This window comes from Apium graveolens, chromosome 10 (genome assembly GCF_009905375.1).
Source record: "Apium graveolens cultivar Ventura chromosome 10, ASM990537v1, whole genome shotgun sequence".
Taxonomy (NCBI): domain Eukaryota; kingdom Viridiplantae; phylum Streptophyta; class Magnoliopsida; order Apiales; family Apiaceae; genus Apium; species Apium graveolens.
In genome coordinates this window covers 141,728,729-141,800,817 of record NC_133656.1, presented here as the reverse complement: position 1 = coordinate 141,800,817, position 72,089 = coordinate 141,728,729, and the positions used below count along the sequence as shown (strand labels likewise).

At 35.0% G+C, this 72,089-nt stretch overlaps 1 protein-coding gene across 2 annotated transcripts; it reads right to left on the bottom strand.

Annotated features, from left to right (window-relative positions):
* Window positions 1-24,096: 24,096 nt before the first annotated feature.
* On the bottom strand, window positions 24,097-36,652 carry LOC141693825 (protein HUA2-LIKE 3-like). Of its 2 annotated transcripts, none has more exons than XM_074498993.1 (14): window positions 36,502-36,652; window positions 36,283-36,403; window positions 32,602-32,724; window positions 32,042-32,118; window positions 28,562-30,436; window positions 28,012-28,474; window positions 26,716-26,824; window positions 26,489-26,601; window positions 26,233-26,375; window positions 25,740-26,082; window positions 25,016-25,610; window positions 24,756-24,932; window positions 24,590-24,642; window positions 24,097-24,511 (listed from the first exon to the last, which is right to left on the bottom strand). In XM_074498993.1, the coding sequence occupies exons 2-13, from the start codon at window positions 36,391-36,393 to the stop codon at window positions 24,611-24,613; spliced, it is 4,161 nt and encodes a 1,386-aa protein (XP_074355094.1). In that variant the 5' UTR covers window positions 36,394-36,403; window positions 36,502-36,652; the 3' UTR covers window positions 24,097-24,511; window positions 24,590-24,610. The 2 variants fall into 2 exon arrangements, with proteins under 2 accessions (XP_074355094.1, XP_074355095.1); XM_074498994.1 differs by having other exon boundaries at window positions 25,770-26,082.
* Window positions 36,653-72,089: the final 35,437 nt, after the last annotated feature.

Genomic DNA, 72,089 nt, shown 5'->3' with positions numbered 1-72,089 from the left:
ACCTCGTCTCCCTAGACTGATGAGAATAAAAACAACCATTGGAAGTGTAAAACAGGATTTAATGCGCACATGAAACAAGTAAAAATCACTATGCATGGACGTGTACCACTAATCCTAATTGTATTGACTGTTGATATCCAACCCAAACAAAATCTGATTTTTAAATAAGACTGTTTCAGATTTTAAACACATATAAGTCAAGTAAAGAATCAGAGGGTAATATCAGAACTTAGACTCATATCAGAACTTAACAGTCATTAGAACATGATTTCTTAACTCAAAAAATGAATGCCTATTTCTGCACTTCTGCACACAAATTCTGATTTCATTTCTTCAGAACTTAATCATCAGAACTTCCATCATAACTTGTCCTCAGAATTTATGCAATCTGACACATAAACTGTTCATCGAAAACATCATTTATCACCCACAGTAATTTTCATCATTCATATGGAGTGTATATGTGTGCAGTAAGCTAAATATCAGATAAAGATTAAAGTCTGATTCACTTCAATATATCTTAAAAATAAGGCATAACTAAGAACTTTGCTCAAAACCTGTCATGATTCTGAAGTCTACTTTAGAATGAGTTCATGCATGAATCCACCTCAACTGTTTTGTGCTCATTTTATGCATCTTTTGAAATTCCAGTTTACAGTGGCTTCTCAGTGTAAGTGAGTCACGGCTGCTTATCAGAATTTATGCAATTATCAGAGTATTTCTCCAGTAATCATAGAGTGTGAAAAGTCACCAAGAAATTTTTTTTTTTTGATGCATATTACTTAATACCAGCAATGCACTTGGGTCTTCCCTTCCACAGTTTTTACTCTAGATCTCAAAGGACTACCTAATATTTATTCTTTTTCTTTTCCTTTTCTTTTGATAAGTGAGGCTTATCAGCACTCAGTACATTCACCAGATTTACTAACATCAGAACTTAATAGATGAAAAGCATTATTCTAGTTGTTGACTAAGTAATAAGATAGACAAAGTAAACTTAACTAAGCTCAATATCAGAATTTGCTTGTGTCAATAGATTTCCACATAAATAATTACTTCTAACATGGGATTTATTAGTATATTAAAGACTACTAGGTCAGCATCTAGCATATTTATCCTCATTGGATTGAATAATCACAGAAACATGCATATCACTATCAGAGTTTAGAGATACATATCAGACAACAATCAGTACTTAAGCAATTTTCAATAAGCACAGAATACACAAAGATAGTAATATCTGTAAATACTGATCATAAAGTCTGATGCATCAGAACAAAAACTAAGCAGATTTAGAAAAAGAACCTGAAACCATTCCAAGTTCATTTACCAATCTTGTAAAAGTAGCTTCACACAGTGGTTTGGTGAAGATATCTGCTAGTTGTATCCACATGTTCCCTTATGAAGTGGAACCTTATGCTGATGTGCTTTGTCATTGAGTGTTGAACTGGATTACCTGTCATAGCAATAGCACTTTGATTATCACAGTAAATAGGGATTTTAAAATATGTTAACCCGTAATCCAGTAACTGATTCTTCATCCAAAGAATCTGTGCACAACAGCTTCCTGCAGCAATGTACTCTGCTTCTGCAGTTGATGTGGAAATTGACTTTTGTTTTTTGCTGAACCAAGAAACCAATCTACATCCAAGTAATTGGCAGCTTCCACTTGTGCTTTTCCTGTCAATTTTGCAACCTGCAAAATTTGCATCTGAGTAACCTATTAGTTTAAAGTCTGATTCTCTGGGATACCACAATCCCAGATCAGCTGTTCCCTTCAGATACTTGAAAATTCTTTTCACAGCTGTTAAGTGAGGTTCTCTTGGATCTGCTTGAAATCTTACACAAAGAAAGGTAGCATACATGATATCAGTTCTACTAGTAGTTAGATAGAGTAGAGAGCCAATCATACCTCTGTAATCAGTAATATCTACTGATTTACCAGTATCCTTATCCAGTTTTATTGCAGTGGCCATGGGAGTGGATGCACTTGAACAATCTTGCATTCCAAATTTCTTCAACAAATTTCTAGTGTACTTGGTTTGACAAATAAAAGTGCCTTCTTCATTCTGCTTGACTTGAAGGCCCAGAAAATAGCTAAGTTCCCCCATCATACTCGTTTGATATCTTGACTGCATCAGTTTGGCAAACTTCTTGCAAAGTCTGTCATTTGTAGAACCAAAGATGATATCATCAACATATATCTGAACCAAAAGTAAGTCATTTCCATGGTTGAGGTAGAACAGTGTTTTGTCTATAGTTCCTCTGTTAAATCCACTTTCCAGAAGAAACTGAGCTAAAGTCTCATACCATGCTCTTGGAGCTTACTTAAGGCCATAAAGTGCTTTATCAAGCCTGTAGACATGATTCGGATATTGGGGATCTACAAAGCCTGGATGTTGTTCAACATATACTTCCTCTTCCAATTCTCCATTGAGAAAAGCACTTTTCACATCAATTTGAAAGACAGTAAACTTTTTGTGAGCAGCATAAGGCAAAAATATCCTTATGGCTTCCAATCTAGCAACTGGTGCAAATGTTTCATCATAATCAATTCCCTCCTGTTGAGAATATCCTTTTGCAACCAACCTTGCTTTATTCCTTGTGATTATGCCATCACTATCAGTTTTGTTTCTGAATACCCACTTTGTACCAACAACAGATCTGTTCTTTGGTCTTGGCACTAGGGTCCAGACTTTGTTTCTTTCAAATTCATTTAACTCTTCCTGCATTTCCTGCACCCAATAAGCATCTTGAAGAGCTTCTTCCACTTTCTTTGGTTCAGTCTGAGAAAGAAAAGAATTATAGAGACATTCACTTGAAGTAGTTGTTCTAGTTCTGACACCTGCATCAGGATTTCCAATAATTAGGTCAGGTGTATGAGATTTAGTCCACTTCCTTACAGATGGAAGGTTTTCTCTAGAACTGGATGCTCCCCCATGATCCATGCTATCTTCATCAACATTTTCTGATGCTCCCCCTGAAACTATGCTCTCTGAGTCGGATCCTTCAGAATTTAAGTTTTCAGAACTTGGCTTATCAGAACTTGATGAATCAGAACTTGAAGAGCCAGTTGTATGTTCTGATGCTTCTTGAGATGTGGTTGTATCTTCAGTATGCTCCCCCTGTACAGGTGCATCCTCCTTTGACGTAGTCACCACAGTTTCAATAACATCAGAGTTTAATTCATCAAAGTTTGCAGTATCAGGATTTAGACTGTCAGGATTTTCAGTATCAGAATTTAAGTCTTCATTTTCGAATCGCAGCTGAACAGGATCATGAAAATCTTCAAGTCCAATAATCTTCTTATCATCAAAGGAGACATTGATAGATTCCATGACAACTCTTATTCTTAAATTGTAGACTCTGAAGGCTTTTGTGGAAAGTGGATATCCAACAAAAATTCCTTCATCGGCTTTTAAGTCAAATTTGGATAACTGTTCAGGATGAGTCTTAAGAACAAAACACTTGCATCCAAATACATGAAAATACTTCAGATTTGGCTTCTTTTTCTTCACCATCTCATATGGTGTCTTTCCATGCTTGTTAATGAGTGTAGCATTCTGAGTAAAATAAGCAGTCTGCACAGCTTCAGCCCAAAAATAGGTTGGTAGCTTTGCTTCATCAAGCATAGTTCGTGCAGCTTCAATAAGAGTTCTATTCTTTCTTTCAACAACTCCACTTTGCTGTGGAGTTCCAGGAGCAGAAAATTCCTGCTTGATTCCATGGTCTTTGCAGAACTCTTCCATGATGAAATTCTTGAACTCAGTGCCATTATCACTTCTTATGATCTTCACAGAATCTTTGACCAATTTATCCAGTTGCTTGACATGATCAATCAAGATAGATGCAGTTTCATTTTTTGTGTGCAAGAAATACACCCATGTGTATCTGGTGAACTCATCCACTATGACCATAGCATATTTCTTCTTTGCAATGGACATGACATTCACTGGACCAAATAGATCAACATGTAGTAGGTGATAAGGCTCAAGAATTGATGATTCAGTCTTGCTCTTGAATGAAGATTTTCTTTGTTTAGCCTTCTGACAAGAATCACAAAGGCCATCAGGAGCAAATACTGACTTTGGCAGTCCTCTCACAAGATCTTTCTTGATCAGTTCATTTATATTGTTAAAATTTAAATGAGAGAGTTTCTTGTGCCAATTCCAGCTTTCTTCAATTGATGCTCTACTCACCAGACAGATTGCAGACCCATCACTACTTGTTGAAAGCTTGGCTTCATAAATGTTACCATGCCTGTATCCTTTCAGAACAACTTTGCCTGTAGATTTGCTTAAAATTTCACAGTGTTCTTCAAAGAAATCCACATGATAACCTCTGTCACAGATTTGACTAACACTCAGCAGATTGTGTTTAAGTCCTGAGACCAGAGCTACTTCTTTAATGATGACATTCCCAAGATTAATATTGCCATATCCCAATATTTTTCCATTGTTGCCATCTCCATAAGAAACGCTTGGGCCAACCTTCTCCACAAAGTCCGATAGCAGGGCTTTATTTCCAGTCATATGTCCTGAGCATCCACTGTCCAGAACTAGGATATTTTTCTTGTTTCCTTCATACACAAAGACCATTAATGATTAGTTTTAAGGACCCAGACTTGCTTGGATCCTTTGGTCTTATTAAGTTTGTTAACATTTGCAGCGGATTTAGCATCAGAGTTTATGTTAACATTTTTCTTATCAGTATTTATACTATCAGACTTTGTATCAGAACTTACACTAGAAGGAACAATGCTAACTTTCTTTAAAGAAGGTTTTATTTGATAATAATCATAGTACAAACTATGATATTCCTTACAAGTATAAATGGAATGCCATAAACTGCCACAATGAAAACAAGGATTTTGTGGCTTATATCTAACATACTGACTCTTAACTCCTGACTTTGAAGGTAAGGAGTTTATGTTCCTATTCTTCCTGCAAAAAGAAGCCAGATGGTAAGAACTTCCACAGTTATGACATGTTTTTCTAGGAGCATTAGGATCAGGCTTATAATCATTGCTTTTATTTATAACTTCCTTTCCATTCCTATTTTTCCTAGGAGAATTTACCTTGTTTATATTCTTAACTTCTTTCAGCTTATGCTTAAGCTGCTTCTTTGTCATTAAGCCTACGTTAACTTCAGTTGTCTTTTCCTGTTTTAGTTTGTCAGAAGTTAATTCCTCTTTAACTTCTGATTTTTCAGTATCAGACTTTACAGCTACAAACTTAACAGGTTTTAACTTTGGCTTTTGTTTAACAACTATAGGCTTAATTTCTACAGTTCCTTTATCATTCTTATCATCTCCATAACCTAAGTCCTCTTTCTAGTTTCTACTACTTAACAAATTCTGAGTTGTTCTACCCAGAGTTAGTCCAAGTCCTGATAATCTCTCTTTCCTTTTATAACTCAGTTTTTAGAGATTCATTCATTTTAAGTACTTCATCCCTAACATAGAAAGCATCATCTCTGTCTTTCTGAGTTTGATGGAACATGACTAACTCTTTTTCTAAATAATCATTCCTCTTTTTACAAGCAAGATTTTCAGATGTTAATCTTTCACATGTTAAAGTCTGATCTCTATAACTAATGAATATGGTTTTAAGATATCTTCTCAACTCATAATATCATCAGTATGAAAGGCATAAGTAGTTTGAGGTACCTTTAAATCAGCAGCATCAGAACTACTATCAGCATTTGCCATATCAGCATTTGTCATCAAGGCATAGTTCTCCTCACATTCAGAATCTGAAGTGTCTGTCCAGCTTTTCCTCTGTGTGACAAGAGCCTTGCCTTTGTCACTCTTCACTTTCTTGCAATCAGGAGATATGTGGTCTTTCTCACCACAGTTGTAGCATTTGACATTTGTGTAATCTCCTCTGTCAGACTTTCCTCCTTTGCCTTCAGACTTTCTGAAATTCTTCTTATCAGAACTTGCACCTTTCCTGGAAAACTTCTTTCCCTTCCTGAATTTTCTGTATACAATCCTTGTGATTCCTTTCACCATAAGAGCACACAGCTTCATCATCTCTTCATCAGCATCCATCTCAGGCAAGCTTTCAGTTTCTGAGTCATCATCACTATCAGAATTTGATGACTCGGTATCAGACTTTGTGATGAGCATTTTTCCCTTGCCTTTCCTTGAGATAGCTGCCTTGGGGAATTCTTCTTCAGCCTTAAGAGCAACTGTCCTTGACTTTCCTCTTTTCCTCTTGCTTCTTTGTTCCATCTCAAGTTCATGAGTCTTGAGCATTCCATAAATTTCATCAAGAGTTGTTTCTTCAAGATTATAGTTGTCTCTTATAGTTGTTGCCTTCAAATCCCAACTTTCAGGAAGAGCTAACAGGAATTTAAAATTTGAATCTTCAAGATCATACTCCTTATCAACCAGTGACAAAGCATTCAAGAGTTTGACATATTCGCATATAGATCAGTCAATGACTCATTAGACTTCGAGTCAAAGTGTTCATACTCTTGAGTGAGTATTTTCTTCCTGTTCTTCTTAATCGAATCAGTTCCCTGACACCTTGTCTCTAATACATCCCATATCTCTTTTGCAGTCTTGCAGTTAATTACCCTGTTTGACATTACATTATCAATGGCACTATGCAGCAAGTGTCGTACCTTAGCATCCTTAGCAATTGATGCGATATCTTCAGCAGTGTAATCACTTTTCTCCTTTGGTACAGACTTTGCTGCTTCACCTACAACTGCAACAGCGAGTTTGATTGGCTTGTGAGGTCCTTCATGGATTCTTTCAAGATTTTCTGGATCAGTAGCTTCCAGAAATATAGTCATCCTCACTTTCCATATGGGATATTCAGATGGTTTCAGAAATATAGTCATCCTTAGGCCAATAAAATTTGGGTTGGGCCTTAATTCTTAAGCCCAATTCCAGATTTTTCTGGAATTTCTGAGGTTTTTCGTTATGCTTTTAGATTTTTCTGGATACTTCCAGAATGTTCTCAAACATATATTTTAAATCAAAAAGTCTTCTAAAAATCTGTAGATCATTCCAGAACTTTCTTGACATTGGGCCCATGACTTGGGCTTGACTTATTGACCCTTGTACTGGGCTTTTTCTAAATTTCACAAATTATTGGGATTCATCCCTTACATAAGTCTTAATAAACCTCAAAAATAAAACTAAAACATGAAAATCCTAGGAAAGCAAAGCTTCAAGGTGCTTTTCAACCTACTTGTCATCTTGACAAGTGAGAATTGTGCTCAACCGCTTCACACATAGTAAATCTTCAGGTTTTGTGCATGCTAGGTTCTCGGGACTTCAAAACCATCCATAGTCTCAAGCTTGTAGGTTCCTCTACCCTGAACACTCTTGACCTTGTATGGCCCTTTCCAATTTGGGGCAAGTTTCCCTTTCTGCCCTACACCAGAAGCTTCCACCTTCCTCAAGACTAAGTCACCCTGTTTGAAGAACCTTTCCTTAACCCTTAGGTTGTAATAGAACGAAGCCTTTTTCTGATATTCCACTATCTTCGCATGTGCCTCATCTCGGACTTCGTCGATTAGATCCAGGGCTAACCTTTTCCCTTCCTCATTTTCCTCAACATTAAAAGCTTGAATCCTGGGAGAGGAATGTGATATTTCTACAGGAACAACCGCTTCTGCCCCATATGCTAACATGAAGGGAGTTGCTCCATTCGTGACTCTACAGGCAGTCCTATATGCCCATAGTATTGGGAGTATTTCATCCACCCAGTTATTCCTTGACTTCTCGATCCTCTTCTTTAGTCCATCCAGGATTATTCGATTTGCCACTTCGGCTTGCCCATTGGCCTGCGGGTGAGCCACAGAGGTGAATCGTAATTCAATTTCATTCTCCTCACAATACTTCTTGAATTTCTCATTGTTGAACTGTGTTCCATTATCATTGACTAAGATGCGGAGAATTCCATACCGGCACATGATATTTTCCCACAGGAATTGTGCAACCTGCTTAGTTGTGATTTTGGCCAAAGGCTTGGCTTCAATCCACTTAGTAAAATAATCAATGGCTACGATCAGGAACTTCCTTTGTGCCTTGGTAATGGGGAAAGTGAAAGAGATTTGTCCTAAGTCCAATCATGTATGATGATTTAGGAATAACTTTTATGTAATCTGTTTTGATTTCATTGATATTAATAAAATACTTGTTTTGGTTTTATTGCAGGCTTTATCTATTTAAGTGTTTAAATAAGATATACCATAGTTTAGAGTAAAGCTTTTTATGGATTATGATGAGATCATAATAATGAGACCTAAAAGATGATAACTCTAAACTTAAATATTTCCTGGTCGTAGGATTACTAACTGGTAATTAGTAATCCGCAAAGATCGGTACATACTATGTTTGCTTCATTATGAAGGATGTATGTTCTCATAGACATTTGTGTGGTGAGACTATAGCTAATATGTAGGTGCTTATTATAGAATAAGTTCACTGAACATGACTCACACAGCTGAACAACTGATGGAGTTCACTCACGTGTCAGCAGTTGTTCACATAGTGATAGTTGTACAAGTATCCTTAGACTTGAGGTCATCATAGTCATCTTGTGACTGAACTATGCTTTGGTTTAGTTCTTAGTCTCCAGGGACAATTATAAGGGCTCTACTGGGTATAGGAATTTGTACACGAAGATAGTGTATGATCAATAAAGGATCAACCCCTTCTAGTGAAGGAAGAGAATATTCAATGCTGATCCACTTATGCTAGTTCAGGAATCTCTGGCCAGAGTGAATGAAATTAGAAAGGAGTTTCTAATTTAAATTAAATAGAACTAAGCATAGTGAATGGGAAAGCAAATGATTAAATAAGATAGGCTTGACACAAGTTTCATGTCTTGTATTTAATCACGACATTGCAGGGTAGAAGGAATTAATTGTACGGTAACTACTCACTGAATAGGTTCTTGGTATTCTAAGCAGTGAATTCGTATTATCCGGATAGTCGCGATATGCTGAGAAGTATCCCTCACGATGTAGAATAAATATGATTAATTAATTAATCATATTTAATGAATTAGAGAATTTATATAAATAATGATAAAATAGTTTTGTTATTATTTATTTCTACTACCGGCTTAATATTGAACCTACAGGGTCACACCATAAAAGAGAATGATTTAATGGTGGAGGAATTAATTAATAATGGCTGATAATTATTTATTTATGAAAAAAATAATTAATTGGCAAATTTAATAATTAATTAAATGAGATTTAATTGATTATAAATTAATTAAGAAAAGGTTCTTAATATTATTAATTAAGAATTTAATTTTTGGAAATTAAATCAAGTGAGAGAATTATTTCTAAAGAGTTTAGAAAAAGGATTAATATTTAAAAGGTGTTTTAATTATTAGTGAGAATAATAAAGGGTTAATAATAATAATATTTTATGGGAAAATTTTCAGCTGAAAATTTTGCCTATAAATATACTATTATAAACCCTATTTTTGCCTCAACCAAAAAGATTTACAAAACCCTAATTATCTTCATCTCATCCTCCTTCGTTACATCGTTTCGGTGGAGTGATTCACACTTGAGGAGTAGCTGTTAAGGATCTCCGTTCATCGTTCTTGGATCGCTATTAAAGACATCCATCTTTCCATTAACGTAAAGCTTCTTAAGGTAAACATACTGAACTACGAATTAAATATTATTTTTTGCATGGATCCTGCGGAGGATTTCATTTTTTTTAAGATTAAATTTACGTTTTCGCTGCGTTTATGTGCTAAAAACCCTTCAATGGCATCAGAGCTACTTGCGAAAAGTTTTTAATTCTTTTATGTGTTTAACTGTTTTCGATATATGAGTATGTACGTGATTCGCCATGATTTGATGTTGATATAATATGCTTATATATGTATGGTTTTGAATATATGATATTCATGTGAGTTGTATAATCATAAGATGATTATGTAATCTATATATATATTGATATATACATGATTTATGTTTGTTCTAATTATGAGAATCATATTAGATACGGATTCTGAATTGGCTGTTGCAGATTTGCTGAAATCTGGGTCTGGTGTCCGATTTACGTAAACGAATACCCTATTCCATAGGTAAACGAGCGTCTGAACAAAACTGATAGTTAAAGCTATCAACCACTCGTCTGTAAGGCGTTTGACATCGTTTACTGCCTGTAAACAGTGATTCTTGTTTTTCTCATTTGATTCTGATTTTTCTGATTTTTGTCATATTTTCTTTTTATGATTAGATCATGGATAATATGATATGTTAATATCAGATTATGTGTTTTAACATGCTTTTATGTGTTGTATGAGCATGGTGGATGGTTATGGCCTTTCGACCTTAGTGTAATGGTTTTGGTTTTGGTTTTGGTTTTAAATACGACTTGCATGTCGTCAATCTTTGTAATCATAAATCTCGAATGTAACTCGAGTTATTTTTTTAAGTTCATTAGATTAGTTTTACTTTCAATCATGTAATATAATTGAAGACTCAAGAAGGCTATCCAATGGAGGTGATACAAAGAAGAAGACGAGGCATACAAGAAGTCTAAACAAAGAAGAAGACTTATGTAATAAGTAGTTGTATTTATTTCCATCACCATATTAGATTGACCTTGATCTTTATCATGAGCTTGATAAAGATCACATAGGATGGGGCCATAACCAAACACATTTACTTTATTGCACTTTACATTTACTTGTTTATTTAATTTTATATATGAGATATATGCCTATGTTTACCATGCGATGATAGATTTAGGTGAACTTAAATCAATATAAGGCGTGCTCTAAAAAATCTAGAATAGGAATCATTTCTTGCCTTAACAATAAATATTATGAATACGATCATGAGATTCTTGTGTTTATGAAACACGTAATTGAATATGAATTTTCAATATTGAGAGAAAGGATGATTCTGTCAACAACAGATTTCTATCTGTAAGAAAGGGTTATTAAGTGACGCCTCTTGACAATGCTCCACTTGATCTGGGAATCATCTGATTATCGATTATTGATTTGAAATATTTAATTTAAAAGGAAGAATCTCTTTATAATATGATTATGATTGTAACATAATATAATCCCTCTAAAATTAAATAATATCAAGTAGTAATTGGCCAATGACACAACGGGCTTGTGTTGGTCATAGCCTTCCAACATGGTAGAAAGTAGTTTTTATTTTTAAATCATTATCGTTTCGTGCTACAGCCGAGGGCTTTGATTTCGAAATAAGAAATACTTGTCTATTACATAGAGATGTGTACATTGAATTACAATCTAAAGGTCGGTACGTGCTAGAGCCGTGGGTCATTGGAGACTGATTCAATTGTACGAAATGTTGGGTTAGACTTGACTTAAAATATTGAGTTTGTCGTGCCACAGCCGTGACTCAATTATTCAAGAGGCTAAACTTATATTAGGGAATAACATAAGATGTAATTGACAAGAGTTGTCTGCCTATTGAACATCACATGACGTTTCGTGCCACAGCCGAGGTTGTGTGATGGAATGTAGGATCCCTATTCCCACTAGCATTATGAATGCTTAATTTTTACTTAGGGGTTGTATAAATTAGATAAACTAGTGGGAGCCACATATGAATAAAGACCCGATTCATATAGTGTCTTGAAATGAAATTGAATTTTTGCTAAGTGTTGTTATGTGTTCATCATTTACAGATTTACTATATTCGTTATGTCTTCTGCACTATCACTCCGGAGTATACAAGTTGACTGGTCCTAATTTTGCTGACTGGCTTCGAAACTTGAGAATTGTTCTCAGGGTTGAGAAGCTGGAATATGTGCTTGACTCACCTAAGCCTACTGAACTTGCTAGCGATGCACATAATGATGAACATGTTGTCTATCGTAAGTGGATAAATGATGCAAATGTTGCTCAATGCATCATGCTAGCTTCCATGAACATTGAGCTACAGAAGCAACATGAGCATATGGATGTTCACACTATCATAATGCATCTACAAGAGTTGTATGATGTGGCAGGGAGGACAGCTCGATATGAGATATCGAAGGAACTGTTCGGTTGTAGGATGTCTGAGGGATCATCTGTGAATGACCATGTACTTAAGATGATCAATTTGATTGAACATCTTGGACAACTTATTTTGCCATGGATGGGGAGCTGAGCCAAGACTTGGTCTTGCAATCACTTCGGAGTTCGTTCTCGCAGTTTGTTGTGAACTTTCACATGAATAAGCTGGATGTCAGCCTGCCTGAACTCCACAATATGTTGAAGACTGCGGAATCGAATTTTCCCCCTAAGAAGAGTTATGTTCTTCTAATTGGTGAAGGTTCCAATCCTAAGAAAAGGAAGAAGAACCCTTCCAAGAAGAAGAAAGTAGGTGAGAAAAATCCGGTTCCACCAAAAGCTGAAGACCCCAAGAGCAAAGCTGTTTGCTTTCACTGTAACAAGGTGGGGCACTGGAAGAGGAACTGCAAGGTTTACCTTGCAGAATTGAAGAAGAAGAAGGGTAGTGAGACTATCACTTCTGATTCAGGTATGTTCATGATCGAAGTTAATATGTCACCAAGTAAAATTTCTACTTGGGTATTAGATACCGCCTGTGGTTCTCATATTTGCAATTCGTTGCAGGGACTAAGAAGAAGTAGGACTCTTGAAGAAGAGGAGGTGATTCTAACGATGGGAAATGGAGCAAGAGTTGCTGATGAAGCTATAGGATCATTTCATTTACATATGCCTACGGGCAAGACTATTGTTCTAAATAATTGTTATTTTGTTCCCTCGATTGTGAGGAATATTATTTCTATTCCATGTTAGACTTGGCTGGATTTTCGTTTGTTATTCAGAATAATAAATGTTCAATTCTTAGAGATAACGTTCTTTATGGAAGAGGTATTTTAAACAATGGTCTGTATGTATGTGACATAGAGCATAATTTACTACAAATTGAACATACTAATAAAAGAAAAAGGGATGATGAAAATCTCACTTTCTTGTGGCACTGCGGACTTGGTCATATTAGTGAAAATAGACTGCGAACATTGCATAAGGAAGGGTTACTTGACCCCTTTGATTTTGAATCATATCCTACATGCGAGTCTTGTCTATTGGGTAAAATGACCAAATCTCCATTTAGTGGACATGGAGAGAGGGCTGCAGATTTGCTAGGATTGGTACACACAGATGTATGTAGACCGATGTCTACGCAAGCCATGGGTGGATTTTCATACTTCATTGCTTTCATAGATGATCGATCTAGATTCAGATATGTGTATTTGATAAAACACAAGTCTGAAGCCTTTGAAAAGTTCAAAGAATATAAGTATGAAGTGGAGAAATAAACCAAACATAGTATTATAACTCTTCGATCAGATCGAGGTGGTGAATACTTGAATGGAGAGTTTCTAGCTTATCTCAAAGAAAATGGTATAGTCTCCCAGTGGACTCCTTCATATACTCCACAGTTGAATGGGGTATCTGAAAGGAGAAATTGAACTTTGTTAGACATGGTTCGGTCCATGATGAGCTATGCGAATCTTCCAGTATTCCTGTGGGGTTATGCATTGGAAACCTCAACATATTTACTGAATAAGGTGCCTTCCAAATTTGTTCCTCAAACTCCATATGAGATATGGAAAGAAAGGAAACCAAGTCTTAAACACATTAAGATTTGGGGATGTCCAGCTTATGTCAAGAAAGTTGACCCAGATAAGCTGGAATCTCGATCTGTAAAATGTAATTTTGTGGGATATCCTAAAGAGACTTTAGGGTATTACTCTTACACCGATCATCGGGTGTTTGTCTCCAGACATGCTACCTTCTTGGAAAAGCAGTTTATCCTTGAAGGAAACAGTGGGAGCAAGATTGAACTTGATAAAGTTCAAGAAGCACAAACTACTACGGATCAAGTGGAAACACCTGTTCAGACTGAACAACCTTCTGTGGAGCAGCCCATTCGTAGGTCAGGGAGAGTGTCTCGCCAACCTGAGAGGTATTATGGCCTTGTCATTGAGAATGATAATGAGTTCTCAATCATTGATGATGACGACCCTGTGACCTATAATGAGGCTATGAGTAGTGTTGACTCAGAGAAATGGCTTAGCGCCATGAAATCCGAAATGGAATCTATGTATACCAACCAAGTATGGACTCTGGTTGAGGTGCCTGAAGGTGTTAAGCCTATTGGGTGCAAGTGGGTATACAAAAGAAAGATTGGAGCAGATGGGCAGGTGGAGACCTATAAGGTCAGGCTCGTGGCAAAAGGATTCAGACAAAGGCAAGGGATTGACTTTGATGAAACTTTTTTGCCTGTAGCCCTGTTAAAATCAATTCGGATTTTGCTTGCGATTGCTGCTTACTACGACTATGAGATCTGGCAAATGGACGTGAAAACGGCCTTCCTCAATGGGAAACTTGAAGAGGAAGTGTATATGACACAGCCAGAGGGTTTTCTTTCCAAGGGAAATGAACACCTAGTGTGTAAGCTGTTGCGAACCATATATGGTTTAAAGCAAGCTTCTCGAAGATGGAACATCCGTTTTGATGACAATCAAAGAGTTTGGTTTTATCAAAAAGATAGATGAACCATGTGTCTACAAAAGGGTTAGTGGGAGTGCGGTAACATTTCTTGTATTGTATTGAAAGAGGAGACGTCAAGAGAGTTGACACACATAACAACGTAGTAGACCCACTCACAAAGCCACTTTCTCAAAGTCACTTTGATCGTCATAAAGACAAGATGGGTATTAGATACCAGAGTGATTGGCTTTAGTACAAGTGGGAGATTGAAAGAGATGTGTCCTAAGTCCAATCATGTATGATGATTTAGGAATAACTTTTATGTAATCTGTTTTGATTTCATTGATATTAATAAAAGACTTGTTTTGGTTTTATTGCGGGCTTTATCTATTTAAGTGTTTAAATAAGATATACCATAGTTTAGAGTAAAGCTTTTTATGGATTATGATGAGATCATAATAATGAGACCTAAAAGATGATAACTCTAAACTTAAATATTTCCTGGTCGTAGGATTACTAACTGGTAATTAGTAATCCGCAAAGATCGGTACATACTATGCTTGCTTCATTATGAAGGATGTCTGTTCTCATAGACATTTCTGTGGTGACAGTATAGCTAGTATGTAGATGCTTATTATAGATTAAGTTCACTGAACATGACTCACACAGTTGAACAACTGATGGAGTTCACTCACGTGTCAGCAGTTATTCACATAGTGATAGTTGTACAAGTATCCTTAGGCTTGAGGTCATCATAGTCATCTTGTATACACTGAACTATGCTTTGGTTTAGTTCTTAGTCTCCAGGGATAATTATAAGGGCTCTACTGGGTATAGGAATTTGTACACGAAGATAGTGTATGATCAATAAAGCATATACCCCTTCCAGTGAAGGAAGAGAATGTTCAATGCTGATCCACTTATGCTAGTTCAGGAATCTCTGGCCAGAGTGAATAAAATTAGAAAGGAGTTTCTAATTTAAATTAAATAGAACTAAGCATAGTGAATGGGAAAGCAAATGATTAAATAAGATAGGCTTGACACAAATTCCATGCCTTGTATTTAATCATGACATTGCAGGGTAGAAGGAATTAATTATACGGTAACTACTCACTGAATAGGTTCTTGGTATTCTAAGCAGTGAATTCGTATTATCCGGATAGTCACGATATGCTGAGAAGTATCCCTCACGATGTAGAATAAATATGATTAATTAATTAATCATATTTAATGAATTAGAGAATTTATATAAATAATGATAAAATAGTTTTGTTATTATTTATTTCTACTACCGGCTTAATATTGAACCTACAGGGTCACACCATAAAAGAGAATGATTTAATGGTGGAGGAATTAATTAATAATGGCTGATAATTATTTATTTATAAAATAAATAATTAATTGGCAAATTTAATAATTGATTAAATGAGATTTAATTGATTATAAATTAATTAAGAAAAGGTTCTTTATATTATTAATTAAGAATTTAATTTTTGGAAATTAAATCAAGTGAGAGAATTATTTCTAAAGAGTTTAGAAAAAGGATTAATAATTAAAAGGTGTTTTAATTATTAGTGAGAATAATAAAGGGTTAATAATAATAATATTTTATGGAAAAAATTTCAGCTGAAAATTTTGCCTATAAATATAGTATTATAAACCCTATTTTTGCCTCAACCAAAAAGATTTACAAAACCCTAATTCTCTCCATTTCCTCCTCCTTCATTACATCATTTTCTTGGTGGATACCGGTGGAGTGCTTCACACTTGAGGAGCAGCTGCTAAGGATCTCCGTTCATCGTTCTTGGATCGCTATTAAAGACCTCCATCTTTCCATTAACGTAAAGCTTCTTAAGGTAAACATACTGAACTACGAATTAAATATTATTTTTCGAATGGATCCTGCGGAGGGTTTCATTTTTTTTAAGATTAAATTTACGTTTTCGCTGCGTTTATGTGCTAAAAACCCTTCAGAAAGGCCCAAGTATATCCATTACCCACATAGCAAAGGGGATGGGTGAGTTGATGGAGGTCAGCATCTCGGGGTGTTGTCTAACGACAGGTTCATGCTTCTGACAGCGGTCACACTTCTTCACATGCTCTTTGGCATCAGCCATCATTTCTGGCCAATAGAAGCCTAAACGGGTTATCTTATGAGCTAGTGCTCTGCCCCCCAAGTGTTGCCCACAGATACCTTCATGCACTTCTTCAAGAGCCAAGCGTGCCTCATCGGGCCTGAGACATCTTATGTAAGGAACTATATAAGATCTTTTATACAAAACCCCATCTATCAAGGAGTATCTTAATGCTCGAACAACCAACTTCCGTGCTTCAGTAGCATCATTTGGAAACCAACAGGTTTGAATATGAGTCTTAATGTGATCTATCCATGACGTCCCCAGACCTATAGGAGCTACAAGCTTAACATCAATGGTCCATGTCTTCAGAACGCGGAAGTATACACTTCCTGAACTTTCCTCAATCTCAGATGAAGCAAACTTTGATAAGGCATCTGCTTTAGCGTTTTCCTCCCTGGAATATGCTCAACATGGCATTTATCGAATTGGATCATCACAGCCCTTACTAGGCGGACATACGTAGCCATCGTATCATCCCTTGCCTCAAACACAACACCTATACCCGAGTGCTTCCCATTTGGCAAGGCTTCTTGTGAAAATAAATTGTGTACATTACATCACACCCTTGCTTGGCATCAACCACCTTGTATTAACATTCACATTTTCTTCTTCCATTAAAACTTTGTTAGGAGACTGAAAAAACCCTAAAGTTGAATTTCTCTCAAAAGAAGAAAAGTAGAACCCTGATCTGAAACAATTACTATGAAGTGGTTGCAGGCAAGGAACCCTCTTTATATATTACTTCCAGTTGATCCCCCCTAGAGACTGTCATAAAAGCCCTAGAGCCTCAATAATATTCCCCAAAGAAATCGTTTAGGCTTCCAACAGGGAATCTTCAGCTTTTTCAGTTTCCCCAAGCTAACATTATGACTTTATGTACAAGTAATTATGCCTATAATATTTACTGATTTAAATTGATCCACTAAAATCCTAATTATAATAAATACTTTTATGCAACCTAAAAATAGAAAAAATTCCCTATTTAATCACCTCTAATTTATTCAAAATAGCATCTCTTTTTGCATGTCCATCTGTTATTCCATTCCATTTTCGACTAACATGTTTTAACTGAACATCTAATTGCTTACCACTCCAAATTCTCTCCTGAATAGCATCTGAATCAATCTGCTTAACAAGATTCTCATTATTTGAAAGCACCAGTATATGATTTTGCTTCTAGATGTTATCTTTTAGCAGCTTGAACAAAACTTCTAGAGCATAGCATTCCACTTCAAAAACACTAGAAACTGTTGCAGGACCAGCAAACTGTAATAAAATTTCTCCTGAAGCAGATTGTAACACTCCTCAAATACCATCCATAATCTTACCCTTAACATCCTTTTTGTCACTACCATCTATAAATGCCATAATATGAAAATTGTTCTTATTGACTATCTCCCAACACAAATCCTTTTCACTTGTTGTCACTACATCAATTGGATTATGAGACCACCAAATAATTCTCCTCTTATTAATGATGCCATTAGCTAAACACCACACCAAAGCTCTACTTTATATCAGAATATACACTTGCTTGTTATCTGGAGTTCTATTATCAAAGATACAATGATTCCTATATAACCAGATGGTCCATAATGTGGATACTAAGTTACTACTGTTTTAATACCTTCATGATGAAAAAAGAGCATGAATCTCAACATAGATTCTAAATCATCTATGCACACTCTTGAGACCATCCCCCCACCAGCTTAGTATAAGGATCCAAATTTTACTTGAAAAAATGCATTTTCAAAACAAATGATCTTAAGTCTCCTGTTACAAGCCACATAGCAGACATAGCTTACCTTCACTGAAATTATGAATTCTATTAGCTAACAGACCTTTGTTGGAACAATTCCAGACTGAATTTTCCAAAAAAAATAATTTAACTATTTTCAGGCACTTTACATTTCCAGATAGTTTCCCAATGATCATCACATAAACTAACTCCTTCATTTAATAATTCATATGCAGCTCTAGTGGTATAGGTTTCCATAACTAGGACTCAAACTAATATATCATGTTTCCCAAACAATTGCACCGAATCCACTATGTTGCTCAATTCTTTCAATTATTCTAACTCCGAACTTCTTAATTTCTTATTCAAAAATACTGCACCACTCCTGTCATAACAATCCCATAAGACTTTGAAGATTCTTAATTCCTTCTTTAACTTGGATATAGTATAAAGCCAGGTAAATCTATTCATAATAGGTCTGTCTTGGTACCAAAGATCTTCCCAAAATAAAGTTGATTCCCCATCAGCAAATATCCATCTTATACTTCCTAAACACATATGGCCTTACTCAGAAAATTTAGCAACTTCCTTTAGAATATCCTGCACCATAACTGAACAAGACTTGTGATTACTCAAGCATTTTAAACCCTCCTCCTTACAACACCCATACTTATCTCTTAACCATGCATTCCAATCCACCTTTCTATCAGCTTACCATTTAAACCACCATTTGCACAAGAGCACTAAGTTTCTATGCTGCAAAGAACTTTTTTTTTTTGCTAAATTGATATATATATAAAAAGAAAGAACGATAATATACAAAGGGATTAACCCATGCTATGTGACATGCCACATAGAGAACTATCTATAAGCAATCTGCATAGAACATATTGATAATAGAAAGCAAAAAGGTTACAAAAAACTAGTCAACTAGTCACAGAAGCCAATCATTAAATTGTCTAATGCAGTCTAATCTTGATAACCATGTAGAACCTGAGACCTTGGATCAGACATCAGTTAAAATGCAGCTCAGCAGCGTTCTAGGACCAACGGAACCCTTGTTGTGTTTTCGAGCATTTATTTCCCTCCACAAGTGACAACAAGCTACTTGAAGAGCTAACAAACCCAAGAGTTGGTAGGGTTTAAAAGTGATGCTTCCCCAAGACTGGAGTGTAGTTAAACATGTTGTCCAAGAGGTGGAAGGTGCAATTTTAAAGAAAGAGCATAAAGAACAAAACTACTGTAGGTGCGGTTATTGAAAAGATGATCACATGTTTCAGTGCTGCAATATGGATATTCTACCAAGGCAAATGAGCCAAAGATGATATGCATATCGATTAACTCTGAGTTTGTGCCACACCAAATGACACCAAGAGACCTCTCGAAGTTTAAATCTGGTTTCATCCCAAATATGTCATGCTTTCACTCTTTCAATATCAATATTGTTCCATAGAATTTTATCCTCTTTATTGAGATCAAAAAGTGGAAAATTTAATCCAATTCTGTATCCCCTGGCAAATCTCCCCAGAAAAAATCTCTTCTAATTTTTTCAAGCTGATTATAAACTCTCACAGGAATTCTATGATGGGCAAAATAATAGACCGGAGGCTATCCAAGATTGATTTAACTAGAGACAACCTAACAACTTGATTCAGATTGTCTCTTTTTAGTTAGCTAATTTTCTCCTGAATTTCTCCAATAGTGGGACTAATTCCAATTTGACTACCCAAATAAATTAAAGGTCAAGCACCTACTTTGCAACTCAACTTCATTGCAAATGACTCAACTCCTTACCTAGAATATGACAAGGATAAATACTGCTTTTCTAAAAATTGATCCTGAAACATTGTAACACTCTCTTTATTCCCAAAATTGATTTCATATTTTCCTATAAGAACACTATTGTATCATCATTGTAGTAATCCTATTATCATCCTTGCTCATTTGCTAACCCTCGATCAAAAACTTTTACATGTAAATATCATCAACATACTGAAGTAATCCTATTACCATTCTTGCTCATTTGCAAACCCTCCATCAAAAACTTTTACATGTAAATATCATCATAGTTAAGTAATCCTATTACCATCCTTACTCATTTGCAAACCCTCAAGAAATTTTTACATGTAAAATATTCACTTTAACTTTTGATACAACATCATAATTTTCCAAAACATACCGACTTTTAAAATTTTAAAAATAAATTAATTTTATTTGATTGAAGCACAATTAAAATTATTGAATACATAATTTTATAATAACTACCACATTTTATTAGATTTACCCATCATTATAACTTACAAAGCTTTTTATGACTAAAAAAAACTTATGGAAATTAAAAACCTAAACCCTAATAATCATATTTACAATTAAATATTCATCTATATTTAACTAAACATTATATTACTTGGGTGCAAAATTTGTGTAATTATTTAACAATTTAAATTTTATTCATTAAAAGTAAAAGTTTTGACTAAATAAATATAAACTTTTACATGTAAATACTCACTCTCACTTGCACCATAATTTTTCAAAAAATATACACTTCTAAATATAAAAAATTTAATATTATCTGACTAGGCACAATTAAAATTATTAAATATATAATTTTATAATAACTATCCCATTTTATCAAATTTACATATAGATATATATCCTTGAACAAAAGTTACACAACTGAAAATAAAACAATCTTAAAACACATAGGCTAAAACATAATGAAAATACTTATATTCACATTAAAAACCTAAACCCTAAAAATAAGTACTAAGCTTGTAAATAACTCACTTACTAATATTTAACAACTAACTATTTCAACACCATCATTTACATCTAGATTTAAGTATGTGCTTTTTTAACACGCACTTATTGATAAATTTATATATCACATGAATTCATCAATTATTTTAACACTTTTCTCAGAAAATATTTTAAGTAAATTAAACATATTATTTGGGTACAAATTTTGTAAATAAGTAGAACCTAACTACCTATAAAACATAAAATACTAAACAAATATTTTTTTTTACATTAATTGGAGTAAAATTTTTGACTAAAAACATTAACTTTTATAGGTAAATACTTAATCCCACTTCTCACATTTAATACTAAACTATAATTTTCCAAAAAATACATGCTTTGAAAGTTTAAAAAATATAATATTATTCAACTGAAATACAATTAAAATTATTGAATATATAATTTTATAATAATTACCACAATTTATTATATTTACATTAGTAAATATAGAACACCTTTTTTAACTTACACACTCATGTGTATTTAAAAAAAAACTAAAACCTACGATCTAATCACATTCAAAATTTAACTTATTAATAGTTTAGGATTTTAAAGAAATTATTATTATTAAAAAATTTAGATATCTTAAGTATGAATATTTTAAATTATTGTTGAAAAATTTACATATCTTTAATATACATATTTTTTTATCGTACCCTTCGGGTGTAAACCCTACAAAAAATTACTATTAATTAAAATTAATTAATAATTACTATGAACTCGTAAAAAAATGAAACAAATACCGTTACAAGTTAAGTACCTTAAAAATTTATTATTAAAATATTATATATACCTTAAATTATTAACATGCATGTAAGCAAATAATTGTCTTTTAAAATTATTATTTCATCCCCAACCTTAAAGGCCAAAAAATTACAATGTTTAAATTATTATTTAAACACCAAAGATAAAAGCTAACAAAAAATTATATAATTATTTTATTTATTATATTTACCCAAATTGTTATTTCCTAGTTGTTATACATTTAAAAAGACACAAGTACACAAACAAGTATTTTTAAAATTATAGTTTGAATTCGACCTTAAATACCAAAAAAAAAAATACATATTTCAAATTAATATTAAAACCCAAAACATATAAAAATATTAAAAAATAATTGTATAGCGGTTTTACTTATTATATTTACCATGATTGAAATTTTGTATCAATAACAAATTATATATCCATAATACCATTAAACTTTATTTAACTAATTTCAAATCCATTCTTAAAAATCAGTAAGTAATTCAATATATTTACCCATTTAGAAAAAACTTAAACACATATACCAAAATCTTTACATGATTGTTGAATTAAAGTAATACATGGATAAATATAAGTAACACATTAATAAATACCAACAAAATAGCCCGGCCACACAGTTGGTTAAAATGGAGATATAATTATCTTCCAAGAATTTATGATTTTTTTTCTGAGTCGTTGCGGTTACCTATAATAAAAAAATGTATTATGTATTCCTTTTTTCTTTTTTTACATTTTTATGCAATTTTTCATAACCTCAAGTTATTATGCATTTGTCAAGATATCTTTTTTCCTACCAATTTCAACATATGTTATCTCTTTTATAATAAAACATTTTAGTTTTTTTTAGAAAAAATAATTCATTATCATTATTATTTTAATTTTATTAATGGTCTTAGAGATTATTACCATGTATATTGGCTTATTATAGTTCATTATTATTATGAGACATAATGTGTGATATTTAGTTGGATTGTTCATATGAAATTATTAATTTAATTTATTAATTTAAAAGTCATGAATTAAGATAATAATATTTAAAAATTATTTATTTTAATTCATTTAAGTTTAAAAAAATCTGACTTATAAGTAAAATTAACAAAACACTTATCTAACTTATAAGTAATGTAAAATTAACCAAACACTTATCTAACTTATAGGTCATAAGTTACTTATTTTAATATTTCTTAAACGGAGCACTATAAATCCCATATCAAATAACTACAAACATGAGTTATATTACTCTTACTTTAGATATGCAATTTAACAATAATAGCATTAACATAAATAAAATTATATTATTGTTATTTCACATATACAATGTTAGGGGTGAGTTCTATGGAGTCCACCTTTTTATCGGAGTGGAGTCCATCTACGTTCTGCAAATAAAATATATTGTAAAACGTGTTATTTTGCAAAACATGTTACACAAATAGTATAACTTCAACAAAATCATGCAAATCTCATATATTTACGGTACAATATGTATGTTCTGCAATATGTTCTGCAACATGAACATTTATGTTCTGCAAACTAAACATGTTTTGTAGAATATATATTTTTGCAATGTTCTGCTTGTAAAATGTATGCAATCTACAAGATTTTTGATAGAATAGTGATGTTTGTCGAAAAATAATATGTTTTGCAATATTTTAAGCTATATTTTACTTGCAGAACATATATGAACTCCGAGGACTCCAATTAAAGGTGGACTCCATAGAACTTTTGTTAACATGAATATTTTATCAAACTATAATACTTGAGGTATAATATTTTAGCCCCGCCCCGTAACAAGTACTAGGATATCATAATTCTTCTTTGGATGTAAATTTCAAAGTGTATGATTTGAAAGTTAAAATTGTTGACCAGAGCCTGTGATCTTGCAATTTTCAAAAGAGAATGTAAACGCGGTACACCCAGAAGAAGAACTTGAAGACCTAATTTTAAATTAGGGGCCCAAAAGTAGAACCTGAAGACCTAATTTTAAAATACACTTCCTGCAGCAAAATTTTGACAGATTTTTCACCGTATACAATACAAAACTTCATATTATAACACTTCAAGATTTTGCAGTTCAACATGCATAATACATCACAAATTTAACAAGCAAAAAAAATAAATTAAAAACAACTACCAGTACATTTTGGCAGACGCGAAACCACCTATCACAAAATTTAATTGTCTAACGAGATCATAGTTTATCTCGCGGCTTATTTATTGTTGCCAACTAGGCAGGGGTGACAATTCACGGTGTACAAATTTATTTTAAATATTCTACAGTTGAAAAACCGACGAAATCTAAGAAAAAACCTCTCACTGTGTACAATTCAAGGGATTCCTATTTCTATAGCTGTTTAAAATCCTATAGCATAGCATAAATTTGGCAACATAAAGGAAATTACAAATTTTGCCTTTCTACTCCGGAAGTTGTAAGAAGGATGGCAAACATGTACAATCAACTGCCACTAGCTAGTTCTTGAAAGCCTTCCCATCCCAGATAAAGCTTGCCAAAATTTCTCTATGTAACAGCCACGTCTCATCTCAAACTATTCAACTTGCCGCAGGGTCCAGGTCAAAGTTGGTATTTCCTGACATAATATATCCCAGACACTTTAATCAGCATGGTTTATAACGACACCGGAAACTTTACAATCTTGACAACATACCTATATGTGTAGGCCTGTTTCTCATCTAGGACTAGGTCGCCAGTAGGTGGGACCTGCAATTCCAAAAATAATCATACTAATGTCAATGGCCTTGAGCTTGTAAAAACATCAAGATAAGAAGCAAATCTTTGCACATAAGACTTGTATAGATGAAAAGGCACCAAACCTCTAATCGCTACTGGGTTAGGACCAACCAAGGGTGGTCTATGAGGCGTGACTTCTCTGGGATTCATAGCCCTGGGAGGGAAAGCCCAGTTATGATTTGGAAGAGGCGGCTCCAGCAGTGGTCTTCCGTAAGGACCTTGTGCATATGGAAGCCTTCTCACATCGTGATAGTTTGGACCTAGGAAAAAACACAATAAGCAAATTAGTACCGAGAGAAGGCAAAACCTACACCTTATAGTCAAAAACGTCAGTTGGTGGTACCAGAGAAAGAAGGCTCTGAGTGGCTCCAGATATTGCCAACATCATGTGGGCCTGCTTCAAATCTGCCATGGTCACCATAAAAGTTCCCCCTTTCTCTATTCCACAGAAAAGGAGACCTGTTGGGATAGGATAGGGGAGCAATCTCCCTTGCTGGTGTTAGATGTTCTACTTTCACATAAGAAAAATGATCTGAAGGAGCAGGTTGAGCTGGCCTTAAATGAATTGATTTGTTGTGAGAGAAAGCTCCATTTACTTGTGGAATGCTGTTCAGAGGCTGAACTGGCAGACGAGAGACAGGTACACCACCACCAGAAGGGCGACCGTTAACAGATTCAGATATATATGATCTTGTATGAAATGTCTTGCTGTGGGAGATAGCACCATCTATTTGTGAATAACTCTTCATTGGCCGAATTGGTGAATGAGGGACAGGCACACTGCCAAAAGAACCAGTATTAGCCGTTCCAGGTATTTGCATCGACATCCCAATATCTTCATTTTTAGGAGCTTGATAGGAGCTTCCATCTAGACTAATCGGCTCAACTTTTGGTACAGCTGAACACGGAGCAGTATATTGTTGTGTACACTCATTCATCTGCAAAAGGCCCAGAGCAAAGTAGAATAAGTAAACTTGCTACAAAGTCATCCCATTACTATACGTTTCAATGCAGAAATAAATTCAAAAATAGTAGGGAATTCGTAACATAGTAATATGCAAACTCACATAAAGCTTTGAGTTGGTAATGTTCGTAACTGGATTCGGCAGTGCCGATGACAGAGGTGGGGGCAGCAAGGGCAGAGGTGGTGGAGTCGCTATCTGAGGAGGAGATGAGGGTGCTACATTTTTGGGAGGTGGAGGGAAATTCACAGGAGACTTCTGTTCAAAGCAGTGCTTTGAATCCTCTGCAATATGAACTCGAACATTTCCGGTGCTACCCAAGTCAGCTTCCCCAGGTGACACATTTTCAGAATTATGTACGGGAGTAACAGCCTCAAAATTTTTCCCATCAGAATTACATCCTTCATCTTTTGGCATCTGAGAGCCAAGAAGCTGAAGACTCGAATTGCTGAAGCAATAAAATGAGACTCAATACACCGCAAGCCAAATAATTTACTCCGCAACGAAATTAGATCCACCCATAACATATAGGTTCCATATTTCTGATATAATTTCAGATTTTTATTGAAGAACAAAAAGACAAGTGAACAGATCTTACCTTCCATACTTATCTACCATGCCCTCAACTTCTCTGGGAGGATCATTAAAATTCTGCTCAACAGAAGCAGAATCAAGATCTTGAATATGGCGGTAGATGACCGATTCAGGAAGGACCCTTCTTTCCTGCCAAAGCCTCAGTACCTAGCCGCAATCATGAGTAAGAAACACATAAAACAAAGAAAGTATATAAAGATAATAAAGCAGCAAAGAACTTTTGACAGAGCTTCAAGGAAAACAAAATATAATGTGTATACCTTTAGGCACTCCCTACGGTTTTCATGACCATTGCTTCCGGGAGGAGCAGCAGCTAACAGTAGACGTGGTAGCAGTGCTTGAATTGCAGATGAAAACAAGTCACCGATTTCACCTGGAAAACAAAAAAAAAATTAAGGTGGCGGAATGTGATAAGGTATGGACCTCTAACATAAAATTAAGATATAGTTCTTGACTTCTTGCTAGCAGAATATACAATGTAACTTGCCTTTCAAGCCTCTAGAGCACTGGATGATAGAATCCACAAGGAAAAACAAGTCCACTCTCTTGGGTAGACTAGGTTCCCTCTCCAGATAACAAGCAAGTACTTCTACCACCTATATCAGCAAGATATTCATAATTAACATCACAACAAAAAATTAATAGTGAAAACAAAAATAGAAACATAAGGACTTTTTCCAAAATGATAAGTCAGGATATATCTTTGTATTGTTCTAGTAATTTATTTTTTTAGGGCAAGGTTGATTAAAAAAATTTAAATTCTCATGGCTCAAATTCAACCTTCTTAATAATTAAGATTTATCAAACCCTCACCTAAAATTCCATATAATCCAAAAGTATAACAAGAAATTTAGTGATGCAACAAGAAATTTCAATTTCAGTTATGTGAACTGGTGCTTTCACTTGGCCACCTTTAATATGTCAATAAAAAGGTGCAGCATTATTAAAGCAAAGGTAAGTAGATAACCACACAAGTCATGATAATACTGGAGCCGAGCGTAACTGATGTCTAGGATCACTATAGTACCCCGAATAGTAAATGCTTTTTCTGAAGAAAATTGATAATAGCCTACACACTTCAATCGTCAGACCCAACAACTCTACAGGACCTTGCACCGTGGACAAAAATATTTTACAACTCAAAAATTTAATATCACTTTCAGAAATGTTTTAGTTGTATTACTTCCCGTACTATGTAACCAAAAAGAAAGTTTCAAAGAGCTCATTATCTCTGAAACATTTTGAGGTGTTTGTTTTAGTATTACTTGGTGGCTCTGGGATCTGGTAGAAATGCTAATCTGCCAGCTACTAGTTCATATGCTATACGTTTCAACCTACATTCTCCCTGCATACCCTTTATGCACCCTCCATTTGACCTTGCTATCGTTTTAAATACATGAATCAAGTCATTTAATCACTTCCTAGAAGCAACATGCAACCGTTAAAGCTTAAAGCAAGCTTATGGGACGACAGATTATGGAATTGATAGAGACCACAGTTATTGTTATAGTAACAGATCAACTCAATGTAGACACTGAAGTATAAATTTCATTTCAGATATTTGACAAGACATGACGAGGCTCTTAGAGTAAGATCATTAAATAAGATCATTAAATAAGATCATTAAATATTCAATAACCCGATCTATGACATGCCTAGGCTCTTACAGTAAGATCATTGAATATTTAACAAGCCGATCTAAGTCCAGATTCAAGAAGTTTAATCCTTCAAGGTCAAAGGCATACCTCAGGCTATATGTTATTAAAAAGATGCTATGACATACCTCAGAAGAAATACCAAGTTTTCCGCATTTAAGAGCAATTCGTGTCAGACAACCAATGCTATCCTTTGTCCTTGTCAACGATCTAAGAAGGGCTTTAAAGGATTCCAGAGTATCACTTGCTTGTACTTTACCATTTTCTTTTCCAGCATGTTTTGGATACTCATGTGGCGAGGGTGCATCAACACTACAACAGCCATTATTTGAATAAGGCACAATATTATCTGCTGCGGACACGTTGCAACCTGAAGTGTCATCATGAGGCACTAGTGCAGAGTCTGGCCCACCAGTTAAAGATGGGGATGAACGGATACCTGACACATCTTTGCAGCTTGAATGATCTTCTAAATCAGATTTTGACGGAAGTAGGTGTAGAACATCCTGTAATGAAGTAGGTCTGGCCTCTTTAGGTGTAGATGGGAAGACTTCAAAGTCCTTCACTGTAGTTTTTTCTTTGAGGACAAACCTAAAGAAGAGATTTACCTTAGTAATGCTTGGTAAAAAAGGAAATTACATATATATATATATAGAATATTTATGCAATACAACTTACATTCCTTCGTCCTTGTTATCTTTATCTGTATCAAGCTTTGAAAGATTTTTAGTGTCACAATTATTCTGTAAATTGCATGGCAACGGATCTGTATCAACATGTGTCAAACCATTGATCATTCCTACATTGGCCAGAACAGGATCTAAGTTCATTGCTGATATTCTTGTCGGATTGTTCTCTTGAAAAGGTTTTCCCGCCTCAAGATTCACAATTTGGCAGTTATCAACAGAAGGTTGCAGGATATCCTCTCTCTTGCGGTCAGAGCAGTCAACAACCTCCACAGAAACTCCAGTGCCACAGGATGCAGGTTTTGGGCTGTGATTACCCCTAAAAATTATATTACAATCTTTCACTTCAGCATTAGATGCTGGATACTTGTCAACCCCTAATGATATTAAATTAGTAGAGGAACCCAGTATAGTTTCACCCTCTGATTTGTTACCAGAAGACATGTTATAGCAATCACTCACACCTGAAAAACAAGATGCATTCACAAATGTTCTCATGGAGGATGGGGCTTTAAAAGTTTGTTGAACATCTTCAGCAACATTAGCTGACATTGCTTCTAATGCACGCTGGATGCGTTTTGATGGAGGTAAAACAGCTTCAACATCTGATGGAAACCCAAAAACTTTCTTGACCTCCAAACCAACAGATGGATTTCTATCCAGAGGACTATCTACCTCAGAGTTTGACGGGGCCTTCAACCGCACCATATTACAATCTGAAACTAGAGAAGGTTTCTTCACCGGCTGGACTAAGGAATCTGGTTCCTCCACTTCAGATGATGGTTGACCCATTCGAACCCTGGCTCTTTTGAGTAACGGCAAATGCTCATCTCCATCTCCATTGATGTACTTCGCATCCCAGTTATTGCTTGGTAAAATCTGACCAGCTGTATGCTCTTCAGTCTCTGAATCCGGCTGTTTCTCAAATCTATCAATAATACACTCATTAGTAGTAGCACTGTTACCCCCCTGTCTGCTTGGTTTTCTTTTTTTCAATACACTAACAGCACTGGATCGGAAGTCAGGCCCAAGGATAAGCTCGGCATCTCCCTTGGAACATTCAACAACAGATTCTGTTTGCGCGAATTTATCACTGGACTGCAGAGCGCTCCACCCATTGAAACTTAGAGTGTCAGATTCAGCTGTGCCAGTTTCTGAATCATTTTCTTCATAACTACTGCTTGAAACAAAAGCAGGTGAATCCACATCAGTAAGTTCAACTACATCTGGTGATTTCTTAATATGCTTGCTCTTACTTGAGGCATCCCGCAGCCCATTCTGATCTACAATCCCCGCAGTTTTTTTCATGTTGCTAGAAGGCAGTATAGGGCTCCGCAGTTTGTGGGGATCATCACGAGATGAACTTCTTGACCATCGAGCAGACATCACCCTTTTCTCTGTGATGAAGTTCTGTGCTTGTGTGACTCTTTGATTTTTTATTGCATACATTTTTGGCGGAGGCATTTCTATTTCATTAGCGTTACAAGTAGGATCCTCGAATGGCGTCTCCTCAACAAGGATAGGGTCTTGTTTTGCTGAAGCTGAAGCCTCACCAACTGAAATAACGTCACCCAGTTTAATTTTATTAGAATCTGTACTTTCACGGTAAGTTCCATTTGTTTCTTTAGAAGCTTCACCATTCATATAAGAATCAGCCAAAGATTCGGCAGAATTGCTACCATTTGGCATAGTGACTTCACCTACATTCGTACTTCTGTCTTCGCCTTTTAACTTCTCAAAATATTCATTAATCTCATGTACTGCACGAACAAAATCAGAACCTTTAGTCTGACACTTCACTTTCAATCTTAATTGTTCCATCTTCTCTTCCGTAAAAGCTTCAACATCAACTGGATTACAGAATCCACTATTTGAAAAAATACACAGAATAAAAGGTTAGATGGGGTTAAAAAGCCAGTTTTATAATGGTAATCAAGCACAGCACTTGCATCACAAAAGTTGCATGTTCAGAAACAAGATGAAAAGGGCACTCCACCAAAGTTCATCAATAAACTCTCTTGCTTGAGTTTCATAGGTAATAAAATATAAGCAGATGTCCCCTATTCCCAACATATTCATCATTACAATTTCTCAAGTCTAAACCAAAGATATTTTTAGAAAATAATGGACCTGACCAAATGAAACCCTTTCAATAACATTTTCCAAGGACCATAATTTGAAGTCATACAGGGACAAACTATCGGAAGTGCCTACGAAATCCTTCTAAAAACCATATGATTATACTGAGGTTTAAAAATGAAACATAAAGCCTTAAAAGATCTTTTGCCCAAAGATCGGTGAAACGTAAAATCTAACATTAGACCGATGCCAATGCATTAACCATATTTCCATGCACAAAAGCTCAAGTTTAATTTGGGAAGAATGGGATAGACCGGTCACACTACATATATTATGTTTAATATACCGTGAAAAAGAGAAATGAGCTGATCCTTACATCAATCTAAGAGGAAAAGATTCCCAGAGATAAAACTGTGTTAATAGTGTTACCCTACTACTGCTCTGAGTAAAAAAAGAATATTAATGCAGTTGTATTTTGTAAATAATTCCATTTCAAATCATAGCAACCAAAAAGAGGCCCTAACAGTACCAAAGAAAATGCATGGAAAGTCATAATGAACAACTAATTGTTTGATTGGCTTCCATTGAGCACAAGAAAATGCAGCATACAATGAGTTATAATATGGTTGGGTTTGTAAAGGGAAACACTATTACTTTTGGTGACTATTATGATGAGAAAATTATTTACAAATGTGCTCCTAGATTCTTGAACAATTTTTGTGAAAGCAATGATTCTTACCTGAATACATTGATTTACTAGAATTCTTCAGGAGTTAAGGATTAGCAGTGATAAAAAAGTGTCAGATATATTAACCATATTTCTCTAAGCCTCAAGACATATGTTGCAGATTTTGAGATAGGAGTCACACAATACTTTATGCATCTCCTATTCCTATCATCGATATTATATAACTACCAATTGCTACTTCAATGTGTGAAATTTTGTGCTATCAATTCAGAAAGTGTCTAGGGTGGCTACAAAAAGATGGGCATCAAGTTCAAACCCCAAGTCCACGAGATCATAACTGCTTATACTACAATCAGCACATGTGAATACTCAAATTAGGTGAAAGAATGTGAACGTGTTTCTCTGTGCCAACTTGCGTGCATGTTTTGTATGAGAGATAAAAAGAGGCTCAGTTAGTATATTTGCCTGCCTGTAGCCCTGTACTTTCATCATTTATTGCTTGTACAGAAATTACAAATGGGCCCAAACATCACTTGAACTTGATCATTTTGAAAATTAGGTAGATAGATTGGTTTGTGAGTAATCAATACATCAAAACCTTGTGGCACACAAGAAATTTCCCTTCATGGACAATTAACGTTTGTTAAGCTACTTCAAGGATATCCAAAAAATGAAAGTGCTGTAGGAGTAACCATGATAACTTACAGTTGCGAGCTGCCAAAGAAATGAACAAATACTTTGTTCTCTTCCACTGGAAAACCCCACTTGGTCGGCTCATCCACCTAACAAAAGAAAACGAGCGATTAGTTACTAGCTTTCAAGTCTGTTAGTCATACAATTAAATCTCCAAACCAGATCCATATCACTACCTCAAAACCCCAAAACAACACAATTAAACTCCCTCCACCCCATAAACAAACTTACCCTGATCACAACACGACTAAATCAACACAATTAAATCAAAGTTCCCATCTTTACAACTAAAGTTCACACCTTCACAAATTACAAAAAAGTTCAAATCTTTACACATGAACACGCATAAATACACACAAAAACACAATTAACACACATAAAACCCGAAAACGGCAGAACTAAACTCCCTCCACCTCAAAAACCAACTTACCCTAATCAAAACACAACTTACTCAACACAATTATTCCCAAGTTCACACCTTTACAACCAAAGTTCACATTTTTACAATAAAAATCACATCTTTACACATAAGCACACATAATTACACACAAAAACACAATTAACAATCATACCTTAGCAGGCCAAGTCGGATATCCTTTAACTTTAGCAAACACAAGCTCGCCGAGCTTCCAATCAAGCTTATAACCACGGTTTTTCGCACTTTTTCGTCGATTCGGAGCCATTAAAATGCGTTTCTAACACAAATTCAATCAAATTAAGCTCATATATGTGTGTTTAAACATACAAAACAACGTAAAGGTGCAATCTTTTTAATTAAACAATCAAAAAAATCACTAGATAGTTGCAACTATGTAATTAACACATGATCAGGCATTGAAGGATTGAAATTCAGTTGAATTTGTAAAAGCCCTAATTTAATTAGAGCAATTGGCAGCTTAAAGAGTTCATAATTTAAAACAGAATTTTTATGTGTGTGTCAGTGTGTGTCGGAGGGGGATAGCTATGAATTGTGTCAGTGTGTATGTATTGTGTGCTGAGAGGGACGTAAATTTGATTTTGGGCCTTGGATTCAGTTGTCAGCGGGGAGCACGTGAGAATGGGCTTGTCACGTACCCATTTATCTGACTTGTTTTTAAGGGTAGTTTGTTTCCGAAGTTCTGCAATTAGGTATGAGTTTTATTAATTGCAACCCCTTACATGATATTTGGTTGAAATTTTTTTTCCTTTAAGCTCATTCGTTAAACCCCAAAAATATGAATTTTTCGTATCTAGGAAGTAGGGAGGAGGTGAGTATGAGAGATTAGTATGCGAAATTAATTTTAATTTTATTATTTTCATCATTGTTCGAGTAATTAAATTCAAATCTTTAATGTAAAAATAAATTAAAAGAAATATTAATAACATAAATTTAATTAATATTTTTAATTTGTTTATATTAACGAATAAAAAAAATTAAACCAAACACATTTCTTCTGACAGTCAACCAAACACATGATATCATAAATAATACCTCAACCCCATACCACTTTAATCCGATTTATGATTTCAACCCGATACTCTTTCCTGAACCAAACAATTCCTAAAAGTTGTAGACAACCAAATCTAGTGGTGCATTGAAAACAAAGATCAAATATTTAAGGAACAAAAATAAAGATTTTCAATGAAAAATCGAGACCTATGGAGGATATGCAGCCCAATATAACATGATTACATCAACTAGCTACAAATAAGATGTCAAAATAAACGAAGTGGTGGTAAAATAAAGTGTTATATATGTTGGTTTTAAACCTAATAAGTGGTATGAGCTTGGTGATACAAGACATAATGGGATTTGATAATAATTGTATGTGTTGACAATTATTATCATGATGCGATTGGGTAATAATTGTATAGATAGACAATTATTATTATAATCAGATTAGATATATCTTGTTGGCTAAGTTTGTGATGACTATATATACATAGTCATGTTATTGTTTTTATATATGTTTAAGAGATGTAGTCGTCTTAGGTATCGGTTGGAAGATGCTTGAGTTTTGTTTGGCTCAAGTATCAGTATAGAATACCATTGAGGTGTTATGTATTAATGTATTATTGATAATTATTTTGATTAATAATAAAAGTATGGACGTGGATTTTCCACGTCAAATATATTGTTGTGTGTGTACTCTGTATTAGTGGAATTAAATCTCGAATATGTGTGTATTTCCCCTAAAAAGTGGTATCAAGAGCCGAGATTCGAGATTCGATTGATATGGTGGAGTACTTTGATGAATTTGTTGACAAAGTTACGTGTGGTATGGCGGTTTACTTGCACCGTGGATCAATTCGTTTGGACTAGGGGTGGAAGATGGACGAGATCATTGCAATAATTTCAATGGTTTAATGGTTGATCAACCAGGTGAAGAATTTGGATGATGCTCATGATGTTCTTCAAAATAGGCCGAAGGATTGTAAAACAAGGATCAGGTGACTCAATGGTGAAAGGTGGCACTCATGGTTGATGCACGTGATTTGTGGATGGATATGTCGTTATAATGAAGAACAATAGGTTGGAGGTATTGGAGTTCACTATACAAGTTTTAGTGATTCTCAAAAATTGGAAGAACGAGATGAAATGATTCTTGTTCGAGGGGAGGCATTGGCGCACGAACATCGATGACTTGATGGTGACCGTTAATTCAGTTATGAAATTATAGTGGGTTGAAGGGGAGCTTGGTGATACAATACATAATTGAATTGGATAATAATTATATGTGTTGATAATTATTATCATAATAATGGGATTGGGTAATAATTGTATGGATATACAATTATTATTATTATAATCAGATTAGGTATGTCTTGTTGACTAAGTTTGTGATGGCTATATATACATAGTCATGTTATTGTTTTTATGTATGCTTAAGAGATGTAGTCGTTTTAGGTGTCGGTTGAGAGATGCTTGAGCACTGTTTGACTCAAGTTTCAGTTTGGGACACCATTGAGGTGTTATGTATTGATGTATTATTGATAATTATTTTGATTAATAATACAAATAGGAACGTGGGTTTTCCTCGTCAAATATATTATTATGGGTGTAATCTATATTGGTGAATTAAATCTCGAATATGTGTGTGTATTTCCTCCTAACAATATATTGGTCCAAAGATGTTGACAGGAAATTCAAAAGAAAAAGGAATTATGAAATAATCTAAGTTCAAAAATCAAAGTTTTGCGTCCAAAAACTATGTGGCGTCAAAAACTATATTGCGAATAAATAATTTCATCTTTATGATTTATCTAAAAATGAAAAATTGAGAATGTCCCGCGTTGTAGATGCAAGGGCACTAACTGGAAATATAACTAAAAAAATAAAAAATTGAGCTAGGGAATTATTTGGATATTACATAGTCACTCGTCATCAATATATATCAAGGACAAGTTGATAAGAGAAATATAATTATTTGAAATACAAATAATGTGATTCTATACTCGAGCCTGAAGGTGATTCATAAGAGCACATATGGATCAAATAAGGTTTCATTAATATTTTAGCCTTCAAAATTGTACTAAATGACTTTATCAATATTTTGTAGATATGTTAAATCCGAATTAATAAATGATGAGTTTAGGAAATATTACGTTCGAACGGCAAAAAGATATTCAAAAGTTAGAAACTTAATTCTACAAGAATCTGAATATGTAAATTACTTTTCATATACACATTACTTGATACAAAGAAATAACGCGTTGGATGGCTTAATTTGACAAAAAAAATGATCTTCAATCAAAATGAATTATGAGACTTTATCCTTGTAAATAGGGGCCGTAGACATTTAGAGAGATGGTCCAAAATCACTTTTGACTACAATACTCGTAAAAGTAGTTCCAAATAACCCATGAACCCCAATTATGTTCTTCATATATTTATACATATTTTTCTTGCAATCTCTATTTGAATATCCAAATCAAATTTAAGCATGAAATTTAGTCTGTGACGAAAAATAGCTTCCATACACATAAGCGGAGTTGATATTAACTTGTGTTAAATTACACACATTTTTTGAAAAAAATATCACTTTGATGAATTTCTTATGTAAATGATAGATGATGGATCTTTTTTGATTTATGATACGGAGGACATTAATTATGAAAAATAATTGAAGATGATAATTAATAATAAATACAGAAGCTAATACTTGGAACACCTAATTAAATTATATCTTATACTACACAATAAAACTATAGTTTCCATCTTTACAACTAGAATTATTTGCATCTTTACATATAAAATACATATACACACATACCTTCAGGCGCAAGCCGAAAATCCTTTTACCTTTCTTCAGAATATGAAATCTGACTCTCCGTTTATGATGATTTTCGTCAGTTATCGCTCTTCTTCTCCGATTCGGTGCCATTAAAGCAAATCTAACATTAAACCAATCAAACTAAGGTTATTTATGTGTATTAATATAAATAAAACAATGTAATATTATGATCTATATGATAAACAATCAAAAAATTACCAAATCGAAGATTTCGCTGTTGTACTGATGTAATTGAAAAGTAATCAGGGATTGAAAGATTTCAGATCTATTCGATTTGTAAAAGCCCTAATTCGTAAAAACCCTAACTTAAGGATATAAAAGTTGGATATGTTTGTGTATGAGCGAATACAATGAGTCGAGTCGATGTGTATAAGTATGTATGAACTGTGTGTTGACAAAGAAAATACACATGGGCCTTGTTTTCAAATAATGTTGGAGCATGCGAGTTTGGGCTTGGATATCATAAAAATATTGCAATTTTTTTAGAACACCTTAGTGAACTCCATTATTTCTATTTTGAAGAGGATAAGATGTAAGTTATAATTTTCAGTTTTAAAATTAATTTATAAATATTCAATTGAAACACTTGTTAAAAAGATTTACAAAGTTAAAGTAAATACTATTTGGAAACAAAAAGAGCCTTTGTAAAGCATAATATAACATAATATATAACCGAGAAATTATAACTCAACATGGAACAAAAACAGATAAATAATATTAACTGTGAAGTACAGGAACCCTGAAGATGAAGAATAGATAAATACTTAGAATCAAAACATGGTATTAATGCTTCAAGTTCGTAATCAGATCATGGAAAGAAGTTTATTAATATGTTTAAGCGTCCGTGAAGAATAAAATATCAAAGGACTTCTAGTAACAAGGAAATGTATTGGTTTGAAGTATTGAAGATCAAGGGTTCCAGTGATTGAAGCAATGAATGACCTACAAGCTGTATCAATTCAGAATTATAATCAGGATTGAGTAAATTCAATTATGTGCGAGTCATTTATGAATAGATCAATGCACTAAGCAACATCACATCAGAATAGGATTGACTTAGTCATGCAGAAGAAATGAAGTTGATACAATATAGAGTTAATCAAAAACTGAAGAGAATTGAGTTGTATTGAAAATGAATTAGAAAAGTTTCCAAGTCCTATAGAACTCACTTTGGGCGCAAGTGGGAAGAAAATTTCTAAGTATGGAATCTTTTCTCCTCTTGTCGCAACTATGAGAAAACTCCAAGGTAAGAAGTTTCTCTTCTTCTAGGCGCAATATAAATAATTTTCTAAGGAAAACTAATTCCCTTCATGGCGCAACTTAGAAGAGAATTTCCTCAAGGAAGATTACTTTCTCCTTTGGCGCAACTTGAATTATTTTCTAAAGGAAGACTATATCTTCCCTGGCGCAACTAGAAGTATATTCCAAGGAAAGGGACTCCATCTAGGCGCAAGTGAAGGAGCTAATTTCTCACTGTAAGCGCAATTAACCACCTTGGTTATTCATTGTTACAGAAGCAATTATATTGGTACTTAACTGAGAATCAACCATGTGTATAAATGTAATTGAAGTCTACACTCAAATAGAAGTAGAATGAATTATATCCATCCAATTATCTTCCTCAGCAACCAACTGTGTTTTTACGAAGCTCTATTGAAGGCTCTATTTATTAAGCTTGTAAATATACTATTACGTTGTTAAATTTATTGTAGCTAATCATTTATTTGATTAGAGTGTAGCAACATCAAGTTCTATATTAATCAAACAATATATTCCTTGAATTGTCTTGTATCTATTTTGATTCCGTATATTTAAAGAAAAACTTGAAACGAATCGAAAAAGATTGTAGGTATCATATTCAACCCCCTTTCGATACTTGGGGACTAACAATTGGTATCAGAGCTTGTTGATTGATATAAAAATCAAGATTCGGAGAAAGAAACTAAATCAAACAAGTTCTTGAAAAACTTTCTTAAAATTTTTTAATTTTAAAAAATTCTCAATCTTGAAATTGTTGAATCTTATATAATTCTATTCCGCCAAGATGATGAACAACCAAAGAATTGGAAGTATCAAGTTTCCCCTATTTGATCGAGAAAATTAGAACCTATGGAAGAAAAAGATGATGTTGTTCATTAAAGCTTTGAATCCATTATATTGGGATATTACTGAACGGTCATCATGTTCCGATGAAAGTGGTTGTTGAATCGTGTACCGCAAGTTTCCTTAGGTATATATGTTGGTTTTGATTCACCATCTATTATAAGATATCTTGAACCATTAAATGGTGATGTCTTTACTGCTCGATATGCTGATTGTCATTTTGATGAGTCTGTATTCCATCCATTAAGGGGAGATTATGTTTTGCATAAGTTAAATTCTGAACTATCATAGAATGCATCAGGATTAAGTTCCATGGATCCACATACTAAACAATGTGAATCTGAGGCTATAAGAATCATTCATATGCAACATATTGCTAATCAAATGCCCGATGCTTTTAATGATTCTAGATGTTGGATATATTTGAGATGTCATATCTAATATGTTTCATGTTTAGTTTTCAGATCTTAACTAACAGAAAATATCAGTTCTTACTGGAATCAGGACTTACTGAAAGTCAGGACTTAAGGATATCAAGACTTAGATTATCAGAAGATAATATCAGAAGATGGATATCAGGACTTAAGTACTGGAGGACTAACAGTTAAGGAAGGAAACTGATTTACAGGAAAGATGATTGAGACTAATACAAGAAGAAGATATGCATGGAAAGAGTTAGAGGACTAGAAGAATTATATAAGATATCTGGTTGATATATTTTAGGAGACAGAATTTTATTCCATATCAACTAGAAGTTATCTTGTAACTGTGTATCTATATAAACACAGACATAGGTTTACTCTATAAGAGTTACGATCATCGAGAAGATCATACAATTGTAACCTAGCAGCTCTCATGATATTTGTTCATCACTGAGAGGGAACAGTTCCATTGAACAGAGTTTATTATATCGAATACATCTGTTTTTTGTTACTTATGCTTTAAATCGATTTGATTGTATTCTACACTGTATTCAACCCCTTTCTACAGTGTTGTGTGACCTAACAAGTGGTATCAGAGCCTATCTGTTAACACACATACAGTAAAGATCCAAAACAATCATGTCTGAAGAAGCAGAAAATCCAACCAAGCCCGCCAAAACTGAAGAAACTCTAAAGACTCATACCCATAGTCGATATGAGACTATCAGGGTTCCCATATTGAGACCTTCTGAGTATCCCATATGGAAAGTGAAGATGGCTATATTTCTGGAAGCTACAGATCCAGAATACCTTGACAGAATTTATGAAGGACCGCATAAGCCAACCAAGCTCTCTATTGTAGTTGCAGATCAGCCAGAAAAGACCATACCAAAGGAGAAAAGTGAATACACTGCTGAAGATATCTCATCTATTGCCAAGGACGCAAAGGTAAGGCATTTGCTGCATAGTGCCATTGATAATGTCATGTCAAATAGGGTAATTTAATGCAAGACTGCAAAGGAGATATGGGATGCTTTGGAGACAAGGTGTCAGGGAACTGATGCAATCAAGAAAAACAGGAGGACTATACTCACTCAAGAGTATGAGCACTTTGACTCAAAAAGTGATGAGTCATTAACTGACTTATAGGACAGATTTGTCAAACTCTTGGATGATCTGTCACTGGTGGACAAGGAATATGACATTGAAGATTCAAATCTATAATTCCTTTTAGCTCTTCCTGAAAGTTGGGATTTGAAAGCTACTATTATAAGAGACAACTATGCTCTTGATGAAATTTATGGAATGCTCAAGACTTATGAACTTGAGATGGATCAAAGAAGCAAGAGACATGGGAGAAAGTCAAGAACAGTTGCTCTTAATGCTGGGGAGGAATCCCCCAAAGTGGCTGTCTCAAAGAAAGCAAAAGGAAAGGCTCTCATCATAAAGTCTGATTCAGAATCATCAAGTTTTGATGATGATGATTCAGAAATTGAAAGTCTACCTGAAGTAGATGCTGATGAAGAGATGATGAAGTTGTGTGCTCTTATGGTGAAGGGTATCACAAAGATAGCCTATAGGAAATTCAGAAGAGGAAAGAAGTTTTCCAGGAAAGGTTGAAGTTCTGATAAGAAGGGATTCAGAAAATCTGAAGGCAAAGAAGGAAAGTCTGACAGAGGAGATTACTCAAATGTCAAATGCTACAACTGTGGTGAGAAAGGCCACATATCTCCTGACTGCAAGAAAGGAAAGAGTGACAAAGGCAAGGCTCTTGTCACAAAGAAGAAAAGCTGGACAGACACTTCAGATTCTGAATGTGAGGAGAACTATGCATTGATGGCAAATGCTGATAGCAGTTCTGATGCTGCTGAGTTAAAGGTACCTCAAACAACTTATGCCTTTCATACTGATGATATTACTGAGTTGAGATTATATCTTAAAACCATGTTTATTAGCTATAGAGATCAAACTTTAACATGTGAAAGATTAACTTCTGAAAATCTTGCTTTTAAAAAGGGGAATGATTATTTAGAAAAAGAGTTAGTTATGTTCCATCAAACTCAGAAGGATAGAGATGATACTTTCTATGTTAGAGATGAAGTGCTAAAAATGAATAAATCTCTAAAAACTGAGTTAGAAAAAGAGAGAGAGATTATCATGACTTGGACTAACTCTGGAAGAACAACTCAAGATATACTAAGTTGTGGAAATTGGAAAGAGGGCTTAGGTTATGGAGCTGAGAAAAGTGAAAAAGGAACTGATCAAGTTAAGCCAATTATTGTTAAACAGACTACTAAGCCAAAGGTAAATCCTATTAAATTTGTAGCTAAAACTGTAAAGTCTGATTCTGAAAAGATGAAAGATACTGAGACATAAGTGATAGCAGAGTTAACTTCTGACAAATTAGAACAGGATAAACCAATTGAAGTTAACATAGGCATAATGATAAAGAAGCAGCTTAAACATAAGCTGAAAGAGATTACCAGTGTAAACAAGGTAAAGGCGGCTAGGAAAAATAGGAATGGAAAGGAAGGAGTGAATAAAAGCAACAATTATATGCCTGTTCCTAATGCTCCTAGAAAGAAATGCTATAACTGTGGAAACTCTAACCATTTGGCTTCTTTTTGAAGGAAAAATAAGAATATAAACTCCTTACCTTCTAAGTCAGGAGTTAAGAGTCAGTCTGTTAGGTTTAAGCCACAAAATCCTTGTTTTTATTATGGTAGTACATGGCATTCCATTTATACTTGTAAGGAATATCATAGTTTGTACTATGATTATTATCAGATAAAACCTTCTTTGAAGAAAGTTGCTTATATTCCTTCTAGTGTAAAGTATGATGCAAAGTCTGATACTGTTAATACTGATAAGAAAAATGTTAGCATAAACTCTGATGTTAAATCTGCTACAAATGTTAACAAACTTAAAATGGCCAAAGGATCCAAGCAAGTCTGGGTCCTTAAAACTAATCATTAGTGGTCTTTGTGATTGCAGGGCAACGGGAAGAACATTCTAGTTCTGGACAGTGGATGTTCAGGACATATGACTGGAAATAAAGCCCTGCTGTCAGATTTTGTGGAGAATGCTGGCCCAGAAGTTTCTTATGGAGATGGCAACATTGGAAAAACTCTGGGATATGGCAAGATCAATCTTGGGAATGTCATCATTGAAAAAGTAGCTCTTGTCTCAGTAATTAAACACAATCTATTGAGTATAAGTCAAATCTGTGGCAGAGGTTATCATGTGGATTTCTTTGAAGAACACTGTAAAGTTATAAGTAATTCAACAGGCAAAGTGGTTCTGAAAGGATATAGGTATGGTAACATTTATGAAGCCAGACTTTCAACAAGTACTGATGGTTCCGCAATCTGTCTGTTGAGTAGAGCATCAATTAAAGAAAGCTGGAATTGGCACAAGAAACTCTCTCATTTAAATTTCAACAATATAAATGAGCTTGTAAAGAAAGATCTTGTGAGAGGTCTGCCAAAAATAGTATTTGCTCCTGATGGCCTTTGTGATTCATGTCAGAAGGAAAAACAAAGAAAATCTTCTTTCAAGAGCAAAACTGAGTCATAAATTCTTGAGCCTTATCACCTACTGCATGTTGATCTATTTGGCCCAGTCAATGTCATGTTTATTGCAAAGAAGAGATATGCTATGGTTATAGTGGATGAGTTCATAAGGTACACTTGGGTGTACTTCTTGCACAAGAAGACTGAAACTGCATCTACTCTAACTGATCATGTCAGACAGCTGGATAAATTGATCAAAGATTCTGTTAAAATTATAAGGAGTGATAATGGCACTGAGTTCAAGAATTCAACATGGAAGAGTTCTGAAAAGATCATGGAATCAAACAGGAATTTTCTGCACCTGGAACTCCACAGCAAAATGGAGTTGTAGAAAGAAAGAACATGACTCTCATTGAAGCTGCACGAACAATGCTTGATGAAGCAAAGCTACCAACCTATTTTTGGGCTGAAGCTGTGCAGACTGCTTGTTTTACACAAAATGCTACACTTATAAACAAGCATGGAAAAATACCATATGAGATGTGAAGAAGAAGAAGCCAAATCTGAAATACTTTCATGTATTTGGTTGTAAGTGTTTTGTTCTTAAGACTCATCCTGAACAGCTGTCCAAATTTGATCTAAAAGCCGATGAAGGATTTTTTGTTGGATATCCACTTTCCACAAAAGCCTTCAGAGTCTACAATTTGAGAACAAGAGTTGTCATGGAATCTATCAATGTTTCTTTTGATGATAAGAAGATTACTGGACTTGAAGATTTCGATGATCATGATCAGCTGAGATTTGAGAATGAAGATTTAAATTCTGATTCTGGAAATGCTGATGACTTAAATCCTGATCCTGTAAGTTCTGATGGATTAAGTTCTGATGTCATTGAAACTGTGGTGACAACTCCAAAGGAAAATGCACCTGTCCAGGAGGAGCAAGCTGAAGAACCTACCACATCTCAAGACTCTCGAGAAGCATCAGAACCTATCACCGGCTCTTCAAGTTCTGATTAATCTAGTTCTGATGAGCCAAATTCTGATCATTCTGGAAGCTCTGATTCTTCAACTCCTGAAAAATCAAATTCAAATTCTGAAGTCTCAAAGAGCATAACTACAGGGGGAGCATCAGAAAATGAAGATGGAGACAGCATGGATCATGGGGGATGATCCTGTTCTAGAGATCAACTTCCATCTGCAAGGAAGTGGACTAAAGCATATACACCTGATTTAATCATTGGAGATCCTGAAGTAGGTGTCAGAACTAGAACTGCAACTTCAAATGAATATCTCTATCATTCTTTTCTATCTCAGACTAAACCAAAGAAAGTGGAAGAAGCTCTTCAAGATGCTGATTGGGTGCAAGCAATGCAGGAAGAGTTAAATGAATTTGAAAGAAATAAAGTCTGGACCCTAGTGCCAAGACCAAAGAACAGATCAGTTGTTGGTACAAAATGGGTGTTCAGAAACAAAACTGACAGTGATGGCATAATTACAAGGAATAAAGCAAGACTGGTTGCTAAAGGCTACTCTCAACAGGAGGGTCTTGATTATGATGAAACATTTGCACCAGTTGCTAGATTAGAGGCCATAAGGATCTTTTTGGCTTATGCTGCTCACAAGAAGTTTAAAGTCTTTCAAATGGATGTGAAAAGTGCTTTTCTCAATGGAGAAATGGAAGAAGAGGTATATGTTGAACAACCTCCAGGCTTTGTAGGTCCTAAATTTCCCAATCATGTCTACAGGCTTGACAAAGCACTTTATGGCCTTAAGCAAGCTCCAAAAGTATGGTATGAGACTCTAGCTCAATTCCTTCTGGAAAGTGGATTTCACAGAGGCACAATTGACAAGACTCTATTCTACCTCAACCATGGAAAGGACTTACTTTTGGTATAGATATATGTTGATGATATCATATTTGGTTCTACTAATTCCAAACTGTGTGAGAAGTTTGCAAAGCTAATGCAGTCAAGATATCAAATGAGTATGATGGGAAAACTCATCTATTTTCTGGGCCTTCAAGTCAAGCAAACTGAAGAAGGCACTTTTATCTGTCAATCCAAGTATACCAGAAATTTACTGAAGAAATTTGGAATGCAAGATTGTTCAACTGCATCCACTCCCATGGCCACTGCAACCAAGTTAGATAAGGATACTGGTAAATCAGTAGGTATTACTAACTACAGAGGTATGATTGGCTCCTTAATCTATCTAACTGCAAGTAGACCTGATATCATGTATGCTACCTGTCTTTGTGCAAGATTTCAGGCTGATCCAAGAGAACCTCACTTATTAGCTGTGAAAAGAATTTTCAAGTACCTTAAGGGTACAACTGATCTAGGATTGTGGTATCCTAGGGAATCAGATTTTAAGCTAATTGGTTACTCATATGCAGATTTTGCAGGATGCAAAATAGACAGGAAAAACACTAGTGGAAGCTGCCAATTTCTTGGATGCAGATTGGTTTCTTGGTTTAGCAAGAAACAAAAGTCAATTTCCACATCAACTGCAGAAGCAGAATATATTGCTGCAGGAAGCTGTTGTGCATAGATTTTTTGGATGAAGAATCAGTTACTGGATTATGGGTTAGAATTTTCTAAAATCCCTATATACTGTGATAATCAAAGTGTTATTGCTATGATAGGTAATCCATTTCAACACTCAGTGATAAAGCACATCAGCATTAGGTACCATTTCATAAAGGAATATGTGGATGAAGATACAGTGGAATTGCATTTTATTCCAACAGATCAACAGCTAGCAGATATCTTCACAAAACCACTATGTGAGGCTACTTTTATAAGATTGGTAAATAAACTTGGAATGGTTTCAGGTTCTTTCTCTAAATCTGCTTAGTTTTTGTTCTCATGCATCAGACTTTATGATCAGTGTTTACAGATTGTATTATCTATATGTAATATGTGCTTAATTTGAAAATTCATTAAATGCTGATTGTTATCTGATGTGGAATTATATACTCTGATAAGTGTTTTGAATGTTCTGTGGCTATTCAATCCAATGAGGATAACTGTGCTAGATATTAACCTAGTAGTCTTTAACATACGAGAAATCCCATGTTTGAATTAGTTGTTTATGCGGAAACTCATTAACACAAGCAGATTATGATATTGAGTTTAGTCAAGTTTACTTTGTGTATCTTATTACTAAGTCACAAACTAGATTCCTGTTTCTTATCTGTCAAATTCTGATGTCAGTAAATCTTAAGAATGAACTAAGTGCTGATAAGCCTCACTTATCAAAAGAAAAGAAAAGAAAAGAAAAGAAAAAAAAAGAATAAAATTCAGGTACTCCTTTGAAATCTAGAGTAAAAATGTGGAAGGGAAGACCCAAGTGCATTGCTGGTATTAAGTAATATGCATTAAAAAAGCCAAAAAAATTCTTGGTGACTTTTCACACTCTATGATTACTGGAGAAATACTCTGATAACAGCATAAATTCTGATAAGCAGTCGTGACTCACTTACACTGAGAAGCCACTGTAAAAAGGAATTACAAAAGATGCATAAAATGAGCACAAACAGTTGAGGTGGACTCTTGCATAAATTTGTTCTATAGTAGACATCATGACTGATGACAGATTTTAAGCATTTTTCTGAGTTATGCCTTATTTCTAAGATGTACTGAAGTTGATCAGACTTTAATCTCTATTTGATATCTTGCTGAATGCACACACTTTCACTCCATATGAATGATGAAAATTACTGTGGTGATTAAGTTGTTTTTGACAAACAGTTAAGTGTCATTTGCATAAATTCTGAGGACAAGTTCTGATGAAAGTTCTGATGATTAAACTCTGAAAATAACAAGTCAGTATTTGTATGAAGAATCACAGAAAAAGATATTCACTTTTTGAGTACAGAAGCCTTGTTCTGATGACTGTTAAAATCTGATATAAGTTAAGTTCTGATATTAAATCCTGATGGAATCTTTGATGCTTATGTGGCATTTTTCTTTACTTGACTTATTTGTGGTACAATATGAAACAGTCATTCAGAATAAATTTGGGTGAGATAAAAATAGTCATAATCATTATGGGTTAATGGACAACGTGTATGTCTTGAAAAACTGCATGTGCACGGTAATTATTGCTTATTTTACGTGCCCATTAACTCCTGTTCTAACCGTTTATTGACTGTTCACACGGTGCCAGGTGTAAAGTGTATCCCATGTTTCAAAAATATAACTGTTGACTGGAGAAAGTATATATATAGGAGTTAACAGATTTTCTAATCTTTTACTTACTTTTCTATTCTTAATCTCCTTTACTTTCTCTCTCGCTCTAATATTCTCTGAAGCATTTTCTTTCAGGACTTTTAACAAACACTTTGCAAACACTCTCTTTTTCACTTATTTTCTTACAGAGATGGCACCAAAAGACGTAATTTTCAATGGGGCTAAGTTTGTTCCTAACAACTACTCTGCCATTCTTAGAAAGGCTGAAGCTCCATCAGAACTTCACTTCATTCAGGATTTTCTCACTAATTCTGATATTGGGTACGCTCTGACCCAACCTGATGTAGTCTCTGGAACTCAAGTGTTGGAGTTCTGGAGAAGTGGAGTATATGATGATGGTGGTGCTCAAGGGTCCCCAGGTATTATCTTTTCTTCAGGGGAGGATGAGCATGTCGTGACATTGGTCACAGTTCGACAAGCACTGCAGCTGCATGAGAACTGCGTTTACTCTACTGTTGAGGAGCCAGTTCTTCAAAATTTGATGGCCAGTCTGGGGTATGAAAAGACATTGGCAAAGCTGGGTCAATTGAAGAGACCTTACATAAGGAGGGAATGTAGTTTCTTCTTTGACTGCATTACCAAGGCTTTTGCAAACAAATGTTCGAACTTCGATGTAATCCCCATATTCAGTCAACAAATCGGGTATGCTCTCATTAATCAAACTAATTTTGATTATGCAAGTGTTGTCTTAGGTTTCATTGGGGATATGATGATAGAAGACAGAAATACTGTTTATTTTGCTAGATTATGTCAACTTATTTATAGTTTTTGTTGTGATGATAAGCCTCAATCAGCTAGTGAATTAATTCCATCATTCCGACTAGCTAAAAGAGCTTTTAATGACTTATTATCTACTGATAATAAGAAGGCTGTGTTAAGACCCCTCCGAGTTCCTTTATCTGTCAAACAAGCCTTAATAATCTATGATCCAGTTAAATACACTGCACTATATCCTGATGTCCAACCATCGGAACCTCAACCATCAGCACCTACCACATCTACACAAATACCTCAGACTTCTCAACAATCAGCACACACAACCAAACCTTCATCTTCTAAACCTTCTAAGAGGACAAAGTCTGTTCCTTAACCTCCACAAAAGAGAAGAAAGATGATTCTCAGAGATGAGTCTGAGAGTGAAGAGGAAATAATTGAAGCACGAGTTCATGCATCTGAACCTGTGATAGTTGAAGCTGAGAATGTTACTTCTCAGAAAGAAAAAGCAGCTCAAAGTTCTAATACTTTGAAAAGGAAATCTGTAAATTCTGATGCTTCTGAAGCAACTCCTTTATTGGCAAGGAGATTGAAGAAAATGAAGGCTATGAGGTATTTGGCTAAGGCTATATCAGAAGATACTGAAGAAGTTGAGGAAGGGGATCAGGAATCTCTGATCTCACAAGAACCAATTATCATTGAAGCCCTTCCAGCTCAAGCCAAAGACACTGCTAATGACACAGTTGTTATTCCTCCTGTCTCTCCTATTAAAGCTACAGATGATGCTAAAGAACAAACTGATAATTCTGAAATAGATATTCATAATTTGAATATAGCTAAAGTTCTTTATTTGGAAGCTCCATCTACATCAAAGACACCAGCTCTGGAGATAAATTCTACTGATCAGAATTTAGATGATGTTATTCCTGAATCTCCAGTTGCTTCACACACTGTTGAGCTATCAGAACATAATGAGTCTTCCTCAAGTTCTGATGACAGTGTTTCCATTGAGACTCCAGTACCTACTCTGGGCAAGAAAGAATTGGTGAAGAAGTTTGTTGAAAAGGAAGCACCTATTCCTTGGGAGGATACTCACAGAGGTGTTGAGTGGACCAAGAAGTGGAATGAATCAGATTTTATTCCATGTTCTAAAATTCTGAAAGAGCATATTGCAAAAGCTGATGAGTTGCTCACAAATGCTGATTTCAAGACACAACTCAAGATCACAGCTCTGTCTACAAAACATCTTCAAGGTCTACATACTTCTACTCTTGAAAATGTTGATACACTCAGGGAACAAGCTGATAAGTTTAATCTACAAATCAAACTTGACAAGAACAGGTATATCAGACCTATTTCTGAAAAAGTTGCAACCATTGAGAAAACTCAAGAGAAGCAACATGCCCAAATTGCTGAGGTTCTGGCTAATCAAGCTTCTCAGAAAGCTCAATTGGATGAAATTCAATCTTCAGTTGAACTTCTTCTTTCTCTCTTAATTTCTGATGATGCCAAAAAGGGGGAGAAGGTAGTTAAGTCCAAATGCTCACCTACTCAAGAACTGAAGAAAAAGGATGATAAAGGCGATGACCAGGGAAACTCTGAAAAGAGCAGAGGTCAAAGAAAAGTTCAAGGAAAATCTTCTATTTAGAACAAGTCAAGTTCTGATGTTGTGAAAGCTCAAAGACTGAAGTCAAGTGGTGATAAGCAAAGTCTGATGTCAAGTTCTGATATTCTGATTCAGTCAGGATCTGAAGACTCTCAGAAGTTTTTGCAAACTCTGAAGTTAAAGGGGAAGCAGACTACTGTTTATTACAAAGATCCTAAAATCCAGACACTTGATGAGGAGATAGCAAGAAGATTATCTCTGAAACACAATCCAGGAATGGATTTAGAAACTCTCAAGGAGGAAGAAGCTAGATTTGCTGCTGAGAAGACAAATCCTAAGTCTAAAGCTTCTGATGCAAAGAAACCTCCAAGGCCTAAGGAAAAAGGCATTGTGATCAAGGAAAAGTCAAATTATGAAACTTCAAAGTTCAAAACTAGATCACAGACTGAGAGTGATCCCAAAGACAAATGGAAAGGAAAAATTTATGAACCAACCAAGTTATTGGACTTGAAACTTCTCAAGATCTGATGAAACCAGTGTGTAAAATGGTTCAAGTAACTGATGATAATCTTGTTGAAGATGAAACTGTTCAAATTCTGAAAAGAAGAAATATAATTGAAGATTCTAAAACAACCTCTGAAACTGCTCAAGTTATTGTTCAGAATAAAGGACAGGAAGGTACAGAAGAAACAACAAATTCTGATCAAGCTATCAAGACATCAACTACTGACAATGCTCAAGTTGATTTGGATAAAATGACAATTATTGATAAGAATAAGCTGTTATGGAAGAAAGCTAATTGAACCAAAATCCAATCTCATGATTAATCAACTTGCTACATTTGGGTTGAAAGCCAAACAACCTAGAGATAGAGCTGGATTAGGTTCTGGCGAAGGGAATATTCAAAAGGAGTAGAGTTTACTCTAAGAGATCCTTTCATATTGACAGACAAACCATATGAACAAATCAAACAAAGGCACCTTGACAAGGTGTTGTCTGCTCAAGTTGTGATAGATGCTCATGATAAGGAGAATGTAAAAGAGAAATTGATCTTATTTCTCAATGATGAAAGGACTTATAGATTAGCTGATACTGATGTATTAAAGAAGTCTATCAGAGAACTTCAACATATTCACTATCTTCTGGAAGTAAAATCTGATGTTACAATAAGATGGTCAGAATACATTTTGAAGGCTATAAGAGATCTATTCAGAATCTCTGATACAAAGACTTCTCATTACAGTCTAATGATTATTGAAGGCGATAGAAGAGAAATTTCTATGCTGAAAAATTCTGCTAAGGTGGAAGTTATTCTGAAAGGAAGATGCTTATGTTATAATGAAAACTCTTCACATCCTAAGGTTATCATACTTGGTGATAGACTTGAAAGAACATCCATTCAAGCTCTCAGAATAGCCATTTATCAAATTGGTGATAGTAAAGAAGAAAAACTGATACAGGTCAAAGCACAGTTAGCTGAAGTTCTGAAGAAGGCTGAAGATAATCTGATAAATGATTTTGTTAAGAATCATTATGGATTCAGGTTAATTCAGTGATGTTGGTAAAGCTAGATGTTTTGTAAGTTGTAATTAATAGTCTTATCAAACTCTTATTGCATTTGAACTTAAATGTTTTTGACATCATCAAATCTATTAACTTGTACATTCTTGCATAATTACAAGTTGGGGGAGATTGTTGGATATATTTAAGATGTCATGTCTAATATATTTCATGTAACAGGAAATATCAGTTCTTACTGGAATCAGGACTTACTGAAAGTCAGGACTTAAGGATATCAGGACTTCGATTATTAGAAGATAATATCAGAAGATGGATATTAGGACTTAAGTACTGGAGGACTAACAGTTAAGGAAGGAAGCTGATTTACAGGAAAGATGTTCGAGACTAATACAAGAAAAAGATATGCATGGAAAGAGTTAGAGGACTAGAAGAATTATATAAGGTATCTGGTTGATATATTTTAGGAGACAAAATTTTATTCCATGTCAACTAGAAGTTATCTTGTAACTGTATATCTATATAAACACAGGCATAGGTTTACTCTATAAGAGTTACGATCATCCAAAAGATCATACAATTGTAACCTAGCAGCTCTCGTGATATTTGTTCATCACTGAGAGAAAACAGTTCCATTGTAACAGAGTTTATTATATCGAATACATCTGTTTTCTGTTACTTGTGCTTTAAATCGATTTGATTGTATTCTACACTGTATTCAACCCCCTTCTACAGTGTTGTGTGACCTAACACTAGACATTTCATAAAATCACATATACCTGCTATAATGCACCGGAAAGGGTTGAAATCCCTTTTAATAAAGCAATTCCTGAAGAATTGATTGGTAATTCAATACCAACATATATACTTAAGGACCTTCATTAATGGTTCAAGATATCTTATAATAGATGATGAATCAAAATCAACATATATACCTAAGGACCTTCGTCAAGACCCTATGCAAGTTTCCAATGCACCTTCATGTGCTCAACAGTCTTCACAGACTGATAGGTTTGAGGGTAGTAATCTTGAGGGGGAGCTACTCAAATCCTCTCCAATTCAGTTGGAGGTTTTTCATGCAGAAACAACTCCCCTCAAAATCCTAGCTGAAATTGTTTTGTCAATTGAAGCTACGAGTTCAATTGCCAATGATCCAGCTATTGGGTAGGCAAGTACTCAAGCACATTCAAGTGCTAGTTTCCTGCAAGAGAAACAAGGGTTTGAGGCCATGGTACATGACAGTAACCTAGTCAAATCCCCTCCAATTCAAATGGAGGTTCATTCATCTAGTGAACAACACACTGTCATGACCACAGTTCACACTGTGAGTTCAACTGTGACTCATGTCATAGGTACAGTCTCACCATCAATACCATCAACCACTACACAATTACCACACCTCATATCACAATGGCCGAATGATACTGAAGCTCCTGCTCTAACTATAGATGAGATGCTGGTAGATCATATTGAAGGGTTTTCTAATATTGCTCAATAATTTCTCTTATCCAACATGACAAACCAAGACTACCAAGCCATCTTTCTAACCTACAGGGTAGAAGTGGAGAAACAACAGGAAAAGATTGTTGATGAAGCTAATAGAGATGGAAATGTGGATGCCTGACTCTCCAAGATATTTTATGTTAACATGGAGGAGGCACTCACCAGGTTTAGGGAAGAGTGCATTACTATTCTTGAAAGCAATGCCAAAGTACTCACTCCACATGAAGTGTACGATGACATTACAGAGGTCTACAAAACTCAGCTCAATGCTTTCAATTATATTGGTAAAGCTATTGAAAAGACGCTGGATGGTCACTAAGGACAAGTCAAGGAAATGATCAACAAAAGAATTGATAAACTGATGACCACTCTCAATGATATAAAGGCAAAGTCCATTTGGTTCTCAGAAAAACTCAAGCTCTCTCTCTCTCTCTCACACACACACACACTCTTGTTGAAGAAAACATCAACAAACTAAGGGCATCCTTCATAGCCCTACATAATGTGATCCAACAATAAATCACCAACAACAGTGACAACAAGGTCAAATTGGATCAATTATATAAGCCTAGATATGAGCCATCTACTTTGGTTATGGAGGTGATTAGAAATACAATACAAGAGTTTCTTGGTACCTGCCTTTCATCAAGCTCACATTCTACTCCTACCACTTCCACCAACCTTCAAATTCATGATCTCTAACAGCAAGTCATAGATCTACATACCTTTAATGCCTCTCTCTCAACTCAACTCTCCCAACTCACTTCACTAGTCCAAAGCCAACAATAGGACATCAAGTCCCTAAGACTCCCAAAAATATTTTCAGATGCAAACAAATGTGTCCATTAGAGCTATTATGGGTGCTTTGGATGTACCTCTTCAGGAAACACCTCAAATGGTAAGGGCCCAGATCCCTCAACACTCAACCTTGCCTTCGACCAAGAATAAGGGGGAGATGATGGAGCTCAAGCTAAAAACGATCCAATAATCAAGAAAAAATAAAGATGATATTGGACTTGAAAGACTCGGGATGATAGCTGAAGGACCTTGCCTTGACAAGGAATATGCTGAGTTTTTAAAATCCCTGAAGGTCTCCCTCAACTTCAATCACTTCACATACAAAAAGGCTGGGAAAAAATATCAATTTCCTAAGGGTGGTGTTGGTGACAAGACAAAACTTCAAAAAAAAAGGGTAGTTATGATTGTCAATGATTCAGGATTTGACATATGTATGCAGGTGTCCCTATCTTTCCTACAATTAAAAAGGGCAACCGAGCTGGATATATTCATCAACAAAGTCAAAGTGATGAGTCCAGAGGACACTCTTTTGCTGCATGAGCTTAAAGATGGATTAATAGCTTCTTTTCCTGAAGCCTATCTACAACCAAGCAAATGAGTGGCCTAATCTGTCCCAACACTAAAAGTGCAAAAACAGCCAATTGGAAAGCAAGAGTCATGCTGATGCAAGCACTTGCAAATACCCAAGTTGTGGCGCCCTCCAAACCCGGGTCAGAAGTTTGGGGTCCACAACACACACACACACACATTATAAATAAACCTGTTTATGAAATATTATATATACAATGGCCCTACTTACCATATTCCACGGATCGTAGCAGTTTAAAGTATGCCCACAAGCCACAACCTTATTTATATTATAAATGTACCAAATCCCAGTTTATTTATCTTATAATGGAAGTAAACTTTATTACAAACTATCAACACAAACTAGTACAAACATCCTCTGCTAGCTTATCCCATTTCAACCTGGATACCTAGCTCGCACGCTTGTCTGGGATCCTCGCTACCACCAATTTCCTTTTTCACTGGAAAAGAATATAAACTGATTTGCAAGAGTGAGCTAACTAGCTCAGCAAGTCACAATGACAACACTGAGATTAAATAATGATTAATTGATATGATATACGGAATTAAGTTTCCTGATAAGCAATTGTTAGAATTGGATATTCACTTTTATTTTAAAAAACCGAGGTTAGGCTGCTGATCAGTCATGCACTAACCCCGAGCAAGGCTCCCAACTTTGCTCTATATACTGGATCCAAGGCACTCATTGGCCTATTATGACCACGAATCTGGTCCGATCGTGTATCTTGTCCATATTTAAAAATAATCCAATTCTATGATAACAACATGATAAATAATGTAAACCAATAAGCTGAACCATAAACAACATTTATCTTGAAGTATAGGGTGATTCACAATACCCTGAAGGTATAACTAGGTAAACAGAAAGATTGACTTTCAACCAAGAAAAGAATCAGAAAGTAGAAGACCAAGGGTTCAATGGTTATAGGGATTGGTCTTTTGTTATACAAGGCATAAAGGTTCATATGTTAAGCAATTCCATATCAAGAATCAGTATGTGGTGGATATGTATTTGTGGAGTAGTATCGTATATGTGTGGTTTGCATTTGAGAATTCAACAATCAATGATTTATGAAGAATAAGGTTTACGGCTCAAGATCAATAACAATAATCGGGGTTTAAAGTTAAGTATTTCAAAGTACTTGCAATATAGAATAAGAACTATTTGGAATACTTGCAACATAATGAAGAGAGTTCAAAAATTCTTGCAATTAAACTACAAGAAAGAGCAGAAGCACTTGTCTTATCAATTCGCTTTTACTCTACTTGCACTCGTCAATTTGTTCCCACTCACTAACCACCTGCTTTCCCTTTCTACGCCTCGCTTCCTCTGTTAAACATTACATTTATTCATCAATACTTATTCTCATCTCATTCTATTCGTTACAAGCTTCTATCTAACCTTCGTTTCACCCAAATCCGACGTACGAATTGAAAGTTACGATAAAACCCGTCAAACAATGCACATACAGTCATATTGTATATCAATCAGATCACATATAATTAAATAATAATTATCGAGCCTTGACAATAATTTAAAATAATATTTTAAAACTCGAAACTATTTTTCAGAATTTTTAAATCCAAATAAATAATTAAATTTAATTAAATAATTAATTAAAATTAATTAATAACTAATTAAATTAATCAATCAATTAATATTTAAATTAACTGACTAACTAAATAATTAATTATCAACTAAAATTAATTAATTAAATAATTAATATTTATTTTTGAATTAAAAATAATTTTCAGAAAATAATGAATTTTGGAATTTAAAAATAATTAAAATCAATTTCTGAAAATAAATATAAACATGATATCATTTTTATAAGTTTTATAAACAGAAATCTAACATTTGTAAAAATCCTGAAACTTCAGTGACTAAATTGCAAAAACAGGTTTTGAGAATTGATTTGGGAAAATTTGGATTAAAACCGGGTCAAATCCCAGGTCAAAATCGACCCAAACGGGTCACCCAAAAGCTGAAGAACCCGCCGGAAAAAGAAGAATCTGGCGAGTCGAATTCGAGCAAATCCTGAATCGCTTGGTTTGATTCTTTGTTTCAATAAATTCCTGAGCATGCCAGCAACCCAGAGCTGTGATTTGGTTCTGTTCATAACCCCGGAGCTGCGTTTTTCGGCGAAAACGCCATAAAAACCATCAAGTTTCGAGCTTTTTCTGGAAACTTGATACAATCAGCCAACACAATAATCAAATACATGAATCAGTTCATTTTGAGATGATCTATACGTTGGTATTAATCACTCATACCCAGAATCAACAGAAACGAAATGTAATAACCCCAATTTTTGGAAAATTTTTGAAACCCTTATGAATAGTGTTTTTGCTGAATGAGAAAACTTTTCATGCCACACTATGTAGGGGTTCTGATATGGATATTCTGAGATTTTATTAGTACTTTATATGGGATATAAGTGTATGTAAAGATCGTCAGAATCCAAATCCGAACACTTTGATTTTTCCCGGAAATCCACTAGATACGGAGAGAATTGAGTATAAGGTAACAGGATAAAAAGGATTTAAATTAAAGGATTATAGGAGAGGATCATAAAAGGAATATAATATATTGAGAAAGGTTAAGGGAACCTAAGTAATAAGATCCCGGGTATGATCCCTCAAACGATAAACGAAAACGAAAGTTAAGCGAACCATATAACAGATCAGCGGTCATTAGGCAAACAATTAGGAAGTTAAGCAAAGGGATTAGAGGAAGTGATGTCACCCAACCAATGAGAAGAGGACAAGGAAGGGAGGATGACATAGCAATGTGATGTAAGCATGACATAGGGAAGTAGGAGGTGTGGTTGGTTTATAACCACACAAATATAAGGTTATTAAGGTAATTAACCAAAAACAAAACAAAAAACAACCAAGCTAAGCCAAACAAATCAAAAAACACAAAATCATTTCATTCTCATCATCTTGCTCTCGGCTTTTCATCTTTTTCAAAGGCAAGAAATTCAAAAATCAAGTTCCAAGCATTGTTAAATCACAAGGTAATTATCTAAGCTTCCTTGTACATAGATATGGATATGCTATAAGTTTAAGCTCCTAATTCCTTCACAATCTCTTCCAATAAATCAAGGAAGAAGATGGTGAATAGTAACCTTCAAGAAGTAACTTTAGTTTTCTTGAATTTTTATGAAAGATTAAGGTTATACAAGCAAGGATCAAGGTTCTTTTAGGCATTCAAAGCTCTTGGGTTGTGTTAGGAAGCTTCAAGGAGGTATAAACAACTTTCACCTTTAACTTATAGTTTGAACTTTGAGTTTTGATGATGTAATAACCCCAATTTTTGGAAAATTTTGAAACCCTTATGAATAGTGTTTTTGCTGAACGAGAAAACTTTTCATGCCACGCTATGTAGGGGTTCTGTTATTGATCTTATGGGATATTATTAGTACTCTATGGAGTATATAAGTGTATGTAAAGATCGTCAGAATCCAATTCCGAACACTTTGGTTTTTCCCGGAAATCCACAAGATACGGAGAGAATTGAGTATAAGGTAACAGGATAAAAAGGATTTAAATTAAAGGATTATAATAGAGGATCATAAAAAGGAATATAATGTATTGAGAAAGGTTAAGGGAACCTAAGTAATAAGATCCCGGGTATGATCCTTCAAACGATAAACGAGAACGAAAGTTAAGCGAACCGTATAACAGATCAGCGGTCATTAGGCAAACGATTAGGAAGTTAATCAAAGGGATTAGTGGGAATGATGTCATCCAACCAATAGAAAGAGGACAAGGAAGGAAGGATGACATCATGTGGATGAGATAAGCATGACATGGGAAGGAGGAGGTGTGGTGGCTTTGTAACCACACAAATCCAAGGGCAAGAAGGTAATTCACTAAAGCAAAAACAAAACCAAATCAACCAACCAAGCAAATCATTTCATTTTCATCAAACAAAACACAAAATTCTCCATTCTTCATGAAGCTCTCGGGTGGGTTTCTTAATTTTTGAAAGTCCAAGCTCCTCCACTTGTTATTTTCCAAGGTAATTATCCTAGCTTCTCCTAGTTAAGTTACATACTTCCTATAAGTTTAAGCTTCTAATTCCAAGCCAATCTTTTTCTATAAATCATCAAAGAAGATGGTGAATAGTGTTTTCAAGAACTAAAATTTGTGTTCTTGAAGTTTTGTTTAGATTAAGCTTGGTTAAGGGCTTTAAAGGTGATTCCAAGCCATCCTCTTGATTCTCCACTCTCCAAGGAAGGTATAAACTACAAACCCTAGCTTTAGTTTTGAGTAATTAGGATTGAATGTGTTTGATATAGCATATGTGAGGCATGATGCTTGATTGGTTGAAGTTTGGTTGAGTTTGTAGAGATTAGTTGGTTTTGTTGTATTGTTGGAGTTGTAAATCTTGGTAATTAGTTAAAGAACCTAAGTAAAGCTTTTAGTTCATGTGAGGAATAAGTATAAATGGTTAATATGGATTTGTTGGGGTTGTTATGATGTGATAAGGATGGATATTGGTTGTATGATTGATTTGGGGTTGAATTGTGGTTGGTATCGAGTGGTTTAAATTTGGGAAATCGCGTAAACATAGCCGTCGTAACGTCCGATTTTCTTTAGACTGTTTTTGTGCATAGCATTAGGACCCGAGAACCCCCTGCTAGGTTTTGACCATTGTCATGTTTAGATAGTTCATGTTACGAGCTTCGTTTTGTTATGTAGTTCGTTCGATTCCGATTTACGGTTTAGGAGAAACGACCGTTTCAAGTAACGGCGTTTCGCGAACGAAACTTTTTCCCTCGCCTTACTTTGAAATGTAGGTTAAAGACCAAAAAAGGTTAATTAATGCATGAAACATTTATGGTAAGTGTTTTAGGCAGTTGGTAAGTCACTCGCGAAGGAATCGCTTTAAAACTCGTAAAGGTTAAATTATTAAAAATGGTGGAGCCGAGGGTACCCGAGTGACTTAAGCGAATCAGTGAGCGCAAAACAAGCGTTAGAGTCTAAGTTAGTTAAAGTATAGATTCACAAGTGACTTTGGTTTAATTCCAACTTACTTGTTGTTTATAGGTTACCAGACTCGTCCCGAGCCATTCGTAACCCCCAGTCGCTCAGGCAAGTTTTCTACCCGTTATACTGTTGTTGTGATGTATATATGTATATGCATTATCTTGTGATAGATGCATGTTGGTTAATTAGCAAATGTTGCGATATATTGAAGCATGCTGATATGGTATATATATGCATGCCTGTTTCGTATTCTTGCCATATATATCTGTTGGTTCAGTTGATAATACCTATGCTAGAGATAAGCGGTATTTGCGTATACCCTTAGTATAGGGACCCAAAGGTGAAAATATTTTCTAAAACCGGGAGTCGAGGATCCCGAGTAGATTTTGTATATATATGGATATGGATATATATATATATATATATATTTATTTATATATGGTTATAGTTTTCCAAACTATTAATCGAATAAGGTTTATTCGATAACTTTAAACTTTATTTATTATTGAATATTATTTCGAATATCATTCGAGGGCTTATGACTCTTTTATATTATTTATTGAATATTATTTGAATATTCATTCGAGGACTTATGACTCCTTTTATTTATTTATTGAATATTATTTGAATATTCATTTGAGGATGTATGACTCCTTTATTTTATTTAATGAATATTATTTATAATATTCATTCGAGGTATTATGACTCAGCGTATTTTATTTATTGAATATTATTTGAATATTCATTTGAGGATCTATGACTCCGATTATTTGCTGAGGTATATTCTTTATTTTATTAAAGAATAAGGTGTAAATAATCAAACTTATTTTCGGTTATTCAAATAAAGATAATACTTTTATATAAGTATATCTTTGGTTATTTAATATTCGTTTTAAGTATAAGTTTTAAAACTTCTACTTCAATTATTTTTATAAAGATTATTCTTTATGGGAATATTAATTAAAATAATAATATTCAGTCATTTTCTAAAATATTCTGGGGACTGATTTACTTCATTAAATCAGCCTTACTCCAAACACTCTTTAAAGTGTTTTCGAGTCTTCAAAATGATTTTTAAAAGTCAGAGCGGATCCCAAAACTCATTTTTATATTTAAGATCTTCCTTTTAAGGGGATTTAAATACTCGCTCAAAACCTGGGGAATCCGGCTCTGTGGTGTATTTTATATTCGCAACAAGGTTGCAGATTTGGTAAATGAATTGATTACTTGCCCAACGTTCGGGAAGTAAGCCCCTCTCATTGAGTCGGCATAAGCGACAGGCCGGGGTACGGTCTATTATTGTGTAAGTGGCTCAGTGGGAGTCCATCAAATGCATAAGTGGCTGAGTGGCAGTCCAGCATAGGTCTTAATTATGACCAGGGTGATGACCAGTGGGGAATTCGTCCATCTACTAGTAGAAAAGGTTACTTATTGGTATCTTTGCCTGATCAGCGAGATATCGGGTTTATGCCAAAATTCTTTTCCTTTCCAAAATTCATTGGATGTTTCAAACTCTGTTCATACTTTACATAACAGAGGTTCCAGGAAATGTTTAAGAGATATATATATATGTGGATATATATATATCGGGACTAAATAAAGTATCTCGTAACTTTATTTCATTCAATAATATTTCAAAGATTGAATCTATTCAAATCTTGTCTTGTAGTCTCATCTATGTGATGAACTTTTGAAACTGATTATAACTTGAACGGTGGTAGTTCAAGTAGTATTGGGAAAGATATAAGTATATTGGGGTATTTGGTAACCTCATCTTTTAAACTTATATCTAATTAATAATTGTCTTATGAATGACAAAGATTTTCAGAAAAACGTTGAGACAAGGTTAGATATATGAGATCACCTTGCAATGATATTTTTTTTATATACAGTTATACACTGGGACTTTGTGTATATTATGCATGGAAGAGGACTTCCAATATTTTGAAAAGTATATATGTATATATATATATACTGAATATTTTGCGACTTCATCGCATTAAGTTATCAACTTGGTTCATTTCGTTTGACCAAGACTTTCATGAGTATTATGAGTAGACTCATATACTGTAAATAATTATGCATATTATTTTGGTGGGCTTGCTGCTCACCCTTGCTTTCTTCTTTCATCACACAACAACAGTTAGGAAAGATGACCAGACTCCAGCAGACCCAGCGCAAGCGCGTGGAAAGCGTTCCGCGTCTTCCCGTTGATGTCGTAGCTGCTATAGCTGCAGAGGTAGATCTATTGTAGATTAGACCATCTGCTTTTGGAGAATCAATTATGTATAATTATAACTTGTGGCAGATAATGGCAATTAACTGTAAATTTATCAAGTAATCGTTTTGGGTTGTAATAACTTTTAAATTGTGGATTCAAAGACTTGTACTTATTTCAATTTCATCTCTGAGACTATAACGAGTTGTGGTGTGTGTTAGTGTGGGGTCACAGCATGAGGGTATTTATTATTAATTAAGTAAAGTGATATTGTGGAAAGAAAGACCGTGACAACCCGGATTCCCGACCCCGGATCTGGGGGTGTTACAGAAATGGTATCAGAGCTAAGCGTTATAAACCTCAGAGATGATGGGACGTTAAGATAATAAGTTCACTAAGATAATAAGAACTCTTGCCAAGTTCATAGTCGGGCTACCTAACGTAGTACTGACAGTTAAAACCCTTATGGGAACCCTTATAAATATCGTGATAGGAGCGTAGTTCGTTATCATATATGGTAGCGGGACTCCGAACCCTGAGGTTGAGGAGCAACAGCGCGATGATGTTTTATTACTAATTGGAGATCGGATTGCGGATCCGATAGAGTGTCCTAATGCAGGACCGGATGATGTTGATAGTGAGGATGTAGCGGTTGATGATGTTGTCCTAGAAGGGATAGTTATTGAGGAGGATCCCATGGAGGATCCTGACAAGAATGAATAAAGGACCACTGAGGAATTGATGACCATGGTTAGGGAAACTACCAGAGGTAGGATTGGCCGGTCACTACCGGAGGTTCGTTCAAGTTGTAAAGATAGTAGCCCCTTTAACGCGGCTTACTCGTAAGACTGAGAAGTTCGAATGGACAGAGAAATACGAGAAAAGATTTTAACAACTGAAGCAAAGGTTGGTGGCGGCCCATATGTTGGCGTTGCCGGATGAAAAATGAGATTTTGTGATTTGTAAGTGACGCTTCGCATAAGGAATTAGGGTGCTTCTTATATAGCACAGCAAGATAATCGCGTCTGCGTCAAGACAATTAAGGAAGTATAAAATTCGATATCCCCACCCATGAGCTTGGGCTCGTGGCAATAGTTTTTCCCTAAATATTGGAGGCACTACTTGTATGGAGAGAAGTGCAAGATTTACACAAACCATAGGAGCTCTAGTACATTTTTGCGTAGAAAGAGCTCAACATACGCCAGAGGAGGCGGTTAGAGCTAATCAAGGATTACGATTATGAGATTCTTTATCATTCGGGGGAAAGCCAATGTGGTGGCTGATGCCCTTAGTAAAAAGGAGAGACTCAAGATGATAATGTCTTTTGGGGAGTTTATAAGAGATTTTGAGGAAATGGAAATAGAAGGGAAGGTAACCGGAGCCGGTACCGAAAAGCTGTTTGAGATTGCAATACAGCCCGAATTATTGGAAAAGAAAATATTGTGCCAGTAAAAGTGATGAATGAAGGCAGAGAGCCAACAAATAAATATGAGATTAATACTGAGAAAGATGATAAGGGAATAATGAGGTATTCCTATAGAATTTGGGTTCCGAAAGTTCAAGAGCTTAAGGATGAGAACTTAGATGAGAGCCATAGTTTGAGGAATAGGATTTAGGGCAAACCCAGAGTGTGATAGTCAGGGAGGTTGCCATCAAGAAAGAAAGAACCCATAACATAATAGAGTGGAAAACAAGGTTTTTAATGTATAAGATAACCCCGATTATGGGAGAAGGTTGAAACATTTCATACTAAGGAAACAGAAAGTCGAGTAAGGAAAGGAGACCCGAGACGGTACTCCTATACGGCAATTCATAGACCTGTCTAGACAGAACTTAGACTATTATCCCCAACCACCACTCTGAGGAGACAGTGCGGTGGGAAATTCTTTCATGACCTTTAAGTCGCTAAGCTCTCAGAGTTCCAAGGAACAGGTTGACCTAGTCGAGGCAAGAGCCTGGCTAAAGGAAATATAGGAATCATTTGAGATTCTAAATGATTGACGAATCACAAAAGACTGTTTTTATCACTCACCCTCCTAAAAGAGAGACCACCCGACGGTAAAAGGCCAAGGAAGGCACGGAGCAAGAGATTATAATAAACTGATTTAAGTTCAGTCAATTGTTTTCGGGAAAGTAATTCCCAAAGATAAGGAGATAGTGTAAAAGCTTTAGAGCCAGAACAAAGGCAGACGAGTATGATAAATTATGAATCTAAGTTGTAAAAGTTATCAAGATTCGTTCTGAGGACACGAATCCAGAATGATGGGATGTTTGAAATCAATGCTTATGTTGTGTTGGTTCATGAAATAATGATAAGAGAAAGGAAAATAAAAAGAAATTGAAGTGGAAAGGAATATAACGGCAATAGAGTTTGAGGTATGATAAGGGAGTTGGGTATGAGGAAACCCTAACGACTCGTAACAATAGAAATAGAAAAGTATATGATCGTCAGGATGAGGGTGATTCACCATGAGTTAAAGTTGACGGTTGAAGGCATAAGAGATGCATATAGTTTATCCCCTGTAAGTTGGGAGGATTCGAGGAAACCTTGAGATAATTCGAAGGATAAATAATGAGACGCGGATAGACTAAGGGGATAAGGAAGTAAGAAATTAGGAAAAATTGGATGAAGGAAGTGACCCTCAAGAAGGAAATGTAAGACCGGTGGCTTGATACCCAGAAAGGGAGACGCCAGGTATGAAAGATATCCCAACATTGAGGTGACTGTTGAGATAAACAACAAAAGTAAATAAGGAATTATTAAGAAGAAGTTCATGTTGAACACGACCAATATCTTCCAGAACATCCTTGTTATCGTTACCAAATTAGGCAAGACAAGCGGATAACCGTTGTTATCTTTTGGAGGCCATATTTATTAACCTCATTTGAATACAGATGTTATTGTGAAATTAGGCATTTACTATCGAGGTGGGAATGATTGAATAAGATACCCATATCAGGGATATATGACTTTATTTATCCATGGAAGGATGCTTGTACCTTTTTAAAGGTGGAATTAAGGATAGAACATCGGTAACTTAAAACGAATCCCAGGGGAATGCATAAAGGTTGGCATTTCACCCTTGATAGGGATAGTATGAGTTTTGACAGTATGATTGGGAAAGGGTTAAGGTAACAACAACCTTTAAGAATCAGTGGAGAAATTTTGCAGAAGTATATAGACAATGGTTCTACTATTAGTAAATGGTATTGTGATATGCCCTGTATCTAGGGAATACAGGAGGAACGATTGAAGGATAACCTTAGAGGTTTTACAAGGAGAAAGGTAATATTCAAAATTCTCAAGAATAAAAATGTTGATAAAGGAAATATGACATAATTATAATGTTGCCAAGTGGGGCACGTGTTAAACCACGAGAAAGTATGGATCGAACCAGTAAAGGTCGAAATTGTTCCAGGCAATTAAGACTTAAGATAAAAGATGTTCTAAGTATAATTGAGAGTCAGTCGTGACAGTGATTAACCTCTAAAGATTGAGGCAATAACTTATGGAAAAATGGTGATATTTTTTTTTTTACTCATCAGATTTTAAGGAAAACATCTTCACATAAGCTGTGATTGAAATGAGGTAGAAAATTTAGTTGAAGGTGGTTAAAAGACATTGATTATAAGGAACTATTACTATCAGGAAAGGCCAAAGAGGTGGCCGACACTTTAACGGTAAAAGGATAATTATAGGCGCTTGTGCCAAAGGAATACAGTGATGATGGTTAAAGCTATGAAGGTTGTATTATGGTTTGGAAGATTGACATTCCTTCTGATGACTGTGCAATACCCAACCGTAATAGTAGTTCAGTAAAGGTTTAATTCGTGTAATCGCCATGAGCGGGCTATCTATCTCAGAAGATACTATCTTGAGATAAGCCAGGACCATAGTTCAAAAAGGACTAAACAAACCTTTAAGTTAAGTCTTCTATTGAAGGCATATGATTAAAAATGGTATTAACCTGCTATCGTTACTTTGATTGAAACTCTTCTGCAATTTTATCTACTTCATGTCATGAAAGTACGCCAGAGTTAGGAGTGTTCTTCATGAATCAGGAATGGTGATTATGTTACCTCCTTAGAATGATTTGATACGACATGTATGGACTCCGTATGGTTAGATATTAAGACTTCATGGAAAATGAATGACTACAGTAGGTCAGTGGTGGACCATAGTAAGGCAGCAATGATTCTGCGAGTGGTGAGCTGATTACAACCGTGAGAGTTGTATTTGAATGGTTGTTGAGACTGAGTACCACTAATCGGGTCGTGGTAATGTATAAGTTATCATTGATAGACTAATTAAGTAGAGTGTCTACCTTGTGAATTATTATTCTTTCTTATCAATAGGGAGTCGTATTATTATACGAGGAAGGTTGCGGTGCAAGCATAGAATTCTAGTAACGATGATGTCTAGAATGAGATCCCAGATTCGATTTTCGATGTCGAGGGAGTTTCAAAGGTAATTGTGTATGAGCTCGAGGAAGAGTATGGGTCCATAGAATGATGGACGGGATAGCGAAAATATTTAGGCACGTGAAATGCGATGCTATAATACTTGATGTTGATATAAATACATAAATGTTTTGTTCTTCTATGACAAACCTCTATAGTTCAGAGGTAAGTTCCAAGCCAGATATTTTATGGCAGTATATTTTTTTCATATATACAATTCTCTTCAGTTCGTTCTTTTCTCTTCTTTTCATTTCATGTAAGTTGAGAAGAACAACCCTTCCAGAAGGGGAGGTATTACCGAATGACTGTCTATCTGTGTGATAGAAGCCTAGTAGGATACCAACTATTGTTTAATTGCTTGTCAAGTACTAAAGGCTGGCCACCTTCTGTACTAACTATGCGATATAACAAGTGTTCATGATCATAGTAATCTCTCAACAAATTCCTTTACTTCTATTTGATTGATCAAATTTTGGAAAATAGAAACAACTGAAAAAGGAGTAATAAAGTTGTGGTAGTATTCGGAATGGAAACACATTCGTGATACTAAGGTTGACGTGGTTATTAAAAGGTTATAGAACGCTAACAAGCAAAAGTATAACCCGTATAATATTAGGAACGGAAGGTAGTAGCGATTACGAACTGGAAAAGAATGGGTATTGAGAAGCAAGAGCTCTAATGATTGGAAGCTATGATGAGAGTCTGTGTAATAGACTTGAAAGAATTTGGAATGATCACTTAATTCGGATTGAGTTATCTTACGACAATAGATCATATGTCATTATCGAGACGTCGCCTTATTAGATCCTTGAGGGAAGACAATGTCGATCTCCCTTATGTTAGGATGAAGTTGTAGAGCGCAAGATGCTCGGACCCGCAGTAGTCCAAAGGACCAAGGATATGATAGATCTAATCAGAGGACGGCTGGTAGTAGCCCAAGATGGACATGATAAGTATGTTGATTTGACACGAAAGGATAAAGAGTATGAAATAGGGGACCTAGTAATGTTATAGGTATCCCTTGGAAAGGATTGATGAGGTTCGGAAAGAAAGGAAAGCTAAGTCTACAATTTATTGGACCCTTGGATATATTAAGACGTTTGGGAAGTTAGCATATGAGCTAGCCTTAACCCCGAACATGTAGCAGGTCGTAACGTGTTTCACGTATCAATGTTAAGGAAGTGTAATTTAGATGCCAGATAAATAGAGGCATATGAGCGCATAGATATGCAACCCGACGTAACCTATATGGAGCAACCAGGAAGGGTTATAGAGTGAAAAAGAATAAGTGCTTAGGAGAAGGGTTATCAAACTAGGCAGAGTTTGGTGGTAGGACCACAATGTGGAGAATTGACTTGAGAGTTAGAAAGTGCAATACTAAGGAAGGTATCCCTATTCATTTTCTATCTGATTCCGGGACGGAATCCTTTTAAGGAGGGGAGACTGTAATAACCCCAATTTTTGGAAAATTTTGAAACCCTTATGAATAGTGTTTTTGCTGAACGAGAAAACTTTTCATGCCACGCTATGTAGGGGTTCTGTTATTGATCTTATGGGATATTATTAGTACTCTATGGAGTATATAAGTGTATGTAAAGATCGTCAGAATCCAATTCCGAACACTTTGGTTTTTCCCGGAAATCCACAAGATACGGAGAGAATTGAGTATAAGGTAACAGGATAAAAAGGATTTAAATTAAAGGATTATAATAGAGGATCATAAAAAGGAATATAATGTATTGAGAAAGGTTAAGGGAACCTAAGTAATAAGATCCCGGGTATGATCCTTCAAACGATAAACGAGAACGAAAGTTAAGCGAACCGTATAACAGATCAGCGGTCATTAGGCAAACGATTAGGAAGTTAATCAAATGGATTAGTGGGAATGATGTCATCCAACCAATAGAAAGAGGACAAGGAAGGAAGGATGACATCATGTGGATGAGATAAGCATTACATGGGAAGGAGGAGGTGTGGTGGCTTTGTAACCACACAAATCCAAGGGCAAGAAGGTAATTCACTAAAGCAAAAACAAAACCAAATCAACCAACCAAGCAAATCATTTCATTTTCATCAAACAAAACACAAAATTCTCCATTCTTCATGAAGCTCTCGGGTGGGTTTCTTAATTTTTGAAAGTCCAAGCTCCTCCACTTGTTATTTTCCAAGGTAATTATCCTAGCTTCTCCTAGTTAAGTTACATACTTCCTATAAGTTTAAGCTTCTAATTCCAAGCCAATCTTTTTCTATAAATCATCAAAGAAGATGGTGAATAGTGTTTTCAAGAACTAAAATTTGTGTTCTTGAAGTTTTGTTTAGATTAAGCTTGGTTAAGGGCTTTAAAGGTGATTCCAAGCCATCCTCTTGATTCTCCACTCTCCAAGGAAGGTATAAACTACAAACCCTAGCTTTAGTTTTGAGTAATTAGGATTGAATGTGTTTGATATAGCATATGTGAGGCATGATGCTTGATTGGTTGAAGTTTGGTTGAGTTTGTAGAGATTAGTTGGTTTTGTTGTATTGTTGGAGTTGTAAATCTTGGTAATTAGTTAAAGAACCTAAGTAAAGCTTTTAGTTCATGTGAGGAATAAGTATAAATGGTTAATATGGATTTGTTGGGGTTGTTATGATGTGATAAGGATGGATATTGGTTGTATGATTGATTTGGGGTTGAATTGTGGTTGGTATCGAGTGGTTTAAATTTGGGAAATCGCGTAAACATAGCCGTCGTAACGTCCGATTTTCTTTAGACTGTTTTTGTGCATAGCATTAGGACCCGAGAACCCCCTGCTAGGTTTTGACCATTGTCATGTTTAGATAGTTCATGTTACGAGCTTCGTTTTGTTATGTAGTTCGTTCGATTCCGATTTACGGTTTAGGAGAAACGACCGTTTCAAGTAACGGCGTTTCGCGAACGAAACTTTTTCCCTCGCCTTACTTTGAAATGTAGGTTAAAGACCAAAAAAGGTTAATTAATGCATGAAACATTTATGGTAAGTGTTTTAGGCAGTTGGTAAGTCACTCGCGAAGGAATCGCTTTAAAACTCGTAAAGGTTAAATTATTAAAAATGGTGGAGCCGAGGGTACCCGAGTGACTTAAGCGAATCAGTGAGCGCAAAACAAGCGTTAGAGTCTAAGTTAGTTAAAGTATAGATTCACAAGTGACTTTGGTTTAATTCCAACTTACTTGTTGTTTATAGGTTACCAGACTCGTCCCGAGCCATTCGTAACCCCCAGTCGCTCAGGCAAGTTTTCTACCCGTTATACTGTTGTTGTGATGTATATATGTATATGCATTATCTTGTGATAGATGCATGTTGGTTAATTAGCAAATGTTGCGATATATTGAAGCATGCTGATATGGTATATATATGCATGCCTGTTTCGTATTCTTGCCATATATATCTGTTGGTTCAGTTGATAATACCTATGCTAGAGATAAGCGGTATTTGCGTATACCCTTAGTATAGGGACCCAAAGGTGAAAATATTTTCTAAAACCGGGAGTCGAGGATCCCGAGTAGATTTTGTATATATATGGATATGGATATATATATATATATATTTATTTATATATGGTTATAGTTTTCCAAACTATTAATCGAATAAGGTTTATTCGATAACTTTAAACTTTATTTATTATTGAATATTATTTCGAATATCATTCGAGGGCTTATGACTCTTTTATATTATTTATTGAATATTATTTGAATATTCATTCGAGGACTTATGACTCCTTTTATTTATTTATTGAATATTATTTGAATATTCATTTGAGGATGTATGACTCCTTTATTTTATTTAATGAATATTATTTATAATATTCATTCGAGGTATTATGACTCAGCGTATTTTATTTATTGAATATTATTTGAATATTCATTTGAGGATCTATGACTCCGATTATTTGCTGAGGTATATTCTTTATTTTATTAAAGAATAAGGTGTAAATAATCAAACTTATTTTCGGTTATTCAAATAAAGATAATACTTTTATATAAGTATATCTTTGGTTATTTAATATTCGTTTTAAGTATAAGTTTTAAAACTTCTACTTCAATTATTTTTATAAAGATTATTCTTTATGGGAATATTAATTAAAATAATAATATTCAGTCATTTTCTAAAATATTCTGGGGACTGATTTACTTCATTAAATCAGCCTTACTCCAAACACTCTTTAAAGTGTTTTCGAGTCTTCAAAATGATTTTTAAAAGTCAGAGCGGATCCCAAAACTCATTTTTATATTTAAGATCTTCCTTTTAAGGGGATTTAAATACTCGCTCAAAACCTGGGGAATCCGGCTCTGTGGTGTATTTTATATTCGCAACAAGGTTGCAGATTTGGTAAATGAATTGATTACTTGCCCAACGTTCGGGAAGTAAGCCCCTCTCATTGAGTCGGCATAAGCGACAGGCCGGGGTACGGTCTATTATTGTGTAAGTGGCTCAGTGGGAGTCCATCAAATGCATAAGTGGCTGAGTGGCAGTCCAGCATAGGTCTTAATTATGACCAGGGTGATGACCAGTGGGGAATTCGTCCATCTACTAGTAGAAAAGGTTACTTATTGGTATCTTTGCCTGATCAGCGAGATATCGGGTTTATGCCAAAATTCTTTTCCTTTCCAAAATTCATTGGATGTTTCAAACTCTGTTCATACTTTACATAACAGAGGTTCCAGGAAATGTTTAAGAGATATATATATATGGATATATATATATCGGGACTAAATAAAGTATCTCGTAACTTTATTTCATTCAATAATATTTCAAAGATTGAATCTATTCAAATCTTGTCTTGTAGTCTCATCTATGTGATGAACTTTTGAAACTGATTATAACTTGAACGGTGGTAGTTCAAGTAGTATTGGGAAAGATATAAGTATATTGGGGTATTTGGTAACCTCATCTTTTAAACTTATATCTAATTAATAATTGTCTTATGAATGACAAAGATTTTCAGAAAAACGTTGAGACAAGGTTAGATATATGAGATCACCTTGCAACGATATTTTTTTATATACAGTTATACACTGGGACTTTGTGTATATTATGCATGGAAGAGGACTTCCAATATTTTGAAAAGTATATATGTATATATATATATACTGAATATTTTGCGACTTCATCGCATTAAGTTATCAACTTGGTTCATTTCGTTTGACCAAGACTTTCATGAGTATTATGAGTAGACTCATATACTGTAAATAATTATGCATATTATTTTGGTGGGCTTGCTGCTCACCCTTGCTTTCTTCTTTCATCACACAACAACAGTTAGGAAAGATGACCAGACTCCAGCAGACCCAGCGCAAGCGCGTGGAAAGCGTTCCGCATCTTCCCGTTGATGTCGTAGCTGCTATAGCTGCAGAGGTAGATCTATTGTAGATTAGACCATCTGCTTTTGGAGAATCAATTATGTATAATTATAACTTGTGGCAGATAATGGCAATTAACTGTAAATTTATCAAGTAATCGTTTTGGGTTGTAATAACTTTTAAATTGTGGATTCAAAGACTTGTACTTATTTCAATTTCATCTCTGAGACTATAACGAGTTGTGGTGTGTGTTAGTGTGGGGTCACAGCATGAGGGTATTTATTATTAATTAAGTAAAGTGATATTGTGGAAAGAAAGACCGTGACAACCCGGATTCCCGACCCCGGATCTGGGGGTGTTACAGATGAGTTTATGGATGGATTAATGTATATATAGAAATATCCATGTATGTATAGCAAGATCCATGTATGTTAGATAGTTTGGTTGGATTTGTGGTGATTTTGGATATGAATCTTGGTTAATGGTTAATGAATCTTAAGTTATGGTTAGTAGATCATGTTTGTGGTTGAATAAGTTGGAAAACCTTGAGATTATGGACTGACTTTGCCTTGATATAAGTTGTGTTTGAGGTATTGATGATGGTTGGGTGGTTTGTAGTGAATTGGTAAAGAATTGGAGTGGTATAAATATTGGTAATCGCGTAAACATAGCCGTCGTAACGTCCGATTTTCTTTAGACTGTTTTGTGCATAACATTAGGACCCGAGGACCCCCTGCTAGATTATGACCACTGCCATGTTTAGATAGCTCATGTTACGAGCTTCGTTTTGATATGTAGTTCGTTCGATTCCGATGCACGGTTTAGGAGAAACGACCGTTTCAGGTAACGGCGTTTCGCGAATGAAACTTTTCCCCTCGCCTTACTTTGAAACATAGGTTAAAGACCAAAAAGGGTTAATTAATGTATGAAACATTTATGGTAAGTGTGTTAGGCAGTTGGTAAGACACTCGCGAAGGAATCGCTTTAAAACTCGTAAAGGTTAAATTATTAAAAATGGTGGAGCCGAGGGTACCCGAGTGACTTAAGCAAATCAGTGAGCGCAAAACAAGCGTTAGAGTCTAAGTTAGTTAAAGTATAGATTTACAAGTGATTTTGGTTTAATTCCAACTTACTTGTTGTTTATAGGTTACCAGACTCGTCCCGAGCCTTTTATCACCCCAAGTCGCTCAGGCAAGTTTTCTACCCGTTATACTGTTGTTGTGATGTAAATATATGTATATGCATTATCTTGTGATATTGCATGATTGTTATTAGCAAATTTTGCGATATATTGGAGCATGCTAATATGGTATATATGCATGTCTGTTTCGTAATCTGGTTATCTATCTGTTGATTTCAATGCTTATAGTTGCATAATACCTATGCTAGAAATAAGCAAGTAGTTGCGTATACCCTTAGTATAGGGGATAAAAGGTGAACATATTTCTAAACCGGGAGTCGATGTTCCCGAGTATATTATATATATATATTTATTTATATATATATATATATATATGGATATAGTTCTTAAAACTATGGATCGAATAAGGTTTATTCGATACCTTTATTTTATTATTTGAATATCCATTCGAGGGCTTATGACTCAGTTTATTTTATTATTTGAATATTATTTGAATATTCATTCGAGGGCTTATGACTCAGTTTATTTTATTATTTGAATATTATTTGAATATTCATTCGAGGGCTTATGACTCCTTTATATTATTTATTAAATATTATTTGAATATTCAATTGAGGATGTATGACTCCTTT

Bases quoted from the DNA above. Each gene is read 5' to 3' on its own strand.
- LOC141693825 (XM_074498993.1), bottom strand. From the start codon at position 36,393: ATGGCACCGAATCGGAGAAGAAGAGCGATAACTGACGAAAATCATCAT. The intron at 26,602-26,715 runs GCAAGTTACATT...TTTGTTTTCCAG, and splicing joins GTGCTCTAGAGGCTTGAAAG to GTGAAATCGGTGACTTGTTT. The intron at 24,933-25,015 runs GTACCACCAACT...GTTTTTTCCTAG, and splicing joins CTCAGAGCCTTCTTTCTCTG to GTCCAAACTATCACGATGTG.